Genomic DNA, 71,041 nt, shown 5'->3' with positions numbered 1-71,041 from the left:
CGCCGGCCCCTCTCCTCCCCCGCCGGCCCCGGCGCCGCTCCCGCCGGGTGAAGGCACCGCCGAGCCGGGGCCGCCGCTGCTGTCCGCGGCCGCGCTGGTGCTGAAGCGGCGCGGCCCGCCCCTCCCGCCCGCCCCCGCCGGCCCTTTGGAGCGTAAACCGGTGGCCATGGCGACGCGCGTCACACCGCCCCGGGCGGGGCCGCCGCCGGGGCTCCCGCCAACCGCCCGCGCTCCCGCCCTCCGCCTCACGGGGGAGGCCGCGCGCCGCCGCCTCAGGCGGCCCCGCCCCGGGGAGGCCCCGGCGGGTGGGGGCGAGGCCCCGGCGGGGGGTGAGGCCGCCCCGGCCCCCGCAGGGCCGCCCCCCAGCCCCGAGGGCCGGTCGGCGCCGGCGGTGAGCGGCGGAGAAGCAGGACCGGTGCGTTTAGCTGATTCCCGTGGGTGTCTGCGCGTACGGGGCCGCATCGGGTTTACAGCCAGGTTTTCCCTGACACAGCCGGGCAGGGTGCAGACCCCTGAGGCAGGGACGTGGCCACCGCCGGCCCTCACCCTCCACTGCCTGCAACCAACCCCTCGTCCATCGCCCCTTCCAACGGCGACGGGGCGAGAAGGGCCACTCGGGCCGGGCTGCCCCGGCGGGGCATCAGAGGTCCCGGCAGCCCCGCGCCCGTGGAAGGAAGGGTCCCATTCCCTCGGCGGCAGACGGTTTCGTCCTCTGGTGACCCATTTCTCAGCTCATTAACCCCGAGAAATGTCAGAACAAAACTTACTTGGTTTCAAGATCCTCCCTGCATGAAAAGCTGCTGATTTGGGCCTCGTTATTTGTATTACAGGAGCACTAGGAAGGCTCAGCTGAGGTTAGACCCTTGCCTGGTTGTATGTATATATATATATGTATACTGTGCATACATATACATACATAGCAAGAAGACAAAGTTGCCAAGGGAATCTCAGCAAGAAAATCTGAAGTTTCAGGGATGCAAATAGAAGGATTAAGGTGATTTAGCCAACCTCCTGCAAGAAGTCAGCGACGGGAGCACCGGCACCTGCAGCTTGGCCACTCAGCACCCTGAACCCTGCCCCTCCAGCAGCACAGTCCTTCGGGCCCGGAGAGGCCCTCGGCGGCCGGATCCCCCTCCACCACAGCTGTGCTAGGAGACGGGCCCTCTGCACACATTCCGTACGTTCCTTTATGTGCAATACACGATGTCACTGACTCAGTTCTAATTTTAAATGGCAGATTTAGAAAACCAGGCTTTCCAACTAAGATTTACTATCTCTGATCACTTACTTAACTGGCTGAAAGGAATAAAATCCTGAATGGGACGAGGTTGTGGCATTTGTTCTTTTTCTGGTCCTTTCCACTCCACTGTAATACTAAACAGCTCACACTTGCTGCTGCACAGTGTCTAAGAACACAGAACTCAGGTGAGAGATAATTTACCTCACTGCTCTGAGAAACTGTGCCAAATGGGTAAGCCATGATTATTTTTGAAAAACTGCAGATTTGGTACTACAGTGATTCATAACAATGATCATAACCTTGACAAAAAAAAAAAAAAAAAATATTTTAAGCTGCATTTTATCATAGGCATATATATATAATAACCATAAATAGCCATGTCTGTACTTTAACTTAAAGCACCCAGAGACTTCTCGGCTGGCTCTTTGTTATTACGCCAAAGCAAGATTTTAACCTTTTATCTCAAAAGAGTCTGCAGGAATGAAATAAGACCCTCATTAAACATGAAAATCCCCAAACCAGCTGTTATTCTTTAGTGCCCTTAAAAACATCTCCAATGTCTCTTTCCTCTTGAGAATAGCTTTATGACTCCGGTGATAAGGCAACTGCAGCAATTACAAAGCACTTTGTAATTAAAGAATCCCACTCATGAGCCAACTTAATTTTACATCATAGACACCAAGTTAGTTTATATTAGTTTATATTCCTAGTTGTCAAAATTATTTATATTTAAATGAGTTGATTTTATTTATTTATTTATTTTTTATTTATTATATTAGTTCATATTCCTAGTTGTCAAAATAAATTTTAAAAAGCTGATGAGCCTTTTGTAACTTCCAAAACCCTCATAAACTCCAAACAAACCAATTCACAGCTACAGTAACTATTTTTTACTAGCCTGGGTCAGCCCCTGCCAGGATTAAGCCCACAGTTCTGCCTAACCATTGTGTGTAGCTATTGAGTGATTAATTGGGCAAATTAATTAGTTAATGTTTCTACTGTACATTGAAAACAATGAATTACTAAGGAAGAGCTACGTATCTTTCACTTTTTTTTCACTAGGTAATTGCCAGCACTGTGGCACGGCTGGGTAAGGAAATAGTGTTTCATATACAGAGAAAAGACTATGTTCGATGGCTGATAAACCTAATTTAATGTCAGGCAGGGAGAGATGGATTTTCTTGGAATTGTGCCTTTACCTCTGCGCATTTTCGGGGAGGTGGATATAAATCTGTGCCATCATGATGTCACCAGGCTGCTGTGAATGGCCACAGGCAGGCAGAGCAGGGACATCATCACAGGGCTGGCAGCAACCTATTTTCAACACGTAGCAAAGTGGCTGAATGAAGGAGAAGGAGAAGGAGGTCTGTGTGATTGGCAAAATCCTGGTTCCACTGAGGTTGCTGGGACTTTCACTACTGAGTTCAGTAAAGCCGGGATTTCACCCAGAGCACTTTGTTTTGGAAATGAAGATTTTAAAGGACAGGTCTTCTCTGCCGATGTCATCTACAAGAAATGCTCTCTAAAGCCTGGACTCTTGCTGCCTCCTCCTACTTTGGCCCTAATTCAAGAAAGCACTTAATGTATACATAAATACATTTCTCATCAGCAAAGCTTTTCAGCAAACACCTAGTTTAAATATTTGTTTATCTCTAATTAATTGGTTAAGAAGTAAGGTATTACTCAATAAGAGTAAGAAGTGGGATAATCTAGCTGTAAATGCTTATCCTTTATATCATTTATAAGCAGAGCTTAGTCATCTTTTGACCAGTGACGCACAGCACTGATTTCTTGCTGAATAAAATTTTAGAAGCACAGCCAATTTTTCACAGAGGCTTGGACCTGTGCCCTTTATCAGGTTTTATGAATGCAAAGATCAAGGTCCGTAGCATGCAATGGATAACCTAATGCAAGGTCGGGTTTTGCTAGAACAACAGCACCTAAATCCTCAACTGTGATGATGGGGTCCAGCCCTACTTTCAGTTTTTATCAAATTTCATAGGGATTTTGATGTGCGGAACAAGTTCAAACTATGATAGCAATAAAGGCAGTTGCAAAATGCTGAAGATTACCAAGCTTAAAACTGTAAAGGTCAGATCCTGATCTACACTTCCCCAGTTCTCACATGTATTTAGATCTGAGACATCCTGCGCATTTAGCTCTCCACTCTGCAGTTCAGCAAGGTGGAAGAAAATCATCTTTATATTTGGAAAATTCCATTGCAGGACTACGTTTCCCTTCTAAAACTCCAGAATTTCATGTCATGAATGATGCATATTCCGTCTCAATGGAACTCATCTGAGAAAAAAAAAAACCATGGCCTTAATTTTAAGCGTATGTTTCTGAGACAACATGGAAGGGGGAAGTGCACTTTCCAGGTTAACTAGGCATCCACTTTTGCATGCACACACACAAGAAGAGAAATACAACCGTAAAAAAATTTCCTTTCCATCCTGCCAGGGTGAAGCCAGCAGATTGCACACACGACTGTCAGAGCACTGCAAGCTCTTCCTCTCATCACTGGGCGCCTTGCACTGAGCGCTTGGCCAGATTTTGGAAGGAATTTATATTGTCTCTGCCTGTTTTTTTTCAATTTAGTAGCTATAGCGGGAAAATCAGATCTTACCAAGTAAAAGTACTGAGAACTACTTGATGTGCAAATTTCTCTTAAAGGAAGTGGAAGAAGTCCACTGAGGTCAGAATTTTTGTAGCTCCTGCTACCTTTGATGGAGTTTTTCTCTTAAATGTGAAGAGACTTGTTAAGTTTATTTATTGGCTGAACCTAGAAGTGGAGAATGCTTTCATTCATCCAGAACAGTCTCTCTGAAGACAGAATGCAATTCACTTTTTCTTCTGCCATTGGTTCTCGGAATGAAAATGAATCAAACAATCAAAACTATGAGATTAGTCAGAAATAGCTCTTTTCCTGTACTGATGCTTAAGCTCTGGTCTGTATGAAATAATTTCTTGACCTTTGGCCAGAGAGGAAGAAGTTTAAAAGTGCAAAATAAGCTATAAAAATGACCATTAAGACATTTCCTCAGGAAATCTATTTAAATGCTGATGTCATTTTCTACAGTAACTACTTCAGTTTGAAATAACTTCTTTAACGGTTGAAAACTAGAAAGGCACCATCAGAATCAGAGAGGAAGGCTTGATGGTGTGACAGCAGACACACTGTGAGACATGTTGAAGGGGTAACGCCTGTGCAAGGTCCTGTGTGAAAGGACTGAGAAGACCTTGTTCCAAGATGAATGACCAGTCTGAGGAGAGATGTGTCTCCCTCCTCTGTAATTTGAGGTGGATCCTGGGACATTCAGCAAACTTGGCTCCAGCTGTCTGGTTTTGGAGAGGACCACATAAGCACAGAACTTAAATGGAGATTTAATAGTCTAATAGGCGAGAGGCTGCAGAAAATCAACTTGGTATCATGACTATATAACAGAGTGAAATAAAGGCTTCTAATTCAAGACACGGAGTGGTGAATGTCAGTTTATTGGGAAGCCAAGGGAAACAGGAGAAGATGTGGCCTCATAATTCTGGTTATACTTCCAAAACTATACTGTAGGAATATAAGACGCTACTGGGAACACACATAGTAGAGCTAAGTGCTCAGCAAAGCATGCTAACCTAATTTCATCATTACATGAAAGAAGAAAATCCTGACTCATATTTTATGAAAATTGCTATGGTGAATCAGCAAATTACTTCTGTTTATCTCCTCCAATGTCAGCCCACTGAAGTCTGGAGCAACTAATCTCAGGGCACTTGTAAATAGAATATATTCAGATTGGCTGAAGCTGGAGTAAATGGAAGCAAGCAGTAATTCGTCATTGACGGATAGCTAGGAAGCTCAGAAAAATGCTATTTCCTGACCATCAGAAGGAATGACAGGGTCTGCGTGTGCCTTTCACCTCCAACTCCTTCATCAGATCTCAAATAAAAATGGTTACACTTAAGAAATGTGTGGCCATTATAACAAGATCTCCCTGTATGGCAAATGCTGGTGTTTTACTGTATGTGCCCCCTTAGACATATTCCAGTGGTGGTAGGGAAGAAAATAAAATTGCACAGAAATGTATAACCTGATCTGGCTTGTTTAGCTGCTAATCCAATCTTCTCTCCTAGTAAAGCTCAAATAATTTGATTGTGTATGTAGGGCACTCTGAAGTACCTGAGGGATGAGAATGGAATCCTGCCCAAACACTGTAGATGAGCAGAAAAGGTACTGAAATGCCTTGCTGCATCAGTACTCAAACTATGTCGTGAAATTTCTGCTGGTCACCCTCAAACCCAGGTGATCTCCTGCTGTTGGGCTTTTCCAGCATCTCTGGAGCCCTTGAGAGGGCTGCATGAAACACAGCAGCACTACGTCCCTGCACATGGGCTGCTTCCGCACTGGGGACCATTCTGCAACCTGGGCCAGGCACTCCAGCTACAGACTGAAAGTGGGAAACCTCCCCAGATGTGGTCACACCTGGCAGAACATCTTGCTGTACATTTTGTAGTATCCTCTACTTGTTTGTGCTCTTACAACGGCATTAACTGGCTGTTAATTATCCACTGAAAGGTTTCTTGTGCAGAAAAAGATCCTTGACCACCACAGGATGTCATACACACATCAGAGTAGGAGTAGGAGTAAGACTAAAGGTCCCATAAAAATGCCTCAAGGACCATGACTTCTGGAAGCACTGGTGGTGACCTCACAGGATCTGGGCTCATGACTCTGGAGTCAAGCAGCTTCTTAAACTTTTCTTTCTACAAGAGGGACAGGGGAGGAACAGGATACAGCCCAAAGGGTGCCTGTGAAAAGGGGCAGCAGTAAAAGCAGGCAGGGAGTATAGGAAGGCAGACAAAGAAATTTGGGGGAGTGAATGGTAAGGAAGGAAGCATTTATAGACTTATAGAATGGTTTGGGTTGGAAGGGACCTTAAAGACCATCCTGTCCAAGCCCCCTGCCCCCAGCCCAGGGTGCTCCCAGCCCCGTCCAACCTGGCCTTGAACCCTTCTGGGGGTGGGGCAGCCACAGCTGCTCTGGGCACCCTGTGCCAGAGCCTCAGCCCCCGCACAGGGAAGAATTTTTTCCTTAGATATAATCTAAATCTTCCCTCTTTCAGTTTAAAACTGTTACCCCTTATCCTATCCCCACACCCCCTGATAAAGAGTCCCTCCCCACCTTCCCTGTACCCCCTTTAAGCACTGGAAGGCCATTATAAGGTCTCCCTGGAGCCTTCTCCAGGATGAACAACCCCAACTCTCTCTGTCTGTCCTCATAAGGGAGGTGCTCCAGCCCCTCTTAAATTTGCTGATTTAGAAGATGACTTGTAACAAGATCTGATCCCACCTGAGCAATGCATGTCCTAACTGCTACTTCATATGGAAAAGGGAGACCCTTCCCAGTTCCCCCTGCAGGCAGCACAGGAGTGGGCAGAGGCTGGGTGCTCGCCTGTGCCCTGGCCCCAGCCCCGGAGCAGAGGCCATGGGTGACGATGGCACCGAGTGTGCTGTGATGGAACAGGCGGTCAATCAGAGGTGACAGGTATGCAGCTGGGCTGCACGCACTGACTTCAGAGCTCAGCTGCTGCTTCAGAGCATGACGCCAGCAATGCATGAGTCACCAGGGTAGACAGGAACAATGTTAGTAGTTTCCACATTTACAAAATGGAAAAAGCTTAGATCAGATTTCATGGTATTTTTAACAGAGAAATGGCTTAGCGAAGCAACAAGGCTCTTGAGTAGTATTCATGTGCTACGAAGAATTGTTTCATGGGCTTTGTATGAAAAGAGCTATATTGGAGCTGGATATTATTATTTACGTTGTTGTGCAATATTGCAACAATCAAAAGGAATGACAGAGCAAAACCAATTCCTTTAGAGAATAAATCATTCTGACAAATACTGTGCAGAGAGTAAAGATTTCTTTTGATCATCACTGAGAAAACATCTTTTAAATACTCAGTAAAGCTCAGGCAGGCCTGGTAGCAAAACTTAATCCCCAGAGCAAGAGAGCAGTCACGTAGGCTTCTCAGCAGCACCCTGTCACAGCATCCCAACACACGAGCTGTCAGCTCCCCCCAGCATCAGAGCTGCCGTGCCAACCGCAGCAGGGGACAGTGCCTGCTGTGGCACAGGGAAACTGCCGGCTCAGCCCTAAATCTGGGAGAGGTTTGGTAGTTTCTGCTGAGATCTAAAACGTACAGCATCAAGCAGTAAGGATCACATCTGCTGTGTCCTACTGCTCTGCTGGGGGTGCTGGAAGAGGAGGTGGTGAGGCTTGTCTAGGCCTCCTGCTTCCCACTGGCTTTTCCCTGCTGCACATGACAAGGAAATGAAAGAAAGGGTCTCCTCTTCCTCCCTGCACAGAATCAATGTGCTGGCCTTGCAGGGATACAACAAACCTTCTCTTTCTGAGCCCCATATCTCCTCCTTGAACATGACAGGACCAGGGAACTCCAGAGACCCCTTGCACCAGGACTAGCTCCTACATAACTGCTTGTAGAGTTACCTCTTGGACAGTTTGGACCTTTTAAAATTGGCACTAGGCTAAAAGGGCATCAAACATCAACTCGGACACCAAAGCAGTAAGGGATAGCCCTTCGATCTGCCTTTTTCTTCCCTCACCCTCTCTGGTCTTTCTGTCTACACAGGGCTTCCTGCTCACCAAAGGCTCTGAATTTGAAATTAATATATTGCGTTGTGCAGAAATGGGAGAGGTGTTATACTTGCAGGTAACTTTCACAGCTCTTTTCTTACAGGCTGCAACCTGTTGCAGTGAATCGGATGGAACTGTAAAATAGGTTTATTGCTTTGCCCAGCAAGAAGGGACCCAACCATCAAATATTAAAGAGCTTGAGAGGGGTAAAAATGTCTAGATGCTCTTTCACTGTAAAAATTCCTAGGTGATTTCTGAGACTGACCACACAGCAATTGCTTTATGGGGAGCTGGCAAGTTGCTTTAGGGTGTTGTTATTTGATTTATCTGTAAAGATTCATGCTTTTCACCAATCTCCACCAGTGGCTGTCTGCACATAACAGAAATCTTCAGCTTCCTTTAATAAGCAGAAAGATCCTATGAAAAGGCTATGACAGAACTCTGGGATTGGTAAAAGAATGATTAACTGACTGTTAAGCAATAATGCTTATTTCTAATGGAAAAGACCAATCAGAATGATGAAGCTCTCATGACATCTATGAGGATTTTTTGAGGTGCTGGCACAAGCTGGGTTGATCTGGGCTGATTTGTTAAGCAGAGGTTGTGTGAAGCATCACTGACCAGTCAAAACCACGATACCACCATGTGCTCCGAGCAGTTCCTGAGCAGTATGTTGTGTTCTAGTGGACGCAAGGGGTGAATTTGTTCATTTGTTCTTTTATTGCTTTCACCTCCATGTTTTCAGAAACTCTTGTGAAAAAATAAACCCCTTTGGAAGAAAATTACTTTCAGCGAAGGACCTGAAGGTAGATGATGTGAGCTGCATCATGTGAAATACCTGTTAAATAGCAGGTTTAGCAGCTCAGAGAGTCCAAACAACATCTGAAAACTTAAGAGCCACAATTTTAACATGAACTTTCTAATAATACAAAAACATAATCCTTGGGCCACTGAGAAAAGGTGTGATAGTGTTTTCTTAGTTACACTTCTTTATTGAGAGCTTGCATTGGAAGGCATCTACCTTGCTAAATCTTGTTCTTGCATCTAGCTTGCCACCCACAGCTGCCTAACATCTCTGTGCTTTCCACCAGAGAAGGGAAATAATGATCTAGTGAATGCATTTTTTACATTTTGGTACAGCCTTCCAGCTAGAAACCAGATGATCACCAGGAAATGTTTTGTAGAAAGCTGAAGCCCTTGGGGTATTGGTTAGGAATCACTTGAAATTAAGATTTTAAAAGCCATTCTTCAAAAACTAGTAGCAAACACCATCTGGTACATAACTTTATATATAACTGTAAATTTGGGGTTTATTACCACCAGGTATTGCTTTTCACCTGTAGAGCAAGCAAACATAAAAGTTACTTAGGAGAATCCAAAAGAGTCCAACTAAATGGTGCTGTTTATTGTAAATCTGCAAAATGAAGGCTTGGGATTTCTGGCTTGTGTACGGCTAGAGATCTCCAGTATTGTTTGAAACCACTCAGCATTTGATTATGCAGGAAGGAACCACTAATATTAACACCAGTTGCATTGACAAAGTACACTTTGTTTTTTTCATATAGATACATTTCATTTTTTTCATCTATCAGGGAGTTGAAAACAGGAAGGCTGATGAAAGCAAGGATCAAAAGCTATGCAAGCTGGATTGTGTTGGTTTGTTCTTTCCATTACCATGACATCAAGGCTGCCTTGAGGATGAGAAGCACTGAACACAGCTCTGATTAGAGGTCTCTCCCCATGGTTACAAACCAGATTTGTAATGGCGAAGTCTGGGAGGCTACAAGACAAATAGACTATGGCTGACGCTCTCCGTCCCACGCTCAAGTGATCAGACCCACTGAGCATGGGATGGAGAGGCGTCTTCTCAAGCACAGGCAGATCCAGCCTGGCAGGGCTGCCCCTGGATGCGCAGACAGGTCCGGTCACAGGCCCTGCCTGCACATTCCATGCCTCTGCTGATGGGAACTGCTGCTTGTCCTGCTGCTCCTCGGTGCCCAAGGAAGCGGTGCTGCCATGTGGATGAGGGAAGGCTGTGACTTCCCACAAAGAACAAAATGTCAATGTGCTCTGTGAGAAAACCCACACCATACAGGGCACCTGCCAATCTCAACAGCAGTTTATGGACCTGGGTCTGAAGATGGCACCAAGGGAGATTTCTGAGGTTTCATGGTCACTAGGAGCTGAAGAAATCACTACCTCTGAAAAGCCAATCCCAAAGCATCTTTGGGTCTTCTCCCAGTCTACCTTCTGCTCTGTAAATCATATTTCTGCTGCAAAAACAATGGCTTTTTTTTTAAGGTGACCAATTTCAGCTGGCTTAAAATTTATTTTAGAAATAGTTAACATTTTTCTTTTTTCCTCACGAGCAAATAATTACAGATTAAGAATTACTGGATCTTCAAAAAACTTTGGCTAATTTAGTCAGCCTAGCATTACAGTGTCATTTGCCTTGCAGAGGAGACAGCTAGCTGGGAAAACATAATTTCAGCTGTGAAAAAAGGGGGAAAAAAACCTGAAATTATTGCACATGACTATTTCTCGAAAGTGCCCCAAAATAAAATGCAAAAATGTAAAGCAAGGACATAAAAATATCTTTTCTATTTGAAAAAATACACTAATCCAGCTAAAAGCTTTTGTGAGCTGCAGTCTCCATGAGCCTTTGGAGGTCCTTGTCTTCCTCCAAGGCAATGGCTGAATTTAACCACAGCTACACAACCTGCTAAGCTGGTATTGTATTGATTTACTATTGAAAGGAGCATTCATTTTTTAAAATAAATAATTCTGTATTTTTTATTTCTATGAAGGTTCTTTTAACTGCCTATCTCCTCTAGTGTTTTTCCAGAAGAAAAATCACTTCCCTGCCACATTAACTGAGTTTAATGTTCTCTTTAAATCTGTCCTGGGTTTCTCATTTGTTCAGTGGTTGACAGAATATTTTCAAAGTCTAAATATTAATCTATTTAAGAAAAGAAATGAAGCATTTGGGGAAAAAAATAAGCTTTCAGATCTTTTTCAGAACTAGCAATCTATTTTCTTCAGTCTGTTTTTGATTTGAGTGAAACCTCATGTCCTTATTTTAAATTGACTATCAACATCCCATTACAGAACACAAGCATTATAGCTCAGTAGATGGTTGTGTCAGTCTTACTGGCAGAGATAAGCTGGAAATGAAGCTTATTCAGTAAATTCATGGTAATAGAGCAGAAACAAAATTTATAAAAAGAAAAAATCAGCCCAGTGATGTAGGGTCCTTTGGTTTTCACTGTATCATTGACTTTCAAAAAGATCTAGCTTAGATTTACATCAGTTTCTGAAAACTATACAACCTGGGAGCATGAAAAGTCTTGATTACCATTACCATGGCAAGAACACATATACACATATGTTGCACATTGGCACAGCTTATTTTATTATACCACCGATGTGACCCATAAGCAAGCTCCTGTAGCTGGAATGAGCTCTGGGGAATAGTGAGTGGCTCCCAAGAACCTGAGCAGCCTTCTCAAATGTTACCGACTGGGTTGTTCCCTGCTAAGTCCATTTCCCATTATGTTTTACCTTATTTATACTTAAAAAGAGTGGCCTGTTTTCATTTTCAAATCAAGTGCATTGCTCTGGTGGACCTCAGAGACAGAGAATCAGATAATGCCAGTACTGGAGAGTTAAATGGTTTTATTGAACTGATTCTTTTATGCCCTCCAGCTGCTTGCTTTTCAGATCCTGTCAGGTCTGAACACCTAAACAGTACATCCAGTTACAGAGGTTTTACATTCCTGGTTTCCTTCATTGTTCCCCAAAGAGACAGGAGAAATCCCTCTGCTACTTCATCTAAATAATGCCCATATTGGAAGAAGTTTTCTCTCCATGAAACTCTGGAGGGTGACATTTCAAAGGAGAGCCAGAAGAAAGAGAGGGAGAAGCTGGCACAGAAGGATATCAGGATTGGACAACAGGCACCTCTGAACCAGGAACATGAGGTGCTGTTTTAGCACCTACCATAAGCATGTTCCCCATATTGTGTTATTCTCCATTGTTGAACTGTCACCTGTATGAATTATTGAAGTGATAGGAAAGCACTGGACATCAGTAGTCCAAATACTCATTTGCTGCTGCCTCTAGACCTGCATTAAAGACAATGTATACAAACCTATCTGTAAAAGCACGAGCTGGGCAGTATATGTAGATAAATTCTGTTTCTCAGTGTTGATCCTTGGCTATACGTAACTTCGCGCCAATGAACAGTGCCCCGATGAGGAGGTGGATTTCTCAGGAAAAGCTGGAGATTGCAGAGCTCGCACAGGCTCCCACAAGGGCTGCTGGGCAAATCCCAAAGGGAAAAGAACCCGAGCAATGGTCAGCCTGGGCTTATTACCAACAGTTTTTGCAGGCTTGCAGGACTAAATCATTACATGCACAAAATCCTGACATCTGTAGAGTCTCCCGATTGTAATTGTGTAATTTGTTCTTTAGCCACAAAAATACAGTTTGGTTGAATGTGAATTATGGATCAAAATGTGAAGGTATTTACATAGTGTCACATAAAAGAAAAGCTATTTGTTATCACCAGGTCTGTTGACAGCACTCTGGTCTTCTAGAAGAACTACTAAATAGCAGTCCAGGAGTTTGGGGGGTTATTTGTTTGCTTAGAACCGATGCTATGTACTCCAGGGTCTTCTGATTAAATTTATGCAGCTTGTTATTAAATTTATACCAGCTGTGGCAAAATAAAACTCTGCTGCATGACCAATTTGACTCATAAAGCACAGTAAGTTCTCCTGTTCCTGAATTGGTTTTGGGTTTTGTGTTTTGTTTTGTTTTGTTTTTTTTTTCAGTTCTGCATCTTTCCACTCTTTACTCCAGCTGTCACAGAAAAGGCCAAGACAGAATGACAGAACACATCTATTCACCACTCAGCCTACATTTCTTTCTTATCTTGAGCATCATCCAGAATAGCTCAGTTGTACAGAGCATACAGTGCTGCCACCACTCCAAGGCACAGGGTTACCCTTCCTCTCTCTTCATCCATACATGCAAAAGGGAAGCTGTGGGCACTTTCCTTCTTCAGGTTACTTTTGGTGTTGTGTTTCTCTCAACAAGAAAGTCTACAATGTTTTAAGAACATGAAATATGTCTAAGAGGAGTTTTTGAAATACATATGTCATAAAATGAATCATAGACTGGTTTGGGTTGGAAGGCACCTAAAAGATCATCCAGTTCCAACCCCCCTGGCACGGGCAGGGACACCTTCCACTAGACCTGGTTGCTCAAAGCCCTGTCCAACCTGGCCTTGAACCCTTCCCATATAAATACAAACTTGAAAAAACCAAAACCAACAACAAACAAAACAAACAACAACAACAAAACAAACAAACAAACAAACACAAACCCCAGAAAACTAGTTTTTTCTAAAACATGAATTGTTGGACTCTCCTTTCCATGGAAAATTTCATAATTTCTGATATTCACTCTAAATTAGAAAAAAATTTGGTGAATTTTATGTGGAACAGAAACTCGTAGTTTTGTCCACTTTCAGTAGCATCTTTTAAGTCAAAATATTCCAGAAGTATCTCTGTGAAAGAAGAACCAGTACTTCAGTACTGAATGGAGCAACATTCTTATTAAGTCACCATCACTGGCAACCTCATTGTTTCCTGTTGTTGCCTTATACTAGTATCAATTGTACTGAATCACAGAAATGCTTATTTTGTGATTTATAATCACACAGTATGTAGTGCAAAAAACTGCTTAGATTAACAAGCCTTCTTACATCCACAGGTACATGGCCCCCTATAGTCAGAACATTCTCTTTTACCCAAGTATAGGAAATGGGCAGACCTACATTTTGCCATCATCTCTTTGCACTGAACCAGGACTAAGTGCACTTTGTCGTTAACTCTTTGAACTTGACTCGCTGCAGCTGCCAACCATTTGTAATGGAAATCTGGTGTGTCACCAGCATTTCGGGCCATCAGTAATTCTCACTGTTTCAGAGTCCATCTGCTGTAATGAATATTGCTGCAAGTAGAAGAGCAAAGTAGACAGCGGGCAACACATGCATGCTCCTGTGCCAGTGTTCCTCCAACAGAAAAGATTGAGGAGGCCAAGCTGACTGGCTCGCCCCCATGGCTAACGTCATTCAGCCACCTGTAGCCAGCTGCTTTTGCTTCATAGATATAAATGCATTGGCTAGTGAGTATCTCACATTCCCTAATGTCTTTATCACCTTAATTTCTTTCTGCTATATGTAGACTTCAAATGCAGTGTGAGTCAAAGCCTTGTATTGCTTTTACTTGGCGTCTGCTAAGAAAACTGCATTTTAATTACAACAGTGTTCTCCACAGCATTAAAGTTCTCAGTAGTGTTTGTATCATACCTAGATTTACTTGTTTGAGTGTTCAATCCCCTGAATTTCTTTTTTAACATTTACTTTCTTTCGTGCATCGTGCATGACTGACATTAGGAATGACTGAGGGTAGAGATCAATTATTGTGATTAAAACTGATCATCAGTGCAATGCATGCCTGGCATCACAGTTCACAAATGAACGCACACAAGCTCTTTTGGCTTGGTCTTGCAACCATTACATATGGTGAGAATTTCATTGAGTAGAGTAGAACTATTGCTATGTTGAAATTACAGTATTTGATCATCAGGAGAACAAAAAGCAAGCTGTGTTTATGTACTTTATACTTAGTGGTAGAGTCACATTTGCTTTTGAATATGTTTTAGAAAAGACCCATTTTATAGCAAGAGCCAGTGGTTGGGACGTTTATTCAATATCGCACCTCAGGTCTGAAAATAAAACATACCTTTGTTTTCTCTTAAAAACATGAAGAATAACACCCATTTGTGTAGGCTTAGCTGAAAGGCATCAAACAAATGCTAACTATTTGTAACACCCTGCATTGATGGGGTCATTATAAACAACCAACCTGTGACAGCTACTATATTGGTCTATACCTGTACATAGGAAAGGGAAAAAAGAGAGAGGAGAGAGGTATGATGAAGGAAGAGCGAGAGAAATATTGAGCTGAAACACCATGGACAGAGAGGGAGAATTTTGTTTGTGTCATGTTTTAAACCTCATTGCCTCATTCCTGTTCTAAAAGCCATCACCACCTGTAAGTGTATGCATTAAAATGGCAAATACACATACCTCCATCATGTCTGGAAATTGAATTCTACTGTAGTTCTTCAGCACTCTTATTTAATAATTCTGGTTTGCTTGGTTGCTTGCTTTTTTTTATATATATATATTTTCAGTTCACTTCTTTTCTAGCTCATCCTCTTGTGCAGCTTAGTTTTATTTCTCCAAAGTGCTATGGAGAGAGCAACATATAATTCACAACTCAACAAAATTTAAGGCAAAATAAATGTTTTCTGCATCAAAGATGAGGTGGAGAATGTGTAGGAGGGAAGGTGAGGGGAAGTAGCAGGAGGTAAACTTTGAGTTGCTTCTTTTGGAAGAGGTCTGAGAATTGAGAGTTGGTAACTCAGTACAAAATGGCTGAGGCTCTAAAATGGGCATATCAAATGGGAATTCAAATGCAAAAAGCAGGAGGAAAATATTCAGAAATAGTGGCTGTGCAGGGTGACTTCAGCCTAATGAGAAGTAAGCAGTCAGTACTGGAAATCTATGATTCATTTGAATCAAGTAAACCAATTTGTTTACAATTTTATCATCTGGACAAAGTCAACAACTGCATCTTCACCTTTCAAAAACACAAGATACAGCAAACTCCTCCTCATTTTACAGAGGCAGAAGATCTGTACCAATAGTTTGGAGATTAGTCAACAGCTTTATTCATTTCAAAGAGGAGGTCATTCAGATGCCAAATAACAGTGACTCAAATATCTAAATTATCACTATTCCTTTTTCCTAGATGTGACAGGCTGGAGGGTCTTAGCGCTGAGTTACCATAAGTGATGTCTCATTCTGCCTCCAAAATACAGCTTCTGGCCAGTTGAAGAGTTCCTGAAATGGAGTTGAAATGGAAAAGCCCAAAGGCAATGCAGCTGCACAGCACAGGTATTTTGTGTCGGTATGTTATATAGAAGGCATTTACGCTGTGAGGAAACTTGCCCAAGTAGGGCCATTTCCCTTCCACACCCGTGACAGTATGACAGCTTGCCAGACAGCAGCCGGGAGAACTCTCGCCAGGAGTGTCCCCCACGGCTTTCCACGGGCAGTGCTCCTGGGGTCAGGGTGTCCTGGTATGCCTGGCAGCAGGGGTGCTGCTTGGAGGAGGGAAGAGAAGCTGTGAGTCTTCTTGCAGCAGTCTGCAGCGCAAGCTGGCTGTGCCAAGGGAGTAAACTGAATCAATGTGATAATACAAGTAAAAGAGTTTGCATTCACTGGATCTTTCAAGGAAGGCTGGGTATTTAAGACATACTTGCTTTTTCCAGCCCCCTTCCAACCTTTTAATCTGGAAAAGCAGCACCACACTGCTATCCTGCTATGACAAAGAGTTCTTCCTGTCTTCTAAGCACTGGCGTTTTACTTGGATCTCCAATTAATTTTTTTTTAAAAAAAAAAAAAAAAAGCTTAAGTGGTTATGAAATTCAGAAGCAGATTCCCAGTGCTGTAGCTTTTATGCAAACACTCCAACTGCAACAGCAGTAATGGCTGGCAGCAGTGCGAGGAGAAACAGAAGTTGCCTCATTTTTGCTGAGAGATGATGTATCCATCAGAGCAGACTGACACTGGATGGGGTCGGAGGGGAGAGGAGGGAGCGGCTGCTAGCAAGGACTGGGAGAAGGACCCTCCCTGTCTTTGATGCAATAAGAGTTGTGCTCCCCTCACATCGATCCCTGCACTTGGACCTTTAAAGTGTAGAAACAAAAGGGTTCAAACTCTGCCTCTCCCATGGGCAATCTCCTGCAGGAATGTCCAGGTGGAATGGAGATCAGAATTATCCCTGCGCTCCTGGCAATGGCACTGCAGATTCCCCCAAGCTGCACGATCAGCATTTTAAGAAGTCTCAGTTGACATAATTTGCCCTGCAATATTTATTCCCTTCTCCATGAAATACCAAATTTCAATGGAAATCATGCAGAGAATATATTTTAATGCACTTTCAGGATGTTATTATAATGAAAATGTTTACAAATATATAAAATACATAAGTTTCATTGCAACCTTTGGTAACATCTTAGTATGATTCTACATCTGCAAAATATTTAACTTAGGTTGCTGAAGATAAATGCTGAGTAATGAGTTTCTTCTAAATTTCTTTGTGCTTTTTAGTCATGAAAATTCAGTGATGTATGTCAGGAGAAAAACCAATAAAATATATTTTCCTAGTAATGCTGCTTGTCTCTTAATCACTGCAACACTGATAGGATTTGATGATAAACAGGTCAATAATCCTTAAAATCTTCTCTGCAGTTCAATCTTCTTAAAAGCAACAGGACTCTGTAGAGAATAAGCCACACCATTTGCAGATAAGATCAAAAATAATAGGTGGATGAAAGAGTGGAGACCACCTAAAGCGTTCACTTTTGCAGTTAAATACTGCACTCTAGCATAACTATACTTAAACAATGTGGTGCTTGGGGTGAAATCCGTCTCCCATTGAGTCAACAGAAACCCTAGTACTTCATATACTGCATACTGACATGTAGCCAACCAAGTAATTGCAAAGCAATAAAATCTCTTTTTCTTGTGACACAACTGCAACCACAATGTTGCCATGGCAATGATTGAGTTTCATTAGCAATATTTCATTTATAACCTTCCAATCATTTAAAGAGTTTATTAAAAAAAAAAAAAAAAAGGTAGTGTGAGTAAAAAAAATAAGTAATAGGCTACTTCCTCTATACATTTACTATTTTAAAATTAGAAAACAATAATTTGCAATTTTTCATAGGTGCTGTATCTGGTTAAGCTTATTCTTCAATCTGTTCATCCCTCTGAACTTTGTGATGTTAAATTTCACTTGAACTAGCATCTGGCTTTTAAAGAACACCTTCTCTATTGGTGGTGTCATGGCATTAACAAGTTTTTTGATCTGTGAGGATTTCATAGCTTGACTACATCTTTGAAAAAATTTCCCCTGGCACTTTACTAGGGGAAGCGAGCAGTGAAGTCAGAGGCAGACTGATTCATGGAGGTGTCCATAAGTCCTCTCCCTCCTGCTTTTGTTTTTCCTTCTAATGCCCTTGCGGGATGTTAGATGCAGGATATGAAATAGCATCCAAGCTATCTCTGCTGCCACGGACAATGTAAGAGAAAAGGAAGGGAAGCAGTTGCCATGCGTCAGTTTGTAACTGCTCAGCTTTGCAGAATGTTTGTGTTCTCGAGAAAACGGGAAAGACAGAGCGGAGCCCATCACCAGAAGGGTATTTTTTCAGCAGTCAAAAGGGAAGAGAGATATGTCAGAATTTCACTCTGTTAGCTTCTGTCCTGAGCAGCATTGAAGAGGTTGTAGCCTACTTGGCTCCCTCCTGTGTCAGCTGTGTGAATCTGGTTTATACTTTTTCAGGTTTGATTGAGGCAAAACATTACATGCTCCTATTTCTGAGCAGTTTTTGCTGCTTTGTTCTCTATCATTGTTGTGTATAATTAAGTCAGTTTTACTTCTCTTTGACATCACTGAAATTAAGCTTTTTTTCAAAGTAGATGATCACTCTAATAGTTTCTATCTAATGTTGCTGCAACCTCCAAATCACCTCCTAATTAATGAGTTCCAATAATATTAAAGAAAAAAAACCGTGGCTATTCAATGATCTAGTGTCTGTTTCTGACCCTGGAAAACCTTATTCATTTAAGTAACTATTATTCATGAGAATTATTGTGCAAGATTCTAGGAGGTTGATTTCAGTAGGACTGTTCACGCAGGAGCACTCTGCTCACAGTTAGTTCTTTATTAAATGTTACATCTCTGCTACATCTCTCCACAGATTTGGGTTTAAAACCACAGACAATACTACTTGCTTTTGTGAACTAGTGATATTGAGAATGATCTACCAGCATGGATCAGATCCAGAAAATCATATACCATAATTGCCTCTTTTCCCATCTCCTGAAAAGATGCTTTACATAGACCTCTCCCATTAAAAACACAGAGCAGTGCAGCTGCTAGTCACCGTGTGTCTGTCACCGGGAGGTATTTCAAAGCTTTTACAGTCAGGATTCAGCAATCTTTATCATTATGAATTCAGACTCCCAAGACACAAGCTAGAATAATTACTGTTACTAGCTTTGCTCAAAAGTGTCTTCTGCCACACTTATTACAGTTCATTTGCTATAAGTACTACTACATTATTACCGTATCTACAAGCTATTCATATATGAATTTCGCACGATGGGGGTAAATGAGGAAGCTGTCAATTCAGATACATCACTTTATTGCCAGGGTTTTGCCTGAGACACTTCAGCAGAACACAATATTAAACATGCAGCAAGCGAGCTGCCTTTCCTAGTGCTGCTGTGCCCGTGACCAGCCTGCGGGGTCATCACTCCTACGCTGCCCACCCAGAAGCTCCCACCTTCACATAAGGAGATAAGTCAGAGAAGTACTCTGGGCTCTTTGACCCAATCACAAACTTTGTGTTCTGGCTCCAAGTCCAGGAATTAAAGGTTTTCACTTATAAATGTTTTTATATGGTGTTTTCAGAAGCAACAAAATGAAGCAAGTGATTTACTCTTGCTGTCTTCCGATAAAAAGCAACAGCTAAATAACACTTATAGGCATATCTAAGAAATCCTGGTGACTATATCAAGAATTCAGAAGCCATACAGACTGATCCCAATAAACAAATACAGACTTGACTTATTATAAAGCAGGACTGAATTTCCTATTGCAATACCTTTTCTGAACACCCTGTTTATGAAGAATACAGATACCTGTGTTTAGGACTGAGAGATAAGTTCATTCTCATGAAAAAAAAAAAAAAAAAAAGTGACTTAATGTTTGAAAGCTTAGTTAGCTATGAAGTAATAAATCAGCATTTTTTCGTAAGTATTCTGGTACCTGAAGAAAGCCTCCTCTGATGGAAGACAAGTAGTGAAGATCAACCTTCTTAGCACTGTCCAATTTTCACACCACTTCTAACAGCGTCCAATTACCAGCCCTAAGACATTAAAAGACTATACTCAGTTTGGAATAAAAATAAGAATCTTAATATCTATTTGTGTAAGAAACAGATGACTTCACATCAACAAGGACTATTTGTACTACAAAGAGTTTTATACATTCCATTTGAAAAATGCAGTTGCTTTCCTATTCTGACGGCTAATGGCACTCAAAGTGAATCAGTCAATAAACCAGCAAGAATATTCTTCAGGTTTTAGCAGGATTAATCTAGTTATGTTAGCTAGAAAGACTTGTTAAAGAAAAAAAGCCCTAGTCTGAGTTTATTTCATCTAAAGTAAATGATGAATGCGACATAAAACCCTCCATGGAAGACCAAGTCTTGAGGAGAAAAATCATAAAATCACAGAATCGTTTAGGTTGGAAAAGACCTTTAAGACCACTGAGTCCAACCGTTACCTAGCACTGCCAAGTCCGCCACTAAACCATGTACCTAAGCACCATGCCTACACGTCTTTTAAATACCATAAGGGGTGGTGACTCAACCCCTTCCCTGGGCAGCCTGTTCCAGTGTTTGACAACTCTTTAGGTGAAGAAATTTTTCCTAACATAAAATCTAAACCTACCCTGGCACAACTTGAGGCCATTTCCTCTCATTCTATTGCTTGTCACTTAAGAGACTGACTCCCACCTTGCTGCAATTTTCAGGTAGTTACAGAGGGCAATAAGGGCTCCCCTCAGCCTCCTTTTCTCTAGGTTCAATAACCCCGGTTCCCTCAACCGCTCCTCACAGCACTTGTGATCTGGACCCTTCACCAGCGTTGTTGCCCTTCTCTGGACAAGTCTTACTTGTAGCAAGGGGCCCAAAACTGAACACAGTGTATCTTGGCCTAAATCTAACTGCAGACTATACTCATCTAAAATATGGTGCATTTAACTCTGAGAACCAGTGTTACATTTACCCTGTAGCAAGCAAAGTCTGACCACGAAAAAGTTAGGGTTTGAACTTAGGGAGCAGAACATGTTCAGTATGAACAACAATATTTTTAGCTTTTAGATTAAGTAGCTGTCAGTTTTGAATAAGTCAAGTGTTATCAGAAATTAAGCTTATGACACTTCTCAGATGTGGGATGTCAAGACTGTATCACTTTCAATCACCAGATAGCTGATTTCTTCCCATTTGCCGCTGCCAGACAAGATGAGAGTCAACCAGTAGTGATGGCAGCTGTGCTTCTGGGAATGATACTGAGAGGATTATTAACTACATCAGTGTTCTTCTGGGACACTGACAGACACAGAGATTTACTTTACAGTTAGCTGAAAGTTAATAAGTGTTTGACTCAGAAGGTCTTTCAGTATCATAAAAGATTAGAGCCCAACTCCTCAGTTGCTGTAAGTGGCTGACATGCTGTTTGGTATGCCAGCAGGTGAGACTCTAGCCCTATTTATCTAAAGAAATAAAAGGCAATTAAAAAAAATACATCTTAAAATATATAATCAGTATTTTGTATCTAACTAGAATGTATAACTTCTAACTAAAAATATTCATTTTACTTCAACCTGTTAAAAATAGTTATTTAATTAAAAGCTGGAGGCAATCAGAAATACATTCTCTTAAAGTGATTTGAAGGGTGAAAAAAGCCCTTCAGCTAAGGACATGCTTGCAAACTTTATTTTTGGAAGTTCTGTTCCTATAGTTATGTTCTATCTCACAGTAAATTCAAAGGCAAAAGATCTTATTTTTTCACTCTTTTCCGGTGTTGAACACTTTAGTAGATATGATGAATGCTGTTGTAATTTCGTTCTTTCTTTTTTGGAGAAGTGGGGTTTGCGTGGGAGTCTTTGTCTTAGAAGAGTTCTGTGCATAAAGTTATGCTGCTGGTAACATATAATACAATAAATAAGAGTCCTCCTTAGTTCTTTCAAATTTATGGATTTGGATTCTCAATCTTTTAATAATTAGACACCGCAGCACTTACATTAACAAATTCTGTTTTCAAGATACACCATCAGGAAAAAAAATGCATCTCAGGCTATCAGAGTGACTCAGCAAGGTGACTCATGAAAATAATTTAACATGCTGAAGGAATTACCACTTATTAAACCAGACTGTCACGAGTTTATAAAATGACATCTCCAGCAATTCAACAGCGAACACAACTCACATTTCATCTTTGTGTTCCAAGTGACCTGAAATGTTGCATGCTTAGTGGAGTATCTTTTATTTAGGTATACTGAAACACATGCAATAAACTGCAGAATTTTGGAACTTTTTGATAAATATGATAAAAATACAGTTTGGTATCAAATGCTTGTGCGAAAGGCTTTATATAGGTCATCCTCGGTGCTCTGAAGAAGATTAAGGTCTCTGTTCTTCAGAACATTAACCTTGCTTCTGTGAACACTTGCACTAACTGCGAGTCAGTGGAAGTTCTTCTAGTAACTCCAGTGGGTGTTAAATCAGTATCTTCTTCCAGGTTATTTCTCTTTTTCTCAATGTATTAAAATTCTGCAACTTAGTCTAGTTCTGTTCTGTTCAGTCTCAAAGGGAAGAGAAGAGATTGCATTATCCCAGAATAGCCTACAGCTGCAGGTAGGACATACTGTGGGGAATTCCGTAGAGGGATGCAAAATTTATAGAAATATTGCGTGGGATTTACAGTTCATTTACTTAGCTTCATGGTGTAACATTCTGCTTCCTTTGAAAAGTAATTCCACTAGTTTCCTTTGCTATTGGAAGACAAAAAAGAGTAGCAACAGAAAAATCTGATGAAACCAGTTTTCAATGTTTCCTCATTCCATCAGAATTTGATGTTATTTGCTTGTCAAGTTTAAAATTTATTATCACTAAAAAAGCATTACAGTATATTAACACTGTATTTCATTATATCTGAAATTAAATTCAACAACATATCCTCAGAGGGAATAATCTTAAAAATAGAACGGAATTTTTATGTGAAAGTATAAATAAATTATAGGTAAGGCAAATACAAAACTTTAGTCTGTTATCCTTCCCCTACATATATCAAGATTTCATGTATGTGCATGCATGTATAGACACAAATATATACATACATGACATGCTGTACAATAACCTAGCTTCAGTGAAAAGTGCAGTAACATAAACTATAGCACTATGCAGCAATTGAACACGTATTTATCTTTAAAATTCTAAATCGGTCCCATTGCTCTTTTGGTTTGTTTGAAGGTTGTTTACAGAAGCTTAAATACATTTTAAGGCTTGGTGAATCAAGGAGATATACTTAGCAACAGGTAGAAAAAAATACTGGTATAATGGGCTTCCCTGCCTTCTTCATATGGTTACATACCTTATTTTATATTTTTATAATAAAAACATAAACGTATTTGATATGAATCCCTCTTAATATAAATAAAAATATTTTGAGCTATTCTGAAACTTGGCATATAGCATTTCTGTATCAGAATCTAACTGGAAATATCAAATCAGCACTTTTAGCTATTTTTCAGGGAGAAAAAAAGAAGGCATATCTAATCAAGTTTTTAATATTTTCCAAAACAAATATAATCATGATTTTTTAACAAATATTTATCTGATATTTTCAAATCCTGACTTTAAATTCTCGCTAGTACGATACTCACTCCTCAGTTATTATTACATGCTTGAATTTACACACAATGAGTTGGTTTATTAGTACCCATAGGATGACAGTGAGTGCCCATCATTAAGCCTGTATGTAAGGGTCTACAGGACTGGGGCTTTAAATTGCATCTCCTTAGAGCAGAAATCCCATTTTATTTTGGTTTAGGTTATATTTAGTGGGGATGTTATATAAAACTGGGGATGAACAGTGAGGCAGCAAACTTTGCTCAGATATGTTCTTGGTAAAAAGCTGATTGTGAAGAACCACAGATACAGAATGACTGGCCAAAAAAAATCAGAGATTAAATTCAGTGCAGATATATGTGCAGTGATGCACATGGAAAAAAGAAATCTAATTTCACAAATAGAACAGAGGTTCTGAGCTTCCTGTTACTATTCAAGGAGAAGTGGTGGGTTATGATGCATCTGAATAGACTATTAGGAACCTCTGTGAATGAATGGAGAAAAAACCAGAAACGAGTATTACTATTACAAAAACAACACAATTTTATATGAAACCATTTCTCTGCAAGAAATGAAGCACGGAAAATGTTTGTAATGAAGATTGAAAAAGAAATGGCTAAGGGTATTTTCTGGAAATTTCTACAGAATAACAAATGCCACCTAGAAAGTGAGTAGGGAATGATTGCTTACTACCTCTCCTGATAATTGAGATGTTGTAATGCAGCTAGCCAAAAGCAAGTTCAAAGTCAACAGTGGTACTTCCCGCAACAGACTGAAACCATTTAACAGAGGACATTCAGGACGTTGAAATTTTTCACGAATCCGAAGCCCTAGCTGTAAAATGCATCAAGCCATTAAATTCGGGACAGTGCAGATATGTGTGGCTCAGGAGGTACCTATATCACCAGTTTCTGGCTGCTTGGAGAGTCCCCGGGGGAACTGTCACGCCGATCTTGCCCTGTCCCCATGCTGCTCTCCACACCCCTGCCAGCAGGCACTCGGGCCTGGGTGCTGCTCCAGCTTAGCACGCTCTTACATGCCTACCGTATTGATCACCATGCAGATGCACATGTCAGCAGTTCAAGGTTAGACAACACATTTCTTGATCTCAGCTCCAGAACTTTTTATATCAGTATCTCTCCTCTAAAACTAACATACTTTGCAATTTTTCCTTAAGGATTGCTAACATCTCACTCTGAAATGCACTAATAACTCACTTAAGTTGCTATAGTTGCTGTGGGAGGGCTAATGGAGCCGCTGAGGGAGAGCGCGCACAGCCTGAGGCGGTCGAGACGCCCTCAGGAGACCAACGGCGGCGCGCGCGCCCGTGACCATCAGGCGGCACCGCGCGCATGCGCGCCCCCGGCCCCGGCGCGGCTGCGCGGGGCGGGGCGGGCGGAAGCCGGAGCCGGGAGAGCGCAGAGGGAGGAGGGGACGAGCGCCGGCCGCCGCCTCGCACCCCCAGCGCCCCCCCCCCGCCGCCGCCCGGCCGCGGCCGGAGCGCCCCGCCGCCATGTCCAACATGGAGAGTATCCTCGGGGCGCGGGGCTGGGCCGTGCGCCCCCGCCGTGAGCTCGGCGCTGTGGGCGGAGGGGGGGGGGGGGGGGGGGCGGTGCGGAGCCCCCTCGGCCGTCGGTGCGGCCGCTCCCGGTCACTGTTGGCGTCTCGGGGCTGGCGGCGGTCCCTTGCGGGGGCCCGGCGGGTGTCGGCTCTCGCGGGGTGGGGGCCGCGGCCTGGGCCGAGCTGAGCCGAGAGCCGGCGCTTCCGGGGCCGGTGCCTGCTCGGGGGCGGCGGGCGAGGTTTCTCCACCCGGGGAGCAAGCCCCCGGGACGCCCCACGGTGCGAGTTCTTTCCCTTATCGCGGCGGTGTCTGGGGGAGCAGGGCGGCCCAGTTGGGGAACAGGGACCTCGCTTCAGAGGGCCTCCTCCAGGAGGAGGAGAAGAGTGTGAGTGACGGGAGCAGCGCTTTGTGAATTTCGGGTTTGCCTTCCCTGCATGCACGGAGAAGGGAATGGGAAGTTGAGTTTTTCCTTCCAAGCCGAGATCAGCTAACCTTAGGTGGGGAGCGAGGAGGGGGAAGGCGGTGTCACCTCTCCCAGGGCTGTGGTGCACTGAGGGGCAGCCCAGTCTCTGTGGTAGAAAAAGCAATTTACAGTGTAGAGAACTGCAAAATGTGTACGAGGGACATCTGACATGCTGTACATCTAGTGCTGGGTATAGACTGGAAGGATGTCAGCAAGGCTAACACATCAGCTGTCCCCCCAGTGACCACGATCAGCTGAACAAAGCTGTCTGTGTTTCCTGGTGTTGAAGTTATACATGGGGGGGGAACTGTTATGAACAAATTTAAACTTTCTTGCTGTATAAAACTATCCACACACAGGGGCAAAAACCCTTAAAGATTACAGAGGTCTCAATGTGGCTGAAATGTGCTGGCAGTGCTCAGCATTGTCAGTTGTTTTAGGGACTGATGGGAGTGCTGGAGCAGGGGACTGTGAGTCACAGTTAATGGTGGAAGTTCAGTTTCACTTGGGTTATGGCACACAGAGAAAGACCTTTCGAGGGAGGAGCGAGAATGTGCTCGTCATGGGGTGGAAATGCTATGGAGGTGGCAGCGTGAGCTATTTTAATGTCAGAAGTAAATGCCCCAAGTGAGTAACTGAGGAAATTATTTCAAAATAAACTGCTCTGAAATGCTGTTTCAGTGCAATCAGTGTAAATAGGTGATGTCATGTTTTACCTGATTGTTCTGGTCTCTGACCTGAAGTATACTTGAATGAACAGCGTAAAAGTATTTTCCTGTTTGGTAAATTACCTGGTCTGTGGCTCAATGCAATATACTTATTGCTGCCGAAAGGGATGGTGACCTACGTTTTAAAGCAAAGAAATAAAAATACAAGCAGCAATTTTAGTTAATCCATTTATCTTAATGGATATCCTAGGTATATGGGTACAGCAGTTACCTTTTTGTAGCCTTCTTGTGAAGTTTGTGGCATAGGACAACAAATATATCAACAGACTTCCTAATGCCTTCAGGTTGCTGTCAAAACTCTAAGATGCATGGCTGGACTTTAAAGGAAAAAAGCAATTCTGGAATAATTTACATACTTGAAATATTAAAGAAACCTCAAGTACCTCATAATGTTCAGCTTTATGTGCTTCCACTTAACTGTTAAGTGTCTTAGTACTTGCTGCATCTTCCTCTTGGGATATCAAAAGGTGGCATGAAAGAACCCTATAAAGCTTTGTATTTCCTTTTTGTCTGAGACTGATATTACTTGGAAGCTTTCATCAACAGAACTTTAAGAATATAGGGTTTTAATTGTGATTTTTATAGCACATACTTTATTCTCTCGGTAACAGTTTAATGCAGACATTCTAAGTCACTATGAAGGCTTGTTCTGCTGTATTTTTAGAGCTTTCAGCTTCAGCAGAACTTGAACTTCTTAGAGAGAAAAGTTTCTCTTGCTGACTTAAGTATTCTTTCCCCAAAAGTCATATGATGGAGCTGTCAGTGACCCCAGAATCACTCCCCTAACCCAGGGCTGGGAGGCTGCTCTGTAAAGGAGCTGCATGAGCAATTTAAACCTGAGATCATGCTGTGGATTGAAGGGGCAGCCTTGCCTCCTGGTTTGTACCTGGGCATGGTCAGCCAAGCCAGTTTGCTACTACACTGTTAATTTGTCTCGTTGTTCTTTGGTGGCTTCTTTTTGGATGGGGAGGTTCCAGACAGCCAGTAAACTGCTCTTTCATTTCAGTGAGAGTTGAGGACTCTGGGTGTGTGAGTGAAAGTAGCTGCCAGAGTAGGACTTTCAGTTCTTCTTGGGGGATGTTTGGTTTGTTGTATTTATCAGTCTGAAATAGGCTTGATGATACATGGAGTCAGTTTGGGATTTAAACATACTTTTTTATGGCCTTACATTTTAGAACCCAGATGATAAGTGACAGATTGGTAGGTCTTATTGCATGAATTTCAAGGGCTGGCTTAATTAACGTTTTCCATATTTTAATATCACTAATGGGGAAACAGTATACACTAGTTTTGGTAGCACTTCAAACAGGAGAGCAAAATACTACAGTGAAAGGATTGATCCAATGCTTGAACCCTTAACTTGCGCTGCAGAACACCTGTTTAATTTGAAGTTTGCTGCGAAGGAACTCAATAGGAACTCAAAAAAATGCGACAAAGAAGAAAAGGCTGAGAAAGCTAAAATTAAGAAGGTAAGCAGCAAGTCTGAAACAAGCTCTTTAGATCTATTGTTTACATATTATAATGGGAATATATCTGGTGTTTTTACCATTTTCCTGGCATGCATGCTAATAATACTATAGTAGATGCTCGTGATTTAAAATATGTGACTAAATCTTTCCTGACTTACTAATAAACATGAGGATACATTCTTGTGTATCCTTTTGTATAGCTTGTGGCATTTGCTTCCCGAGAAGACTGTCTCATATGTATTTCATTACAGGCTGTTCTATAAGTTAAAAATATTTAATCTTAATGTTTATCATCTTGTGTTAAAAGGGCTTATCAAGAGGAACTTTAAAATAGTTTGAATATATTTTTGTCCATGGGATACAGTCATACCAACTATATCTGTCTTTGGGTCCTGATAGTGAAAACGGTTTTAGAAATGAGAAAATTATGTTCTTGTAACTCTGTAAAACCTCCTACATGATGTGCATGCTAGAAACCTTTCTTAGAAAGAAGTTAGGTGTTCCCAATCTAGAAAAGTTTGAAAACTATTGGGGGGAGGAGGGAAGGGTTTATTTTATCTTTTAATAGAAAAGATTTTGTGGTGAATTGATGCTTATTTCAAAAATAAAATAGGCTATTCAGAAATGATGTTTATAAGAGCAGGGCAAGTTAAAATGCTTTTTATTTTTTTTCAACAGGCAATTCAGAAGGGTAACATGGAAGTTGCACGAATACATGCAGAAAATGCAATCCGCCAGAAGAATCAAGCCATCAATTTCTTGCGCATGAGTGCCAGGGTAGATGCTGTAGCAGCAAGAGTTCAGACTGCCGTGACAATGGGCAAGGTAAATCTGTTTTTGCAAATCTGATGCAAGGATGAAACTTCTGGTCGTCTTGAAAGTGACTTAATTCTGTCTGTAATGAGGTGAAAAGTTTCAGTTTTGGTTTCAGATGTAGTCAATAGTAAATCAGGTACTAGAATCCCCTGGCAGCTGGTCTTTACTATGTTTTGTAGCTTGTAACTTCTGTTAGCTGTTATTACTCATGCTCCATGTGTTTTGCAGGTTACGCTGTTAAGATTATTTTGCAAAGATAGTGCTCCCCTTTCAAAGACTTAAAGTCATGACTCAGGACTTGTGATTTGAGAAATCTTTTTTAGCTCAGATAGTTTTTTAACATCCGCTATTGATCTTCAGCCAGAGAGTTTATTCTGCCATGTAATCCATATATCAAATATATCCCTTAACTTTTGATAGGTCTCAAGACCCACAAAAGGTAATGCCGTATACACCTCAGATTGTAGTGAATTTCAGCTCAGAATGCATATTTCAAGTGGGTGAGTTAATTTATAGAATTCAAAATGGTAGGAGCTGTAAAAAAAAAAAAGGTGGCATTCTAGATGGCAATATGTGTGCCCTACTATTTGACACTGTAGAAACTCTGTGGATAGTGTTAAGAGAGCTTGGTAAGAAACTGCTTGTTTTCTTTGTAATTAATGGTTCCTTTTATCTTATTTCAGGTAACAAAGTCGATGGCAGGGGTAGTTAAGTCTATGGATGCCACTCTGAAGAGCATGAACCTGGAAAAGGTAAATAGGCTTACTTTTCTTAGAGCTGCACATCAAAAGCAGAAAGGACAATGGGAAATTAAAAAGGGAAATTCCAGTCAAGAGAAAAGGTTTTGCGGTGAGGTTGATAGATCCTGTAACAGGTTGCCCAGTGTGGTTGTAAAGTCTTCGTAAATGAAGATGCTCAGAACTTGACTGCACAGTGCCCTGACCAACCTGCTTGAACCGCACTTAGGTCAACTTCAGAGTTGATGCTGGGAGGGAAGGGGGACAAGCTTTTGATCTCCAGAAGCTGCTTGCTCTTGTAGTGTGATTCTATTTTTGCCAGTTAAGAGGTATTTCTCTTCCTTTATCTGCAGATCATTGATTTGATTTGTATTTTTTATAGATATCTGCTCTAATGGATAAATTTGAACATCAGTTTGAAACACTAGACGTTCAGACACAACAGATGGAAGACACAATGAGCAACACTACTACGCTAACAACACCACAAGTAAGAATAGTACATTTTTTTTAAGAAAGGTGATCTTTAATTATGTGTCTAAACTGTATGGAAACGTCTGATTCTCTTCCTGCCCGCTTTGAGACATAGAGCAACTGGAGCCTTTTCACTTACGCTTTGTGCTTCTTTGTGATGAAGAGACTTTCAAATTAGAATCATAAGTACAGAGTTTCACATATATGTATTTTTGCCTATTTCATACTTATAGCAGGTTTTATTTTATATTATATCTTGAAAACTTTAATCCTCCTACTGCTTAAGCAGCATTTTGATGAGTTCCTAATGAACTTTTGAACCTGAAGACACTGCAGCATTAATTATCAAAGTGGAATATGCTGTGAGAAAATCAATAGTTCTAACTCACTGATATTAACAAAACTACAATACTCACCACCAAATTAGTAGTAGTATGTGCAATGGAAAGTTAGTTAATTACCTACTTTTCAATTTATGGACATGTGTTTACTACAATAAATCTTTAAACAATGCTTGACATAATTAAGAATTCCTAGCCACTATCCCGATGTGCTATTCCACAAGGAGCTAAACGTGCTATTCCAACAGAAAACTTGTCAGAGAGAAATTTACTGGAGGTAGTGCTTTGTAAATAAAATAAACAAACCCAAACCCAAATCCAATAAATCAAATCTATTGGAGATGGGCTTTTTTCCATGTTGTGCAAAGCAGTGTTGTAGTAGCTAATAATCAACGTTTGAAATACTCAATTATATGTTTGGGGCTTTTTACAGCTAAGTTTAATTCTTTAGAAGCGCTATTTCAGCAGCTAGAGTTCAATTAATGGGATTTTAACAGGCTGATCACCTCTGCTCATTATTTTTGAGTTCATACAGGGCCCTCTGGTGGTTAAGCACAAAAATGTTCTGTAAAAGTTAACTGGTTAAAATAATTTCTGTTCTCTTGAGATTTAACGGAAGAGGTTGTCATAAACTACAGTATGCAACAATTGATTTTGTTTTCTTTACTCTAGAACCAAGTAGATATGCTTCTACAGGAAATGGCAGATGAAGCAGGGTAGGTAAAATTTTGAGTGACTGTTTCTTGAATAAATAACCAGCCTTTCTGGTTAACTTGAAGGTCAGATACCCTTGTTTTGTCTGTCTCTTGGAAGCAAAGAATCATCACCATTTTCCTTTTACCCCTGGACATCATTCTTGTAATAGTTTAGTTGCCAGTATTTCATTCTGTTTTTACTCAAAGGTACTGTGAATGTCAGGATGCAAGGGTGATCATACAAAAGCCTAAAATCATGCCAGGATAGCATTTTATTATTTAGTTGTATTGGCTTTAGCAATTCTTGCCGTGTTTCTCCACACTTTTCCTCTTTTTTTTCTCCACTTACCATGTTAAAACTTCCTGTAGTTCTGCTCTGATAAACTAGACATTGCAGAACAGTTCATCATAACATATTTAAGCCTTTGGGGATCTACTGAAATATTTCAGAGAATTTTGCCTTCTTAGTGATGCATAAGTTGGAAGTGCTGTTCCATTAGCCTGAGGATAAATACTTTTGACAAAAATTTTTTTTTTTAGTAAAACACTTTTTTTAATGAGTGAGCTTTTCATCATTCATACATATGCCCTGTCTGATATACCTCTGTTAAACAGCAATCTTGCTCAGTCCTGATTAAGCAGAATTAATTTAGCTATTGCTAGTTATAATATATGACAAGTATATATAGTTGTTGTCTTGGTAATGAGTCACATTTACCAGTCAAGTTGTCTAACTAGCTGGAGTACAGCATTCATGGGATGCTGGTGGCCTAGTGCTTTCTCAGGATTCCTCTGCTTGTCAGTTATTGTGCTTCTTCCTTTAGCTATGTATGCCTGACTTGGGTTTTTTGTTTGTTTTGTTTTCTCCTATTAGTCTTGATCTGAACATGGAACTACCTCAAGGACAGACAGGTTCTGTTGGTACAAGCGTTGCCTCAGCAGAACAGGTAAACATTAGATTCAGTTGAAATCAGTGTTTTCTAGAGAAATGGGGTATGCAAATTAATGCTTCACTTGGTCAAAACAGGCTTGCTAAATTATAATTAGATTTTAGGTGTCCAAAGAATATAATATGTAGTTAAAACAGTCTTGCAATCAAAATAATTTTAACAATACATTTGTTAACTTAGTATATCCAGAAAGTTTAGATGTTTCAGGTGTATTTTTGCGTGGTTATTTCACAGAGTTCCAAAAAATTGACTTTTCTACCTACTCCGAATGTAATGAGTCCAGCCATTCCCCATAGCATACATGAGGCCTTTGTTTTTTTTTTTTTTCCCCTTTAATATGTGAAAGGTCTTACAGGACTAGTGCAAAGGATTCCACATTTGCTCTAGATGCACAGCTTAGAATTTCTTGTGCGTGGGCAAATCCTCATGTCAAGGTTGTGCAGATCTTTTGGTGAGTTGTTTTTCCCATTCTAGGGGAATATATCTGAGGGAATGGAAAGAGAACAGTTTGTTTCTGTCATCCTGTCTTTGTGGATAAGGCTTTAGTGAGCCTCATTTTTACTGACCAATCTTTGGAAAGCCCCAAGTATCCCACGTTCTTTGAAAAGCTCGGTTTCACCTTGTACCAAGCTCCCTAAACCAGTTAGACCTACTTCTATCTGGCTGCATCAGTTCAGTGAGATACCAGCCTTGGTCAGTCAAGGCTGCATCCAAATAAAGATGCAGTTCTGTAAGAGCCAATTTGCACTTGCAAAGATGATACATAAAAAAACCAACTCCAAACCAACCTTATCTCTACTTTCTGTGTTTGTATCCACTGCTGGAGATAAGATAGCTGTATGGACCTCTGGTCTCACCAGGTACAGCCATTCTTGATGTCTCAAGCAAATCTTGTTAAGACTATTAGATGGGATAATTTCATATCATCTGGACATGAAATTGCTTGACCATTGCAGAGCATTGCAAAAATTAATTTTCATATTACTGATAGCTGGTTTATTTGTGTTTTACAATTCTGCAGGATGAGCTGTCACAGAGACTGGCCCGCCTACGTGATCAAGTTTAAGTTCATCTGAGCTGTGGTTCTTTGTACATGCTTTCAAAATACCCTTTCTGTAACTAACCCTTCACTACACTCGAAAGGTGTATACAGTATGGCTTAAGTGTTTGAATATTTCTAAAATAGGGTTCTTCACTCCTAGCTTGCTATTCTTTCTAAAATACATTAAGTAACCCAAAAATATCAGCTCTCTAATGTCCTTTTCTGTACATTTTGAAGTTGATATATTTTTTGCAAGCTTTTTTCACAAAATCAAGTTGATATTCTAAGTCAGCTAGTAATGTTGGTACCTTTTAGCTAGAAGAAAAGCAGAGTGTCATTGATACATATTTTAAATTATGAAGTGATTTTTTTAAAATTATGAGAACTGTTTATGGTTGGAGAACTGAAGTATTCAGTTCAGATGATTGTTGTAGATAACTTTCTTACACAGCCAAACTCATGGAACACGCAAAGGTGGACAGCGTGAACTTCATGGAAAATAGGCTTGTTAAAACAAGTAAGTGGACTTCAGTCTGAGTTCTTTAGTCTTTTAGAGCTAGGGTAATTGTGCTGAAATTAGTGGTTTAGTTCAAAAATGAGTTACCAAAAGCTATTTTCATATAATTGGGAGCATGTATGATGTCATCACTTCAGTACAGGAGGAATAAAATATATTTTTCAACTGTCAGTTCTGTTGAATGTTGGAGCTTGTTCATTGTTTAGTGTCAGGTGCTGAATCTTCTCCATTTTGCTTTCTTCTCAGTGTCCTGGGGTGCAGCCAGTTATGGCACTCACCCCTCTGTTCTACCAACATAACATCTAGTTTCTGTTAATAGGGAGCTCGTGCTATCCATTTTTATAGACTCAAGCTGAGAAGCCTTGTATGAAGTAACTGAATCATGCTTTTCTCCATTCCTTCTTGCTCTGTCTTGGCTTTTAATCTAGTCACTTTTTTAATGTAACGACAAGTCTTGTGATCATATTCCACACTTAAGTGTTCTTCCATATATGAAAAATACAAGAGTGCTCTCCCTCAGGTTCAGATCTTCACGCTCCTCTCTTCATGAGTCGAAGTCCCAGCCCTGTCTTCTGTAACTGGAGTACTCCCTTAGATCAGCTTTTCCTCCTCTGCACCTCACAGCAGGTGCGAAGTGGATGAGTAGCGCAGGCCAGCTCAGTCAGATGGAGTTATGTTGGATTAAGAGCAACCTTTATTTATTAAGATATAATGTTGCTCTCAGTAGACAGAATAACATGATTTCTAATATTGCAGTTGTATGGGGAAGCTAGTTTGTTTTAGTGATCCGTTTCTATTCCTGCACAGTAAGAGGATCTGCTGGCTGCTTTCAGTAGCTTCAAACTCTTGCTGCAGTTGTGAAGTAAAGGAATGGTTGTAGAAGTTTGTAGCTGACACTACTTGTGTTGTGCTGTCATAAACAGTGATGTTAAAATTCTGATTTTGGGGCTCAGTTTTTTGTTTTCTCTTTGTAGGAGCGAGAGAAGGTGCAAAGCACTAGACTTGGAATTAGTTCTTAATTTGCTGGTGTTCAGGGTCACATGGGTTTTCCAGTGTTGGAGAAATATTTAAGAAAAAAAAATACTTCGCTTTTTTAGTCAAGCAGGTTTTTTTCAGTGAAAATGTGTGAAAATGATGAAACATTTCAGAGAAATTTCAAACTGTATTTTGAATGTGTTACAGAAATCACTTTGAAGGCTTAGCAGGACGTTACATATTGAAGTATTCAAGGCTACTGTAAAAATAAGATAAGGAAAATAAGGTAGACAAAACAACCAAAAACGTTGTGGAATTGTGTGTCTCTCACTGGCAGCTTAAGCTAAAACAATTTGTTTAAAATATGATCTTTTCAGTTGTTTACATTGATTTTCAATGCAGCTTTCTTTCAAATACCTTGAATGTCCCTCCTGTAAATAGGAGAAAATGGAAGATGTTTAAAAACTGTGTACTCACAGCTGTGTCTTGGTACAGTCCTTTCAAATGATTAATAAAACATCTTAGAAAAGGGGCTATATACTACCTTTTTTTTCCCTAGCTCCTTCGGAACAATATAACAAAACAAAAACATAATGGTATATCTATGCAACCAGGTTACCCACAACTGTGGTAACTGCTTGTGTGTGTGCCTTTGCCTTGCTGAACTTACTTCATTTTTTTGATATTCAGTTACTTCATATCACAATAGGATTGAAACCTTACTGTTGTGTAATAAATCCACATTTGAGTTTATTTTGTGGCTGCTTGTTGATGGCTCTGTACCATAAAGTAGTGAGATTGTCAGTTTTTGATATTAGACAACTTCAGCTAGCTTGTCTGACTTATTTTAATGTTAAAGATTATGCTGCTTTTACAATGTTCCTGGCCATTCTTCAGCTATTTGGAGGGGTAGACAACAATTCCACGATCCTGTGTATTTGATTTTCTGAGTATGAAGTCTTGCCATGAGCCTTGGGGCTTTGGAGGAATTTAAAAGTAAAGGGAGATGAGACTGATTAGATTGCTGTGAAGTAAATGTTGAATAAGCTTATCTTGGTGGCTATACACAGCCTGTTATATAGTTACAATCTTATACCAGGCTTCCTAACTCCAGTACCAGAATAGATTTCCACTATCATTTTTTTAACAAGTAAACATAAAAGCTTGATTGACATAATTAATGTTACCTCTGTGGGACCATGATGTAAAAAGGTAAGCAGGCTCAGCTGACTTGGGTGGAAATACGTGTTAGAAACAATGAATTTTTGCCCTTCTGACTTTACTCTGAGAATTGCTGTGTATTTCAGTGAGGCCAGGATTTTGTACTGGCTGCTTCTGTATATAGATCTCCTGCCCTCTCCTGGGGAAAATGGTTTCTCGCTAGAAGCACTCGTGTATGAGAGCTGGTGTTCAGAAAGTTTTAACAGTTACATTTTTAATGTATATATTTTTCTCAAGTCTTGTGGAAATGCTTGAAACTGAAAGTTACTCTTAGAGCAATATTTGAGTTTCATATCCTTCCTCCATTCACGTTCTCCTCAAAACATTTTCTCTTTCCTGAACAACTCTGGCTTCTCACTCCTACATTGCTAGTGTTTCTTGTAAGTTGACTGTATGTGTTTGCAGAAGTTAATTTCAATAAATGGTATGTGCTTTTATGTAACCTTATTACCAGATAATATTTCAATATTTATGCTTATCAGCAGGCACATCTACAGTGAAACATTGCTTGAAATGTTGCAAGATGGTATTGCTCTACATTTTTTTTCCTTGGTTACTAAAACTGGTAGTGTATGGTAGCATTAGACTTCATTCATTTGAATTCCAAAACTGAAAGCCATGAAAAGCCTCAGATGAAAGGAGAGGGAAGGGAAGGAAGAACAAGAACTTTAACTTTCTTGATTGCAATGGGATAAAATGATCAAGTTGCCTTTATGGAGATCCTCAGAGCCAAAAAATAGTGAAATTTTGTTAGTATAATCAGCAGTTGTGTACAGAAATAAATTTTGAAGCTGGTGACATGTATAGAGAAGAGAATAATTTTTGTAGCTCTGGTAGAGTTCATTTTGAAAACTGCTTTACTTGTATGGGACAATTTGTAAATGTAACTGCAAGTGGTAAATAAAATTGTACAGACGCTTATTTCAGACGTTTTCCTAGGTTATATGGCTGTTTGCTGGTGGGGCTTAGTACAAGCAGATGTCATGATGCCATCGATATTTTCCTGTGAGAAGCTAATCAGAACATTAAATCTTTATGAGACAAATTGAGAAAAACATAAAGTGGATACTCTTGAAAAAGATTTGGGACAACAATTTAGAGAGAGATTAAGTATAACAACGTAAAACACAATTTTGAATTTGTATGTTTGTTTTTTTTCCTAATGCTTAGTGTGGTATGGAGTGTATCCCTTGTGCTTAAACATCTATAAGGTTTTCTGCCCTTACCATATATAACAAGGGGTTATGTGGAAAACTGTCAGGAGATGGTGTGGTTTTGACTTTGTTCTTCCCAGAACTGAAAATATTTCATTTTTATTTTTCTCTTCCATTGTTGTTTGGGAACCAGCAGAGGGAGCCTCAAGCTTTGTTTTTGCATAGGTCCTACATAAATCATTATTTTTCTGAATTCTTAAAACAAAGAGGACTTTGCAGAGTTCTCACTAGCTGCTTTAAGGAACTGTGTCTCCTGTGGAACTTTTGTTTCTGGGCAGTATCAAATCTCAGTAGGACGTGCCTGTATTGGGTCTTTGCCTAAAAGCTGCTCTGTTGCAGAAAATACAATTTGGAAACATGTTGCACAGGGCCACCAGCTACGCTGTGCCAACACCTAGCCATATTCGCTAAATGCACTTCAAAACATTCTTTGCTGTCTTCAGGCATTAATTTGGGACTTAGATCTACTGTTAGGAGTGTGGTAGTGAGTAACTTTGTGCTTAAAAATTGTTTCAAATTGTTTAGTTAAGTCCTTTTCGGTTTCTTTAGTTGTTGTGTTTCTTGTTTTCTCCTGTGAGAAGGAAACACACACTTTGTACTGATGGAAAATGTATTTTAATGGAAAATTTCATTTTCTTACTGAAAGTGTTGCCTATGTTGAGATTTGATTTGGTGAAATATTTACCTTGGTTTCAGGATTCTCTCTGCAGTACACTGCATTTTTTGGCTTTAGCATTTGCATTTGTCTATTGCACAGGCCTGGTTTGAACTAACGGCAGCATACTGCTCAGTACTTTCTTTCTTGTCAACCAGTATTTTTTCAATGAAATCCCAAGGAGGGTCAGTGGCCTTACTTGTATCGGAAGCAGCTCTCTTCATTGCCATTCAAATAAAGGAAAAGACCGATGCGTACAATCTGTAACTAATTTCAAGTGCCAATTGAGCCTTTTTAACTTGGAAGAAGATGCGGTGAGTGAGCGTTACAGGCTCTCGCTTGACCTTTACTACTCTTTATTAAGGAAGTCATGCTGAATCAGCTGTGATACACAGTTCAAGATAGAATATCTTGATAGAGAAGCGTAGGATCCCAGCTCTTTGGAAAGCTTTCCAATGTCTTCCAATGGTGCTGGCTGCTGTGAGACGCAGCCAAAAGCAGACCATCTTGCAGCAGACAGGCTGCTCTCAAGCTCTTACCTAGGCAAGGGTGATTTCAGAGGATAAAAGTACTTAAGTATCACATGCTTCCAAACTAAAAGATGTCTTACTGTTGTGATGACCTGTACATATGGCTTAGGATATTCTAAATTTGTTAACTCCAAGTGAAGCAGTCTTTTTGTGAAAGTCTTAAGCAATAAGTGTTATGTACCAATTAATATGTGTATCTGACAAGATAATAATTTAATTTCCTTACTATCTGATTCATAATTCTTTATTACAATCAATTTCTGTCAAAATGAGCTGTCAAGGAGAGTAAAACATTTTTAAACTTATTTTAAAGACAGTCAATACTTTTTTATTTAATTTTTAAAGAATTCTTTCCTTTCTCAAATATTAGTTTAACATAATCCTGGAGTTTCTATACAAGGTATTTAACTTTGTTCTTATTGCAGTCAGGACATTGTTTCTCTTGCTGCAAAACAGGTTAATATTGGAACCTTTAATCTCTGTTTTTGTTGCTGGTGATTTTTCAGTTCCAAATACCAGTGTGAAACCCCAACATTTGACTTGAAATGCGAAGGAGAAGCAGGCAGTCCTGTTCAGAGTGTTGTAAATTAGTTCCAGTCTCCAGGAGGCTGCTGTAACTAACTGTTATGACCTGGAAGTGGATAAAGTCCGTAACAGTAAGATCAACTTTTCCTCTAGTAATTTGACAAATAGAACCTTTTTTTTTTTTTTTAAAGTCCTATGTAGGCTACATACCCCATTTGTTATTTTGTGATGGTCATCGTTTCCGCATTGAAGTGATAATGATTTTCTGTATTTCTGCTGATTTGTACAGCAGGTGCCTTTATTAATGCCAGAAGAAGGTAAGAGATTCAACAGCAACAACAAAAGAAGGGTTCCTGGCAGCAGCCATATATCGAAGTTGTTCCTTATCCAGTTAGGTTTCTGTGTTTGGCCATTGCTTAAAAACTTGCTATCCCTATACAAAATGTATACTTCTGACAACCTCTCTGCAGAGATAATTCTATTTGTTAAGATAGCAGAAGTATCAATGTATATGAGTGGTAATTATTACATTTAACAATGGCATTGCTTTTTCATCCAAATATTTAGAAAATACACTGTACAGCAAAGGTTAATACTTACCAAACCCCAGGTTGCCTTGTGTATACTGTATTTAAAGCAGCAAATACAGAATCCTGGGTTCTCTTTCAAACATAATGCTTTTGGTAAAGTTTTACCATTTGACTTAGCCTGTGGTTAGAGTATTAATTAGGTCAGGTATTCCCAAGCTCTTTGTAAAAATTTATGGTGACGTTTGGGAAATCTGGGTATTTTCTCAGGATACTATTTACAGAACCACACAAGTACTCCTCCTCTTGCTCTATAAAAGGCGTGCGGGCAGACTGGTGCTTTGCAGAGTCACTGGATTTCATTTATTCTCTACAACCACATGGAAATCAGGAAGTCTTGGTGTTTGTCTGGGCTCGCAGAGTAAGTTGCTGAAATGGGACCTGTGCAATGGTAGCTATTAGAAACTCTGCATTTCACTGCCTAGTTAATTTTATAAGAATAATGTTAGGCAGTCACTGTAAGTAAATTCATGCCGCTTTCTGTACAGGCAGTGATCTGTGGAGTTTCTTTGTGCGTCCCTGCTCCAGCCCGTTCCAAGCCTGCATCCCACCCATCCTCCCATCCCCACAACTGATAAGTCTGTCGGGCTCCGCAGTAGTCTCACCGTGAATATAAACTCACCAACACTGACTCAAGAGAGTCCAGTCTCCTATTTATTTGGGCTCTAGCGGGATGGGAACCTTGGTCTTCAAGGGTGAAAGGTTGAGGTGTGTGTCTTGTTTACCTGTGCTTTTCAGATAGCGTTTTCCTTTAATCTATTAAGCAGACGCACCATTTTGTCCCATGGCGTAAAATGGGATCACTAACATGCTTAATTACTACCAAACCACCTATGAGTGACTGATGCCAGCAGACAAGAAGAATCAAAGCCCAGTTTGTCAGCCAGGAGGAATTCTGCAAGGCTTCCCCCACCTCCCGTGTTTAATAGAAACATCTTTTAACAAGAGCACTGCAATGTGTGCCTGATTTATACACAGCTTCAGTGATGGGATAAAGTCATATTGGATGGCTTTCGTATGAACCCTGACTACTGGCTAAGGGGAAACTAGGTGTTTTTGCAAGTAGGAATGAGGAGATCCCAAACTATCCATGGATTTGAAAATCCAAATCTGATTCTTTTGAAAATTATCAAAAAAAACCCCAAACCCCTATAGGTGCACAGAGTTAATTTAACAATTGTAGCCTCTGCTGCCTTTCAACACTTCTGAGGCTTTTCTCTTTGCCGAAGCTATTACATTTAGACATTTGCATGTCATTGCATACCAAATAAGACATTTGGACTTAATTTTTGGCACTGCTGCAGAACTGTTGTATACATTAATCAGCCAAGGTATACTGCTCAGTACATGCTATGCTGGGGCTGGTTCACAGACACAATAGGATGGAGAAGATACAGCAACACAGCTGCTAAACATATTTACCATCGAATAGTTAGTCACACTTCTGGAGTTTTAATTGAATTACCTTTGACAGTGAACAGCAAACCTGGTGGGTGATCTACTAAATTTAACTGACGAATGGGCTCCCTAAAATCAATTAGCATCTAGGGCTGTGAGCATGAACACATCCTGTCGCTCTGCAGGGACCAGAGCGGGATCAGAATGACAGCAGCAAATGTGAGACAAAGTGAAAGCATGCATCTCCTGCCGCTGCTGACCTCTGCTACCCACATGAAAGAAAAACAGGAGTCTAACAGGAGCTGAAAGAATCCGACAGTAAATCATTTAAGCTCTGTTTTGCAGAACTGATACAGGATGCTTCTAAGCTGCTTGATTAATGCTGGGCAGTATATTAAAAGTAAGATGTGGCAGGGCAAGAAGGCTACTGCCAAGTGCCAGCTCTGCATCAGTGCACCAAGCTGTAAGAAATACCATCTATTTGCTTTATTATTTTTCAGATATTCAAGGCAGTGGGTATCCAAGAGGAATTAACTATTTTCTGTTCTTTTGCTGTAGTGATAAGGTCCTGTCTGTAGCCACAGAGAAGCCCTCAGTCTTTTGGATGGTTGGTTGTTATCTGAGTAATCAACTGATGGCAAAATGCAGGCTGGAGGTTCCTCTGACCTTTGCCTCTTTGCAACCCGACTCCGTGCACTGTTCAGCTAGAGCATGTAATGAGGTACAGATGCGACAGATAGGATAATTGAATACACACAAATATTTGAGGGACTTTCAGGTTTTGACAGACTGGTGAAGGCAGAAAACTCTTGATTGGGGCTGCTGTCTTTGGGTTTGGGGGTGGGTGAGAAGAGGGAAGAGGAGCAAACCGAGTTAGCCTGCCTTCCTTTCACCCTGTTTTGCCAGACAACCAGATAAGCACTTCCTCAGGAGTAAATCTATGTAAATGCTTGGTTTATTTGGCTTGAATATTGACTTAAGTGAAGACTCAGTTTGGACTGTACCACATGTGAGTTTTACTTCTTTTTATTGCTGAAATGAAAAGAAAATGTGTTGAGTTCAATGATGCCCATACTGAAACCTGTCCAACAGTCCTTGCAGACACTGCCATGGGTGACTGTTGAAACCTTGTTTTCTCTGGGGGATTCCTCCCCCATATCCATCTTCCCAGGCTGGTGCCCTGGGTACCACCTTACAGGATGTTCTGAAGTCCGTGTAGGTCACAGCGGGGCTTTTCTTTCCTTGCCTTCATAAGAGGATAACATGGAGAGTATTTTTTTATTTTTAAGCAAATGGTATTAAACAGTACTTTTTAAGGAAAATTTCTCAGAGGCTCTGCAGTGAGCATGACTCTCATGCACACCAGGCTGTGATGGCAGAGGTGACTGTGCAGTTGCTGGAGGTAAACAGGAGCGCTCGGCTGGTGCTGTGTCCTCAGCCAAATCTGCATCTACTCACCCCACATTTCCCATGGGATCTGGGAACCTGCCCAGGGTTAGTTTTTTGCAGGGTTAAAGTCATCCCTTACTTCAGGGTAGACATCACCTTGCAGCAGTGACACATTGCTCTGGGAAAGGACAAAGCCAACAGAATCTCGCTTGATACTTACCAAGAGAGACTGTGGCTGTGCTGTCAGGGAGACGTGGTTCTGGCTGAAGGTCTTGGGCAGCCCCAGGTCTGTATGTCAGGAACACATCTCGCCCGAGGCTTCAGGTCTCAGCAGCCTCAGCCTGGTCTTAATGCAGGTTGGACTGAAGCCAGCTGGAAGGCTCCCGTCAGCCCTTAACAGGAAAAAACTCATATAAACCCCCAGAGTGGTGCAGCACCATTGCCACTGAATGAATGGGGGCACGGCCACCACCCTGAGCTCCTACAGAGGAATAACCCCAGCATCTCTGGAGTGGGAAGGGATCTATCCTCACCTTGCACAGAGGGTCCAAACCTTGTGGGAGACATTGGACTGCAATATCTCACAGCTGTGTTGCCTTCTGAGTCTCCACAGCTGAGCTGAAAATTTTTTGTGAGACTTGGCATGTTTTAGATCTGGCTGTAGCGTTGGGAGAAGAGCGTGGTGTTCGGGCCAAACCTGGAAAATCCTCAGCCAGGGAGATGAGAGGAGATGGGGCGAGCACCGTCGCACTGCTCAGGAGCAAGGCCAGGCCGACTCCAAGTGCTTCATGACTGCTTTGCAAAGTGATGCTTTTTTCCTGTAAAGCGCCAAGAAAATAAGAGGGTGAGATCCAACATGCGCTGATGCTCCGGTCTGAAGTTCTATATAAATTACATTGCACATAGCACAAACATATGTATTAATTTGATTAATTTATAAACAAAAGTCCTGTGCTGTGTCTGCAGTGCTTTTTCTCCTTGCTTTCCTCCTCTTCCCCCCTTTCGGCGCTGCCCCGAGGTTGGCTGCTGGGTCAGCTCCTGCACAGCCTGAGACAAGGCCGTGCTGACAGCCGTGCTGCAGAGTTCAGCTTCAAACGCACCATTTTGTGGCCCATCCAAGTATTTGGCTTCAGGAAGAATACACGGGAACATGGATCCAAACACCCGGACCAATCCCCTCAATAAGATTTCATGCATTTTCAAATGGTATCCGTCTTGATTTGGAAAACAAAAAGCAAGGAAAAGACAACAGCTAAAAACCTTCCCAGTGCACAAAGTGAGAAATGTGGCTTTAATTTAGACAACTAATCGCTTCCAGCTGAACCAGCCATTAAAAACAGTTGAAGAATTACAATGTAAATAGATTAATGCAGACAAAGCAACATGTGCGCTATTCCATGTCTTCTTGTTACCTACAAAATACTTGGGCAGTGACACACTGTTAGTCTAAGCCACTTGTTAGGTTCTGTGCTAATCAGCTAAAATTAAATAAACATGACTGATAAAAATGACTGTTGTGTTTGAAAATTGATGCACCAACAGAATTTACTCCAGGAGATAATTACAGATGATTAAGTAACAAAGAAATAATTCCTACAGCAAAGGGAGAAAGCCTGTGGTGCAGGGAAGGGACACATCTCTGTGTGCCATCCCTTTCTTTTGGAGGGATGAGCCAAAGCTGCAGGAAGGTCTATGGGTGGGCAGAAACCCCGAAGGAGCCTTTCTACCTTGGGATCTCCAGTGACAGACAAGAAAAGGGCTGGAAAATCAGTATTCTGCTGTTGGAAGGGCACGTACCTAGATTGTACCTGCAGTATCCCCCTCTTCCCACCCAAGGGATCAATCCCTTTGGTCAAATTCGACCTTTTAAATGCAAAGCATTGCGTAGAAGTGCTCACAGGTAAACCAGGTAAGTGATACATGTTTCTAAATAACAATGTTAAATAATAAAACCAATTTCTTTTGTTATCAGAATGAGAGAAGATTAAGGCTTGTCTTCTAAAATGGAAAATATTCTTCAGGTAGTCCTTTTAAAATATTTAATTCTCAGAAAACTATTTATTATTAGAACAATAATATTGACTAGAAGCCTAAGAAAGGGAGTGGTTTCCAAAGTAAAGAATAAATATGGAGTTTCTTTTGCATTTTTTTTCTTCTCCACAAGGCCTGTGGGTAGGAGCTTTGTGGTAATAGAGACATCCAAATGGCTGTCAGGCTGAAAGACATAAATAAATGAAAGGCTTCATTTGCAAAGCATGGGATCGTAATGATGAGAACAAAAAAGCCCTCGTTAGTCACAAGTGAACTTTATCATCGCCTGTGAAACTTGCTCCTCAGGGGAGCGAGGAGCATGGTGTAGTGGAGGGGCCGTGTTTCGGGCTGTAGCCCAGTACCGGGCTCACTCCTACAGGGCTGACAGCCCACTGGGTGGGGTATTTGCAGAAATGCTCTATGCAGAACAGACTTCTAACCGAGAAGCCATCACCTTTCACTTCTCTCCTTAATTCCTTCCCAAGGTCTCCAGGGGTCAGCTCATACCTCAGTGATGAGGGTGTGATGCGTACATGTATCTCCCGGTAAACCCCAGCAGCATCACTGATCTTCTCTGTACATCAGTGCAGGCCAAACAGGATCATCCAGCAAAGCTCAATGTGTTTGGTTTCTGTGAAGCCAAAGAGCTCTGGCTGCTGGGAACAACCTGGATATCTTCCCAAAAGCTTGGCTCCAGCAAAGCACTTAAAACCCGGCTTACACTTACGTACAAAAATACCAATTATTTGCTCTCCTAGGTTCCTAATGTATATGTGAGGAAGATAAAACCATTGACTACGATTGGTTTTGCCGGTGTATTTTAAAAATGCTGGCTACAATCAGAAGGGACGTCATCGGGCCCGCAGCAGCACAAGCGCTGCTGGCACAGCCCGGTGCAAGGACAGAGTCCCTCATCGGTGACAGGAGACTTTAATGGGACGCATGTTGCACCTGTTGGTGTTGCAGGAATTTTGGAAAGTTTGCACTGTCCTGAGTGCAGCAGACATGAAACAAGTCATTTATCACATTTTACTGTGACAAACGGCATATTTTGTCGCATTGAGCTGTATTATTAAGCTGACTCCTCTGCAGGTCTTAACACAGGCATTTCTACATAACTTTTTCACATATTTTCTTTAGCACACTCATATCCTTTAGTATCTCACCAAAACATATGTTCAAGTTGAAATTAGCCCCTATGAAACGAAAATCACTTGGGGTGCGGAGAGGGAAGTGGAATATTATTCTTTATCCTGAATTGAAATATTAGAAGCTGACTTCTGAATTATACTCCGGGTTTACCAAGCTATAATTGAGATTGAAATTGGTCCGCTATTTTTGGTACAGCCTGGAAAGCTCTGAGTCTTATTCCCATTTGTGTCAGTGGAAATCCCCACCCGTCATCTCAAATTCTGCTCTGCCCGCACCTTCAGAGTGAAGAGTGCCTCCCTGGCTCCTTCCTCCCCAGAATAATGATAAATGACAGCTAGTCAAAATTGTAGCTGGCTGTTGCTCCTTGCCAAGGAGACAAGAGGCAGGGGCTTCTCCCCAAGAGCTGACTGACAGGCAGGGTCAGAATGGGGGAAGCATTTGCTGGACCCTGCCAGATCATAGGGAGCTGCTGACAGCTTGCGCTGCAGTTTGCTTCCTTCCCTCGCTGGCAAGATTTATGCTGCAATTTGGGGGGGTGCTAATTAAACTCTGCCTTGCTTAGAGTAGCTTGGAAAAAAAAAAAAACAAAAAACAAACAAAAAAACCCCAAAACAACAACAACAAAAATAACAAAACAAAACCACCCCCAAATTACAATGTTCTCCTTTAAATCAAATTTTTTGTTCTGCAGGTGCTATCTAGGGGTGGTTGGGTTTCTTGAGAGGGACAGTTAGCGATGCTTCCTAACATTTCAAAATATTAAAGCAAAGCTGACGAGAGTTTGCATTCCTCAAGCCAGTGCTGTATAGCAGCAAACAGCATTTCTCAGCAGGTAATTAGCGATCAGCACAGAAATTTGCTTATTGACGAGGACAGGCGATGTTGGGACATAGCTGGTGTGGGATGGTTCCCCTGCAGCTCTTGCGCTGGCTGAGGCAGAGCCATACTATGAGGAGTTTTATCAAATTAATCAATGGATTAATAGTTAATAGGAGCTGCTTTCTTTGAGACTGTGCTGCCATTTGCAGCTAGAATCAAACAAGAAGTTAATATGAAATTAATAACTTGCAGCAGCCAAATTTTATAATCTTCTACTAATTTGGTGCATTAAAAGATGAAATATGATATGTCATGAAATGGCAACTTTATAGTGAAAAAGGGCAGAGCACAACAGGGAGCCAAAAAAAGGCTCAGTGCCCTGATGGTGCTGATCCATCACCCCTCTCCATGACTGGCCACCTCTGAGCAGAGCAGGCTGAGCTCCCGCTCTTGCCTTCGACCCTGGGAAGAAAGAAAGAGCTGAGATCACTGAAGAAACCCTTTCCTGCTTCCGTCCTGTATGCTTCTGTTAAAGTTATTGGATTTGGGCCGTATCCTGGCCAGGCTGCAGATGCAAACCATCAGCCATGCCCTGGGCACGTTTGCCTTCACTCGCCCTCGCAGAAACCAAGGCAGGGTTTCTTCCAAACCCACTCCAGGTGATTTATACTTCCACACCAAAGGAATTGCCAATATCACTGTGTTCTAGCTCAGTTTCTGCTCACACTAGGCTTGATTTTGGGCAGTGCTGACCATCTACAGCCCAGGAGCAGCTGTGGGGTGACACTTGCAAGGTGGGATGTCACCTTGGTCCATGGTAGCTGTCATCAGTCCATGCTTGCAAGTGTGAATGAAAAAAATAATGGAAAGTTGGGGAGAAAGTGGGTCCTGCTTCGCCTTCTGCTACAGTCCTTCAACATTAAAATGGTTCAAAGCCATGACAAAAGGAGACAAAAAGGGCTGCAGTGAGGGGAAACAAGGTGGTGTGGGGTTTTCCTGAGGAGCTACTTGGTTTGCACCAGGAGCAAAGCAAAATACAAAGTGAGATTAACAAAAGAAAACAAATAGAAAAAATAATAAAAAAAAAAAAAAAGGAAAAAGGCAAATGGTCTGTGATAACCTGGATCTCATTGTTAAATGTTATTGGTGTCTACAGGTTACTGGAAAAACAAAGGGGCCAGATGGCAGCCCCAGCGCTGCCTGGGAGGGTGGAAAATTCCTCCTTAAATCTCAATTCCAGATTTGGGAGCTCCCCACGAAGGTGCCCTGGCAGCACGATGGATGGTCCCGGCCTCCACACGGAGTGACGAGGTGAGGAAGCCACTCTGTTCCCCCTTCCCAGCTTTCTCTGCTTTGTGCTTTTGATGCTATTTTTCTGATTATTTTTTCAAACTAAAATTGCCTATGTGAGTGCTGGAAAACAAAGGGAGGAAAGGTGTGAGCTGGACTCGGCTGCTCTCGACAGTCCTCACTCTCACCTTGATGGTCATTCAAGACTAGTATTGCAATTCAAGACATTTTTGCAAAATGCCTCAAAATCCATAGTGGTAAAGCATGTAAATCAGAAAAATATTCATCTCTGGGTTCCTGTGTCACATAAGGTTAAAATCCTCTGTGAAAAATCAATGTTGTAAGCTAGCATCAATGAACTTTAACTTCAAGCTCGCATTTCAAAACCAAAGAAAACTTCCCCTTGCCTTGACCCTCTGAACAAACAAATCAATTTTATCTTTTATTTGCTAGAACTGTGGATAATTATCTCTCAGTACCATCAGTGCAAAACAGTATCTTAATAATTAGCTGTTTCCACTACTTCAGCAAAGAGGTGTGTTAGTACTGTGGGATCAGGATGCTGGGAGGGAGGGAAGAGGGCACAGAGCTGGAAACAAAAATGCGCTAAATTGACGGATAATAAATATTAACCAATTAATGAAATGGTTGATGGATTCAGTCATGTCAGGGAAGGCTGTTAACAAAGCAATGACATTATTGGGAAAACCAAACTGACAGGCAGAGCTGTCCCAGCCCTAGAGAAGATGTTGAATTATTATTTTTCCACCATCTCTGAGGGAAGCAGCTCTCAGTCCATCACGCAGGAAACAAAATGCTACCAAGGACACTGAAATGCTTTTTACACAGTAACCTACCAGAGCACAGGACCTGCATCCCAGCCCAGAGCTTGCCATGAGAGGCTGCTGCGGAAGCCCCAGGAGGGAGGATGGGTGCAGAGGTGCAGAAACCACTTGCCATCCATGGGAAGAGGGTTTCTTCCTCGATAGGGTTTGGGGGTTTGGAGGGGGTTTGCTGCAACCCGCAGGGACCATCCGAGTGCCGTGACCTCCAGCCCCGCGGCGCTGGGAACGGGGAGAGCTGCGCTCGGCGGCTGGGAGGGGAGGAGCGGGACGGCGAGGATGGGGATCCACCGCCGGGATGGGGCGGTGGTGGTGGCACCCGGGGAGCGTCACGGGGTGAAAATCGCATCAGCTGTGTTGGGAGCATTGGAAACAGGCACAAGTTAAGTACATGCCACTGCTTAACACTTCTGATGTGCTAATGTGGTGCTCAGACTGCGCCAGAGGGACATGGAGGGACACATGAAACAAATTACCAAATTGCAGCTCTGCCTCCCTTGCTTCCCCCCGGCTTCACCCCATGGCTCTCCGCGTCCTGAAGATCGATTTGCAGACACATGTCAGCGAGTCGCCTCCTCACAGCCCCGGCATTTCCCGGCGAAGCTGCCTGAGCGGCGTGTGTCTGCTGGGGGGGAGGTATCCCCTTGCAAGGAAAACACGGGGCAGGTGCACGTGTTGGGAATAGAGCCCTTCAGAATTAACAACCTGAAAGAATTTGATTTAGCTCAATTTATCAATCGGTGCAAACAAGCAAAAAGTATGTTGGGTTGAGATGATTAAATGAGATGGGGTCTTTTTTTTTTTTTTTTTTTTCCAAAACAGTGAAAAATACCAAAGGCATGACTGAGGAATCAATATGCAGCTTATAAACATTCTGCGGGGAAAAGTCAAGGGGAAGCAAACAAGACCCAAAATAGATTTATCTCCAAATGTCCCGTGAAGCCAAGGAATCCACTGATATAAACACAGGAATTGAAACTGGCCACATGAAACAAAGCTCTGCTTTCAGTGGCACCTGGGGATGGCGAGATGGAAGTAATTCCTCTTTAATGAAGATATTGTTATGTGTCTGAGGCTTTCGGCAGAGCAGCAATCTCCGCTGCCTGGGAAAAGAGGGGATTAAGTTACAGCCTGGCTCTGCTGGAGGAGAGACCCCCTGTTCTAAGCAAAACCTTAGTTGGCGTTATCTGTTTAATGTGTTGCACGCCATTTGCGGCATAAACATTTCCAGTTCATTTTAATTTCATATCGTCGGAGAATAATAAAGACAGCAGGGTTATTGGTCGCAGCTGCGTGAATGTGGCAAATGTAACTTGAAGAATTATTCTGTCAAAGAGACAGAGCCAGATATTATTGTTTTTTCCCTTACAGTCTTGCCAGCAGTTAAATAGGGGATTTTATTAAAAATATTCATGTAATTAAAATCTATAGTCTTGAAAGCCTTTATAGGAACTGGATCTAAACCAAAATAACACATTTACATTCAGATGTTGTAGGTTTGTAAAAATATGTTGTTGCCTTCAGTTAATATAGCAAGAAAATAAGCTTTTTTAACATAAGTCTTACATTTTAAAATTTAGGTAGCTTTGAAACGTGCAGTGATTGATATAGCTTAAAAGGATAACCTTTCTAGGAAACATTAAATTTGGTTATAGAAGTTCATTAGTTATGATCTGGGTGACTGGTGTGTCCTGAGAGGGAGAAATGAGTTTTATTCAGCACATGTGTAGTTTTAACAACCAATGCCCAGGTTTTCAGCCGTTGTCCATCAGCGTGATGGATCGTCATTCCCTCCTCTTACTTCACAAACTCCAACCCCGGCTGGAGCAGAGAATTTTCCTGAAGTGAGGGAAATAGCCGTGGTGAAAAGCAGACCCAACAGCCACCCAGAGCCGTTTCTTTTTTCTGCTTTTTTTTTTTTCTTTTTTTTCTCAAAGCTTTGTCCAGTAATAAACAACTGCTTCAATCTGCTGTGCTGATCAAAAGAAATGTTTTAATCAGTCCCAGGCAAAATATCATGCTATTATGTTATCACTGGAGCAAATCATCAAAAATACAAAACAAAAATATCAGTTTAATATGCTCCAGATCAGGAATGTCTTGAAGAAACTTGCCTTCCTCACAGGTGCGTCCTATTTTAAGAAAAAAAAAAGAAGAATTAAAGCACGGGGGCTGGCGCTGGGGCAAGCATGGCTGTCAGGGCAGAAGTGCTGAGATCAAAACTGGCCAAGCCCAATTACTGCAAATAAACTGCTTCAAACTATTCTAGGGATGTTTTGATTAATTTTTTTTAAACTGACAAATTATCTGAAAATCACTCATCTGTGTTTTCACCTGCTGTGAAGCAAATCCACAGGGAGAACTGCAGGGACACGGACCTGGTCCCTGCTACCTCCAAACCGTGACTCTGGCTGGTGAGGGATGCATGCCCAAGGAGACCCAGAAGCTTCCAAATTTTGGACACAATTTTCCGACCGGGAGCCTGAGCAGGGTCTGGATCTGACAAGAGGTGATGGAGCCATCAGAGGTTGCAGGAGCATCCTTGCCCCGCAAGCCTGATGCATGATGGCTAGCAGGGGTAGTTGCCATCTCAAAAAAAATTTTGGCTTGAGCAGACCTGGATCTCATTTCCATCCTCTGCTCTGTTCTGTGTCCAGGAAACCTACCCAGTGAAATTCCTCCTTTTTATGGTCCACGACTCCAGCTGTACAAATGATACTTGAAAACAATTGAAAAATAAGTGACCTTTCAGTCACTTGAGAAGCTCAAGTTTGGAGCAGGGTGTTGTGGCTGTCTCACCAGCCAGACCTGGAAACCATGCTCCTCAGATCAGCAGTTAATAGGATGTGTTCTCAGATGGACCTTTCATACACATTGGATTGAAGAACTCCTGACTCTCCATAGGGCCCTCAAAGTGGTGAGAGGAGTCTGTCAAAGGGGAGAAGTCTGCACCAGGACGTGCAGCTCTCAAACACCACCCAAACCCCATTTGATCAAAACCCATCTCAGAAAGTAGGGATGTTGGCTTGGGAAGGAGGAGCAGCAGAGGGGATGAAGCACCTGGACCTGGACAGATCCAGATGAGCTCTTCCCTGTCCTCAACTTGACATCCCTTGCCTCAAGATCTCCTCATTTACAATTCCAATGTCCAACATGGCAAGTCTCAACACTTTCAAAGCACAAACGCTTTTGGAATCTTGGGTTTTGTTTCAGCTGGGAATGAAATTTGGGGCTTTGTTTTACTTTAATCTTGAAAATATCCAGGAAACAAAGTTATATTCCTTCTACCAGTCTAAATTCTTCAGTTCTGTAGTACTGAGAAGCGAAGCAAAGGGGGCTGATGTTATCCGTTAGAATAGCCCAGATAGAGACATTATCCTGCTTTTATGAAAGCCAAAGGCCGAATTCATATTTATTTGAGCTGCAGCAGAATCTGGCTTATATCTTGGACATTACAACATATTGTTTCAATCTATATTTTTATTAGCAATATTGATAACGTTAGAAGAAATACGATACAGGAAATAGCTTATCAACTTCAATTAATTTTATAGTAAGACTTTTAATGAAGATAAAAGAAGAATTCGACAAAAGGCTGAAGCTAAAAGTGTTGTTGGTAAGTGGAGATGTGTGGTACCTGCACGTTCTGAGTGGGGCAGCTGGATAGTCAGCATGGTTTTTATACTATTGAAGGAAAATAGCTGGTAATAATTTATTTTAAAGACTATTAGTTCTCCACTTTAAGTTTATTAACACTTTCATACATAATGATTCACTATAGAAACGAAGATACTTGTGTAAACCTAAATTAAATCTGTTTGTTGTGCACAGGCAGTGGTGCTTGTACATGATCATGATCAGGTCACGATCCTGCTTTTAAAACTCTGGGCAAGTATTCATAGGGAAAGACATGTGCAATGCTCTTGTTGCAGGGAGAAAACCCTCTAATTCCAGCCCCTAAACCTCAAGTCCCATGAGAGGATGAAAACTTACCTGACTCACCTGAAGATGCCTTTGGGATAGGGAGATTTTGCCTTAGAGTGGCCCCGTAGCTTCAGGACACACCGGAGCTTTCTAAGCTGCCAGCCTTCCCTCCTTGCTCTCCATTGTCTGACATTAATTCTTAGTTTTAACACTGAATTACTGTATTATGAACAGTTTAGCACTTGAAATGTTCCTCTGTTTCTGGACTTACACGCTTTTTTTTTTTAATTTATTTTTTGATTTTAAAATAGCAGTCTGCATGGAGGGCATCATGGTGCTGGTTAAGGCTAAACCAATCCAGCCTCCTGGATTTCTCCATTTTGTCCTGGTATTGAAGATACCTCTGAAACACAATCTCACACTCAGAATTTACCAACTTGCCTTAAATATACAGGACTTTTTCTGCAATGCATTTAGCATCCCATCAAAAGCAGAATCTCCAAGGTATTTAAAGTAACATATGATGGAAGATGATGGTTAAAACCACTGAGTGCTTGGTGTGATGTGGGCACAGCCTGGGCAGCATCCAACTATGCAAACAGATATTGCAGCCCTTCCCAGGGCGATGCCAACTGGCACTTAATATCGTGTATTTGAAAACTTCCTGGCGAGTGCAACAGCAGTGAGCATCTTCTCCCAAACCTGAATGAAAAAGGGTATTTCTGCTGGTTTCAGGCTGCAGGTCCATGGTGAGAGGATGCAGCAGCTCACTCTGATGGACCAACAGTAAGAGCAGAAGGCAGCATCCATCCCTGGAGCATCATCTGAGCAATAGCAAGAGTAACTCTAAGTAACCATACGAGCCTATTACTCTTTTCTTCCTTTTGGAGGCGAGGCCCCGTTTTATTTGTGGGCCTGACTGGAAGCAGATGGACCTGTCAGGGCTCCATCAGGCAGGTGAGCCCAAAGGGGCGGACGAGCTGCTAAGTGCTCCCAGCTGCTGGGCAGGGCCTGGAGGAAATTGTTGGAGCTGGGACCCGGCTCAGAGATGAGATCTGGAGCCAGTGCCAAGAAGGAAAGAGTGAATTTCTCCAAAAAGTAGTTCTCTAAAAACCTGAAAGAGCGAGTCTTTTAAAGTAAGAGAAAATATTGGAAAGCTTCTTTGGTGCATCTAATATATCTTCGGACTTCAGAGAGCTAGAGGCCATCCTGAGCCCCTGCCCCCATCTCTGGTTTTGTTCAGGATCTGCCTTCTTAGACAGCAAATATTATTTCTCCTGAGGGTTCTCCCTTATCGCTGGTGTTTTCCTCTCTAGAAAGGTCTTGAATTTTACTTGCTGGTTTGTGTCATTTGATTTATAAGCTCAAGGGGTCTGTCACAAAACCTGGAGTACTTCTTGTACTTAATTGCTACAATAAACTTAAAACTTGGTGCTTTAAGATGAACAATCTGGGAGGAAATTGTTTGATGTATGGAAGTAGATGGTAGGTCCTTCTTGTGAATGTCACAGAAGGGACACAGAGGAGAAGTGGATTTATAAATAACTATAAAATTCAGAAACTACACGAGCTTAGTGAGAGCAGAGCTCTGTTAAGCATGAACAGCTTGCAGTGCAATACCCAACATCTGCAAAAGTCCTTGCAGCCAGTCTAATTTCCAACAGCCTCGATTGCTGCACCCAGGCTGTCCGACACCAGCTTTAGCTCGGCAGGGACTTGGGAGGCTGTGATTCTCACAGACACAGCTGAGCACAGAAAGGGGTGCCTAGAACTTGCATTCTAAAATGCAAATCAATGACCGAAAGAAAATGTGATTAACAAGCTTTTATACAGATTGCAAGAAAGGTGCTTTTTCTTTTCCTTTGTAAAATTACTTTATCAAAAATAGCTCTTTCTGTTTTAAAAGCTGTTTTTTCCAGTGCTCCGTGGCTGCAGCATCAGTGGAGCACAGAGGCTGCTGAGCTGGTGGGGTTGAGGATGGGGCTGCCGCCGCGGCTGAGCGATGCTGTGGCTGCCTGCCATGGTTCTGCTGCCTCTGAGTGACATGGTGATAAAGAAAATTGTGAAATATCTTCAGTGTGTGAACGCCAAGGAACAAGGTATCACTTCTGATGCTGCAAAGTGCGGCTTCAGCCATCAAGTGCTCATAGCACAGCCCCAGGAGGAGTCGGGGGCTGCATCCCCCTGCACCCGGTACCCAAAATACATTGAGGGACTGGGAGAGCCACCACAGCACCAGTGATTTTAAAATTATGTCTTCAGATGCTGTATTTCTTATTTAGTTTCCTGAGCCATGTTTTAAAAGAGTCACTGCATTTTTTGTGTATTCTAGGAGACAAACAGACACCCAAAACTAAGAAGAAAGGACACATAAATATTGTGGAGTCATCTGTTTCCAATAGCGTGTGTTTACATATTAATGTGCAATACAAATTTGTAAACATGAGCATTTGAAACTTTTGCAGGAACCGATACCGGCCTTTTCCTTTTCTGCCGCTTTATTGGAACAGCATGTCCCCCCAGCTCCAGTAACACATGTATGTCGTTTTAATACTGGATGCATTTCAAATGTTCTGGGTGCTTATTTGTTCTGGTCTATCTTGCTATCCAATCCTCGTTTGTTTTGCATAATTGTGATACAAATTATCATCTAATTACAGACCAAACCTCAGAAGATCAAATGTAAACCTAGGCACTTCGATCAGAAAAAGTTACCTCCGATGCTCCCCCTACACATTTGGCTTCTCCAATAGATGTATTAAATTTGGGTGAAACTGGATAGTAAACTGCACTTTGATTAAAAACATTATTGCTGAGGTTTTTTGGTCTCCTTGATTTTTAAATCAACATCCTGGTGTCTGAGCACTGAGCACATCCCATGTCCCAGTGTCAAGTACGGATGTGGTGCCCTTGGTATGGCCAGTTGTATTTGCTGAGTGCTATAAATAGGATCAGATATTCCCAAGTAACTCCAAACTCCTCTTGGGAAAAGTCAAATGACTAATAGCTAAAATTGTTCAGCAAGACTGATCTTTAAAAAAACCTTTGATTATTTTCTCCTTGTTCTCATTTAAAAATAGCACCATAATACTGCATTTGTGTTTGTATTCACCCAGTAAGTCTAAAGAACAGTGAAATTTTGCAATTGCCACAAGTTTTCAAATAATGTTAGTGGGAGGAAGTACAAAGCAGCATGTAACATATTTGTATTTACAGGCATGTGGTCCTTCTTGAAATATTGACCTCAATTCCCCCGGTTTCACATTTAATAAATAATCATTTATTATACTGACTCACTCTCTCCAGTTCTGCCACTCACCTCTCACCAGCAGCCATTTTACAAAGCACCCCTAGAAAGTAGTGTGCAGGTTATCTACTATTTTGTGCAGAGTTTTGCTCATATAAGCAAAACCATCTATTTTTTAGTGTGAGCGATTACAGCTGAATTACCACCGCAGGTATGGAAAATACACCTGTGCCAGGACAGCCGGGGAGACTTGGCTGGGTTTGAGGTGACCATGGGGGCATCAGGACAGAGATCTATGACTGCCTGAAAATACCACCAACATCTTTTTTATCCATTACAGTGAGTTTTGAAAGGATGAAAGCAGGAGATAAAGGCAAAGGAAATAGAAATTAACCTCAGATAACAGAGACCTGACAGAGCCTCTCATGCCGTGCTGACCCCTTGTATGAAGCAAATTGGTATTTCTACCTCTGCCTCACCCATGCTGATGAGTGCTGCACCCCCCCGGAGCTCAGCGCTGGCACCTGAGGGACACGCAAGCACATCCCTTGCAGGCACCAGGCTCTGGGCATGTTTTCCAGCCTGCTGTGACTGGGGAGGGTGGAGGAAATTGGGCTCCTACAGCATCTACATAGGTGCATTGAAACCCGACCCACTTCCATGGGAATTAGCTGAGCATAACTGTCGGAGCGTTGCACCCCAACACTGGGCTTGTAGTTTCATGCCAAAAGGCACAGAATAAACAGGCGGCTCTGGGAAGCCCCATGCCTGCGTTTGCAAACATGCTCCAAGTAGGGATGAGGTCGGTCCCATAAAAGAGAGCGTTTGCTCAGCTGTAGTAGATGGAATTTATCTGATCTCAGCTTAAATATCTATCACTGTAAAATTGTCCGTACTGAGAATATCTACTCTAGTCATTACCAGTCACATTTTTAACTAGACAAACACTGGTTTGTTGGATCACCAGCTCATAGCCAGCAACTCTGGAATATCTTATGCAACCGCAAATACTTGGAAAATTGGAAGTTACCCATTGCATCCACCCACGAATCCGTGACAGATCTGGAAGAGCCTTCCAGCTCCCCAAAAGTATAACCACATGTTGGGGCCAGTACTGGGTCACCCAGCCCACAGGGAGCCGAGATCTGCAGCGCTTTGCAGAGCCCGTCCCAGCGCCCACATTGGGCTCACCCGCGGGAGCTCGGCCACTGCCAGTGATGAGGGATGGCTTGGAAATAAGGAGTCCTGAATGAAAAAAAAGGTGGGTTTTTTTGTGTGTTGTTTTTTTTTCTTTTCTTTTCTTTTTTTTTTTTTTTTTAATAAAAATAATGAGATAAACTGCTAAGAAACAGCATGAGAAAGCAGGTTTGTTAATTTTTACAGTTGTACAGACCATTCAGCAAGGCAAGCACGGCCCACGATTTCATACTGGTATTGCTGGGGGCTCTGTGGACACTCAAAGCAGGTAAATTAGGAAAATCAGTGTTGTCTGATTTTTAACAAAGTCTCATGAAAGTAAAAGTGTGACTTTTTGTTATTTTAACAGATTTTCATATTGCTTGTTCTGTTCTTAATTTGTTGTCTGTTATAGATGAAAATAAAACCAAAACTCTGATACCAATTTTGATTCTTAAACCTGCGCTTAATCGCTATATAGTGCTGTGTTATGCCTGTAAATACAGGATTCTTTTATCTTAATCACAAAATGCAGCCAGTCCCAGTCAAGCACTATTTTCCATTCTCTGTCATATATCAAGTAATAAAATTGGCTTCAGATAGGGACTGAGCATCAATCAAATAAAGAATAAAACTTGTGCCCCAATTTATTGTGAGTTATATTGTGCCCTTGGGAGCTAGAGGTTATTTACAGGAATAACAAGAATATCCACAGGTTATAACAAAACAAACAGGACTTTTGGAAGGAATTGAAAATCTCATATTTTGGGGCCCATAGAGTTGTAACTCTTCAGAAAGGATCTGCATTCTCCCTGGGACCAATCCTGGAGTGTGTCTGCTCCTTCCCTCGGGCACAGGATGGGATCCCAGGTGGATCTTCAGTGTCCCCTGGGGCTGAAAGCACTGGGTAGGAGTGTCCTCCAGGGCTCCCAGAGATGTTTCATCCCACACAGCTCTCCGACATATCCCCCAGGTCCCCCAGCATTGATCTGTCTCTCTGTGTGGGAGATTTGTGACCCCCCCATCCCCTGTTCCTTTCCACCACACTGTTGATGCTGCTGCCGCTCTGCTCTACCACCTCCCAGAGATCTCCAGAATCAGGAGCATGGAGAGGAGGGTTCTTGGGTCACCTTTGTGTCAGGCTCCACTTTCTCATCCTCACAAAGTAGGAACACATCCATCTTTTATCCTGTCTTTCTTTACCTCAGCAGCAGATACTAGGATTTATGTCCCCACTCTGACAACCGAGTCAGCTGGGTCCTGGAGAACAAGGCTATTCCATTCCATGTCATTAATTAGGACCCACTAAAGCCAAGGAACCTGAGACTGTGCTCGAGCACTTGGCCAAATACGGCTCCTTTTCTGACTCAAGGTCTCAAATAGTCCCTTTGAAATTAGAGGAAAAACTGAAGTGGGGTGAGCAGAAGCTCACTAGGGCTTTGAGCTAACTAAAGGCAAGCTAGATAGAGAGTTTCAGGAAAACATTTTTGTAGAAATGTATATGTCTACGTTCCCACTTCAGAGTGCAAATATTAAAAAGGTGACTGTACAGTTTACTCTTAACCTACAACCATGACATAAATATTACCAAAAGGTATCAACTTGCTGTGGATCATCTCAGATCCTCCACGCTCCCAGACCCTCCACCCTCCCAACATCACAACACGTTTGCCCACAAAACAAGTTAAATGCCTAGACATACCGCTCCTGTACCATGCAGTATTTCATAGTCGATAACTAGTAAACTCTTGGGTATGAAGGAAGGAAAGGTTTACTTTACATATCAATGCTATTATATTATATTATATTATATAGTTCCACTAAAGGCAATGGTTAATTGTTGGGTGCCAGTTAGAGTGATTACATCTGCCATCTCTCAAAGAAGCTGGAATGCTGTCACTCACTTTGAAATGGCTTGCTGCATTCATCAGTCTAGATGGCACAGAGAAGTTATAACCATACAAGCCATATGGAGGATGTAAAGAACAATTAAGTGCTTCCCGAGCAATGGGACTTGATGGGAAAATGTTTCCAGATGCATGTAATCCATACAGCATTTGACTAGCAGAATTGGGTACTTGTAGACATTGCCCGTTTAAGTCTTCAGCTTTAGCATTTTTCAGATTGGTTATGCCGAGGGAAGATAGTTTTGGCATATCCACCATGAAGTGGGGTAAAAGATGCGGGTTGGTGCCTCCTAGTTTTTCATGGCTTGGAAATATGAGAGACTGTTGTCTTAAGAAGCTTGTAGGACAAATCTTGTAGTAGAGGGGCACATTGAAGTTGTGTAGGTACGTCTCGGGGCATGACCCGCCAATGTTGCTCGCTGACAAGTGGAAGGTAGGAGGTGAGCACGATGGAGAGAGCAAGGGGTTGAGAGGAGAGGGTGTCCCACCGCTGGAGGTCACCGGCGAAGAACTGGAGCTCCCACCTGAAAATGAAAACAGAAATCATCAGGGCTGGGCTAGGAGGATGTTCACAGACAAGGAACCCTTGGGGGACTCCTGCGCCCACTCCACGTCTCTCTGCTGCCGGTGTCCATCCAAGCACAAACCTGCTCCAAAAATCAGCTCCTGGAAAATGTGAAGATCTGTCCATAAATTATTTGCTGTTGTTACTTGGCACTTGTCTAAGAACAATATTCACACATGTCTAATCCCATTCATTTGACCGGGACAACTATGAAGTTCAGCCCCACACACACAGGTACCTGCCAGGTCTGTGCCGCGCTACACTCTGACAACTGTGATAAACCTTCTCCTGCTCTACATACAGCATTGCTATTTTAGATTCCCTATTTTTTAAAAAAAATTACAGGCAGCTTTTTCCTCTTATATATAAGAACAAAATAATGTATTCAGCCTGATGGGGAATTTTTTTGTACCTTCTTGCTCACAGGAATTGACTAATTTTACTTGGCTTCCCATGCAATTTGAAACACACCCATGAATACTAGAGGTGTCTCCAGAAACTTTAAATGCATGTGTCATTTCAACATTCTCCTTTCTGAAATGAATCAATGAATACTTTCATAATATGGTAGAAAAGCGACACCGGCTTGGTTCACACATGTGGGCGCTGCGGAGGCCACTGGTGTATAACATCACTGTTCAGCACCAGCTCGCCGCTCCTCCGGAGCAACATCAGGAGCAAAAACTGAGAGGCGGCGGCTGCTCTGGCGTGGGAATGGTGCTCTGGAGCAGCCGGCCCGGTGCTGAACAGATGCTGGATTCATCTAACGTTATTTAGGAGCCGTATGTCTCTGCTGCACATTCATTACCACATTCTTCCAGAGGGTTCCCCCCCCCACTCCCCCCTTTATTTTAATTTCTTACCAAAGTCACTGGATGTGGATCCATTTTTGCTCTGTGTTTTTCTCTATTTGCATTTAATTCCAAGGGATATACTGTCTGGATGTGATCTGGTCAGGCTTTACATGCAATCAGCAACACATAATCAACTGTATAACCAAGCCGTATCTCCTACTATATCAAACCTTTAAAAAACCACAAAGATTTTGGACGTGGTACAAAATAATTTTGCAAACTCCCAGCAAGCAGAGTATTTTACAGGTTGGGTAAAGCCCAGGCAGCACCTAGTCGCAATAATCCAGGAACGTTTTACGGCTTGAACGTCTCCCCCTTCCCCGCTGATGTCAGCGGCTGTTTCGGTACTGACATCAGCAGGAGTGGGTGCAGGCAGGGATCCGGCCCTCTCCCGACGTGCACATCCTGACATCCTCCAAGGACTCAAGGACTTTTGGGCATGTAAAACGATGTGATTCAGCCGATCTATGTGAGTGTGAGGCGGCGAATGAATCCCTACGCAGCTGGCTGTAGCAGAGCAAGCCTGTGTTAGGATTTGCTTGAGGGTGCCCTAAGCAATAAGAGTACACGACTGCCAGTGCAAGTTTGGGAACAGGGATCGCAGTGGGGAGGACAGAGCAGCTCAAAGAGCAGATTCTTTCTGCCATTTCTATTAGGCTCAAAAATCCCACGTTTATGGCCAATTCTTTCTTCAGCATCTTGTTCATGCTTTCTTTTAATTTACCTTCTGGTTTGAGAGCTTCAGGATTTCTATTTTTTAGCTTTTCTTCCGAACCACAGTTCTATTATTAGTGGAATTGGAGATTTTGTTATATTTACATTAGTCCAGGAAATTAACTCTGAAGAAAAATACCAATTAAGATGAGCATAAAAAAAAAAAAAAAAAAAATCCCAGGAAGCCCTAATATTTTAACATCTGTACAATAATCGAGGCAGTTGCTGATTTCTCATTCCCACTGCAGCCCATCCAGCAGCTCCTCTCCTCGGTACTGCATCACAGCCTGCAAAACGGCTTCAAAAGGCACTTTTTGCATAAAGTCTTTTCTAAATTTAAAAAAAGAAAAAAAAAAATTCTGTTCCCGATAAACCTCTTAGTTTCTCCCGAGTCTGATTTTTTATTCCCATGCCTGTACAGCATGGATTTTTGCAGTTTTGCAGTATTTCCCTGCAGAGACAGGAATGATTTGATGTGCCTTAATACTTTGAAGAGTTCCTACCATAAATGAGACTTAAAGTGATGACTTTAAACTCAAACTGGAGTGCTCCAGCGTTCAAACAATCTATTAGTTTTTTTCCTTCGGCTCTATGAATGATCAATTTTCAAATAGTACTTCCCAAAGCCGTTTTTCTGGAAAGGGGCTGTAAGAGACCCATGTGTGCTTGTCAGGCAGAGAGAGATCGTTTTCCCTGAAAAACTTTTCTCTCTTCCCCACTTTTCTGCAGAGTTAACGGACTGTGGGACTGCGACATCCTAATTAGCAGATAATGTTATTTTCTGTTGCATAATGTGTTTGTTCGCACAGAATAAGCCGGCTGCAAAAGACACCGGCGGTCATTATTATCAGGGTTTTTAGCTAATATTCTCAACCGGGTCGGAAACAATTAGCGTAACGGGATCAAAGCTGTAACAACCCGACTCTACATGAGCCTCCTGCGTACTCAGGTATTTTTTTCTGTGCATCTAAATCTGATTTCTGCCAGGTGATGAAGGCAGACCGCGCCGTCACCCTTCTCTTCCCGGGGCGAGCGCTCCTCTCCTCACATCGATTCTAACAGGAGTTTTGGCCGAAAACATGTGGAATTGGCTTCCCAAAACGTTACGTTGGTCGCCGGTTCGTTTTCTGGACCCACCTCATTTATATCAATGGTTTAAGACACCACCCCCCCCCCCGGCGCGCCCCCACGGAGACGCGCGGGTGTGTGGCCGCGGCGCAGCCCCGAGGCCACGGGGAGAGGCGGGGTAGGAAAAAAGGCAGCAAACAGGACTTACCCTGGCTGTCTGCGCCGAAAGCCTTGAAGTCCAGGGCGAGGGGGGGCCGCCACGGGTAAGTGTCCAGGAGCCCGTCCAGGACCCCCCTGCGGGGCGAGACCGGGCTGAGCGCCGCGGCGGGGCCGGCGGGCGCGACGGGGCGGGCGGCGGGGCGGCCCCAGCCCTTACCTGTTCCTCCCGGGATCCCGAAAACCTTTGGCGAAGGGATTCCTGTCGATTTTCAGCTTCGTGATCTGGTTGGGGGGGGGGGGGGGGGGGGGGCGGAGAGCGAGAAAGGGGTTGTTGGGGCGCGGGGCGGGCCGGGACCGTCGGGGCTCTCCATCCCCGCCGGCCCCCGGGACCGTCGGGGCTCTCCACCCCGCCGCGGCTGGTCCCCGGTACCTGCTGGTTTTGGTAGGCAGTCACGGTGGTGAACTCGGTCTCCTGGAAGGAGAAGGTCTGCACCCCCTCGGCCGGCAGCGACGGGATCTGCGCCAGGTCGAAGCGGGAGTCCTGGGCGATAACGTGGACGCGAGGCTTGTACTTGTGCATGGACTGCAGGATGATCTGTGCGGGGGGAGAGGCAGGCTGAGCCCCCCCGAGAGGGACACGGGCAGGAAGAAAACCCCATGCAAGACACGGGTGGGACCCAGCCCTCAGCCCCGGCCCCCCGCACTGTCGGCGCTGCCCCCCGGGGTGATGCTCTGCCCTCCCGGCGGGGCTGCCCCACACCTACGTGCCCCTTGTCGTCCATCTCGTTGTTGGTGAGCTTCACCCGGTCGAAGCTGATGATTTGCCTCATCCAGGTCTCCCCCGAGCAGGGGGAGTCGGGGTGGATGTAGAGCCGCGGGGTGATGCAGGAGTGGTCCGTGTTCCCCGCCACCATCCACTGCGAGCTGTGATAGACGTACCTGGCCCGGGCCGGGCCGCGGTCAGGCGGCGGGAACCCCTTCCCCGACCTGCCCACCCACGCCCACGCACACCTATAGACTCTATAGGTGCGCGCGAGCCCGGCAGTGCTCCCCCACCCACCCACCCTCCCGCCTCACGTCTGTACACCCCCTGTATCCCATAGGCGCAGTAAATGCAGACGGGACGGATCGGGCCGCAGGCTGCGAACACTCTGCCTGGTAAGAGGGATCCCGCGTGGGTGTGGGGGTGTGTGGCTGCCCCGCCGGTGTCCATCCCCCTCACCCCGTACCTGTATCTTTTGGAGTCCACCGGGACGACGTCGATGGCGATGTAGTATTGCTTCAGCGGCTCCAGCCCCTTCACCTTCACCCTGACCGACGGGAACATCCTCCTGCGGGCAGAGGGGAAGGTCCTGAGCAAGAGCTGCCGGCTCAACGGCGAAAAGGGGTTGAAAAACTAAACGGGCATGGGGAAAAATTTTTTTTCAAACTCAGTAAACATAGCGGAAAAAAAGGGAAACAAAAGAAAACTACCCTAACCCAGCCAAAACAAAGCAAACCCCAACCAAAAAATCAGAACGAAAAAGAAAAGCAAAAACGGAGCGAGGGGGCAAAGGAGCAGCCGGGGGGCAGCGGAGCGGCTGCGCAGCCGGTACCTGCCGGCCTTGGTGATGATCATCTCGGTGCCGATCTCATGAAACCTCCTCCAGAGCTCGGAGCCCTGCAGCTCCACCTGCGCCCCGGCCCCCGCCTCCCGGCTCTCGGCACCGGCCCTGGGCCGCTTCGCTGCGGGGAAGAGAAACGGGAGGGGGGCGGTTCGGGAGGCTGCCGGGGGCGGGGGGGGGGGGGGGGGCGCTCCCCAGGCCCGGGGGTCCCCTCCGAGCGGCCCTGCCGCTACCAACCCGGCTCCGGGGCTCTGCGGCTCTGCCTGCAGCCGGTCCCGGTTTCCTCATCGCGACTATCCGGCACCTTCCTCTTGGTCGAGCGTCCCACCAAGGCTTCCACCGAGAAGGCGTGAGCCCGGGAGCTGAGCGCCATCCCCCCCGGGCCGGGGGTCCCCCCGGGCGGCAGCGGGGCTCAGGCGGGCGGCGGCGGCTCCATCCCGGCCGGTACCCAGCGACCCTCGCCCGGCCGCCGCACGGCTCCCGTCGGGGGGCAGCGGCCACGGCGAGATCCTCTTGCATCCAACTGAGTCAATAGACGGCTGCAGCCTCCACTGTTTGTTTTGGAAACTGGTGGGAGCATAAGAAACAGTGAGTGACATTTCATAGGAGTAACGGGGGGGGGGGGGGGGGGGGGGGAAGGGGCGGGAGGGGAGAGCGGGCGGTGGAGGGGAAGAGTGGGGGAAGAGGAGCCGGCCCCGTCTAGGATCAATAAAAGAGTTACTGTTCTCCATTAAATTGTAAAACTCAAAGAAATTTGACATAATTGCACACTAGGGGCCACTTTTCCAACAAAAGTGCAAATAACGTTTAACCAGAACCAGCAGAGAAAGAAAGAAAAAAAATAGGAAAAAAGTTTTATTAAAAAAAAAAAAAAAGAAGAAAGGAAAAAAAAAAAAAAAAGAAAGAAAAAAAAAAAAAAAGCGGGACACACACACACACATTGAAAGCGAGGGTGAGCCGCGGCCGTGCGCGGAGCGCTCCGCGCCGGGGTGCGGCGGGGTCTGCCTCAACCGGGCTGGTCACAGGGACGGACCCCACGGTGTCCCCGGCACCGCCGTGTCACCCCGCGGCTGCGTGACAGCGCCGGACAGGGACTGCGGCTTGTCCCCCGTTTTTGCTTTGTTGTTTGTTTGTGGGTTGGGGTTTTTTTTGTTTTTGTTTTGTTTTGTTTTGTTTTGTTTTGTTTTGTTTTATTTTGTTTTGTTTTTCAAAAGGCAGCAAACCCGCTCTGGCCCGCCCGCTCTGGCATCACCGCCGGGATGTTTCCACCGCTCCGCTTCAAAGCGCGGCCCCGCAGCGGCAGCTGCGCTGAATTAGGGGCAGAAATCCCAGTTTTCCACTCAGGCGATTCCTGGGGGGGTTGTCCGGGCTCACGGGGGGGCTGCAGCCGGGACCCGCAGGTGCGCAGGGAAAGGGCTGCGCTGGATTTATGCGGTGATTTTCGGGCCCCCGCCGGGGACCTCCCTACCCCGCAGAGGCTTGAACACATCGCGCTGATTTATTTTCCATCCCGGCGCCCTCTCCAGAGCCTGCACCAAAGCGAATTCCGGGGCTCAGTCTTTTTTTTGGGGGGGTGGAAAGCAGTGATATTCTCACTGAGCAGGGTGGGTGTCCCCCTTCCCCACCCATCCCCAGCACACCTCTTGCCCCGATGCCTCTCCCTGCACCAGGGAGGTCAGCCGGGATAGATGAGCCTTAACGGAAAAAAAATGTGGAAAGGGATAAAATTCACAGGCCAGCTGAGAAAGCAGGGCACTGTGGCTTTGGGGCAGGAAGGGGACGGCGTGCAGAGCAAACTGTCCCACTTCCAGGCACTCCCAGAGGCTCAGGAGAACATTGCTTTATTCAAATGGTTAATTTTTTTTCAGGATTTCTTGCTGTATTTGTTAGGGTCTGTGTCCTGCTGCACACATTTCTTCCAAGCCTTGGGCCGGCAGCAGAGTGAAAACTGCCTTATCTTTGTGGAGATGACTAAAACCAAATATCAGACAGCTGCTACCTGGCAGAACTCTTGACAAATGCATATTTTAAATGCCCCACACTCATGCCGTTGTCCTCAAATCTCCATTCCAAGGATGCTCATTACTCAGCTTATGGTGGGGTTTGCACATTGTTACTCATTTATACACATTTTTAGGCATTTATAACCATTTATACTTTTTAAAATACACATTCGTACATCAAACTCCTGTCATATCTCACTGGGACAGGAGTTTGTCTACGGAAAAGGCCTCGGAGGAAGTTGAAAGGGTGCAGATACAGATGCTGAACGTTGGAGCTCAACATCCAGCCTGGGGTACCTGGTCGAAAGCTGCTCATTTCTCTGTCTGCTGACTTTTCTCCGTGCGTGTGGTCCCGGTGCCAGCTCCAGCTCAGACCAGGACTGCAGCCCGGTTTGGGAGCGGAGCGTTAGCGTCCCTGTCTGTAAATGGGGCTCTGAAAAATCTGGCTGAGCTCCTGTTGGACTCATGGGGAAAATCTGACAATGACTCTTATAATGGCAGTTGGGACAGCTGTACATCAGCTGTAAAATAAGCACATGGAAGGCTGTCTCTTGCATTTGCTTCCCCAGGATTTGTAGAGCTGTGTGTGCGTGGGGCTACACAGGAGAGGAGCCAGCCCTGACCCGGCAGGAGCACAGGCATCTCCTAGCACGGCCTTCAGAGGGGCTGGTGATTAACTTTAGATTTAACTTTTATCGAGGGTAATAGTACTTCTCTTCCTCCTCAAAGTGTCTCAAAATCTGGTGACCAGTATGTCGTGTCGTAATCTGAACTATACGGTGGCTTTGTCCCTGTGTTACTCCACTCTTCCACTGACATGCATCAGCCATGGCCCTGCAAACCCCCAAACCCTGCTGATATGGTTTTCCCTGGTACAAGGCATGTTCAGGTGCTTTTGCCCAATGCCTCTGTGGGACGGGTGCCTGACCTGCTTTGGGGGGCTCTTCTGGGACGTTATCCCACAGCCCCCCCCGCCATCTGGGAGAGAAACGACCAGAGACCAGGGCGGCAGAAGAGACTTCGGGAGGTTATCTTGCTCTGCACTCACCCTGGGCAGGATCAGCTCCACCTATGCAGATCTTTATTTCTTCTTACAAAGAGAAATGAAACCAATTTCATAAACATGTTCATAATTATGACAGCATAAGCTCATGATTTCAAAGCAAGGTGAACCGCGGGTCCTTCCCGGAGCCCGGCCGGGCCGATGCTGCTCTCCCCAGTGCTGATGGAAGCCAGCTGAGGGCATTAAGTGTGAACCTTTATCTCTGCTGACATGACATATTATTAAAAAGTATTTCGAGTAATCTTTTATTTCCTTAGCATTGCAACACATTTCAAGAACTTGGCTGGGGATCAACCAACCCTTTTTAATTTCCTACAATGAAAAATAAAACAAAAATAAAGCCCAATTGAGATGATATAATCAGGAACATTTTGAGGGTTTAGGTCAAATTAATATGTCAGAGAAAGGTTTTCAGGGGCCTTGGAGAGCTTTAATCTGTCAAAGACTGACTCAGACCCTTCTTGGGCTTTGTAATCTTATTGTCTTTACCAAATTATGTGATGGTATGTCACGTATTACCGTCATCGGAAAATTGAGCGAATAATCGTTTGGCATAAAGTTCAGAATAACTAACTTAATTTTAAAGCAAGTGTTATACAATATGCCAGAAATGTTTGCTTAACTTGAAAATGATCTTTTAATACTGTTCATTAACCTGCTAAAGCACACAGGTAAATTCCAAACACAGACCTTCCTGACCAGTTTAGGGTCAGACTTTAGGAGACTTGATTGTGTTCAAGCTGAGCTTGATTTTGCCAAGATGTATTTTGCATTTAACAAAACAAAACAAAACAAAATAAAAACCCAGAGCAAACCAAACCTGACTAGTGGTTTAGGGCTAATATTTTAATATCACCTGCACTCAATTATGCATCTAATATTTTTCTCTTTTATATATCTGCCTGGTATGTGATAGATTTATATAAAGTTGCAAATATAAATTTGGTACTAGGACATTTTCAGTTCTAACAGATAAACTCGAAGGACTGTTTGTTCTCTGCTTCACAAATTGTTAGTGAGAAAATTTATTTTTTTTTTTTTTTAGTATTTGGAAAAAAATGTTTTACAAACCTGTAGTTTCTAATCAGAAAGATGCAGCACTGCATCATCATGTACTGTTAAACAAGCCCTGACCTGCATAACACAGCCCCAGTGATTGCTTCGCCAGTGTTTATCTAGACAATGTGTAGTCAAGGCTGCAAATGGGTGTGGGTGCATCTCTTTTCCCCGCTGGGTGTCTGCAATGTGGGGACTGCTCTGAGCAGTCTTTTCGGGTGGTGTAACTCCCCTTCTCTGGCAGAGCCAGAGCCAAAGCATCGAGTCCCAGGCTGGTCCCTTCCCCCGTGTGCTCTCCCCTACCCAGCCTTGGTGGCACCAACCACATCTGCCCTTGCATCTTCCATTTCAAAATCTTTCCTCTCCTGTAAAAATATGCTTTAGGAATGATTTAACCATGTTTTCACATGCTACTAATTTTTTATTCCAGGACTCACAGTCTAGTTTGCATTTTTTCAATTTCCCAACATTCCTGTTAATAGTAAATAAATACTTTATTTTTTTCAGATCCCAGACTATTTGTTCATCGTGTTGTAAATATAAATGTACATGCTGCCTCAAATTTAATAGGCATAAACCTGACACTGAAGAAATGTAAGTTCATATCTAACAATCCAATGTACAAATAATATAATTTTCTTGGAATAAAAAAATAAACTTACAGATGATACAGTGTACCACAAACAGCTGCCACTATCAACACAGGAAAGGGATGGAAGGTTTGTTATGGGAGTATGTTAAAGCTATAATAAAACAGTTTCTAAATGCTCTGGCTAACACACAGGCTGCAACTGGAGTGAATGTGACCAGCAGCTGAATAACCCTTCCGTGGACTGAAATAATGCTGGTTTGGGTTCTACGGGAATTGAAATTTGCAATATTCAACTTTAATTTTTGTAAATGTAAATACCACTTCATATGAGTCATTAACTAATTACTTATTAAAGGATTAACAAATATTTCCTTTTCCTAAAAAACAATCTTTCACAGAAACTGCTAAAGACTAAGTAAATCTTGGCAGAAAACACCCTTAGTAGCTTATAATAGCACTTAGGAGATTGTTTTCCCTTACATTCTCAAATGTCCAGTCCCACAGCGAAGCTTTCATTTCATTCTCCATCTTATTTTGCCCATAGTGAACTTTGAAAAACCTCTGCTCTTATATCCAAGTGCAGTGTGATAGCATGCGCTCCCCGTCCTCGTTGGGCCAACCCCGCAGTGTCCGAAGCAGGTGATGGCACGACTCAGCCCGTCCTTGCTCTCAGGAACATCCTGAATTAACTTCATGGCAAAAATGACAGGTCTGGGGAAGAAATGGTCAGATTATGGTGCTGGACAGCCAGCGCTGAAGTTTCTTGGTTGGTTGACCTCCTAAAGAGGTTCTTCACTGCCATGTGCACTGCATTAGTTAAAGATATATTGCAATAAATCTCTGCTATGTTGTTTTATACATAAGCCCCGCCCCCCCAAATCTGAACAGAGAATAGGATTAAACTTTAAGGAAATGATTCAGTGAAGTCAAACCAATATATACAGCATTTTGGGAGAGTTAAATCAAACTAGGGGACTGGGATCACCTCATGATGAGAGAAGAGTTGGTGGTGTTCCCCACTACAGCTGGGATGTTGAGGAAGGGACAGTAACCTTCACTTACAGGATGGATAATGGTGAGACCACCATGCGCATCTCTAGTACCAAGATGTGACATGGCACCATGACGACTTTCATCCATCAGCTCTGGGTGTTGTTGCAGGCCCTGCTGAGAAATTTCCAGGGACTGCGAACATGACTGGGACATCACAATGGGGATTTCTTTCAGATATCTCACTGCAACCTCAATATATTTTCTGGAAAAGCATGATTTCTTGGCTCTGTGCTGTGAGGACCATTTTTAGAGTCGTCTTTCCTAGCCCAAATGCTGGCTTTTGGCTGGTGGTTTTGTGCAAAGAGTGAGAGCGAGAAGAAGCCTGCTCCATTCCTTCTCCAACCACTTCCACTCAAGAAGCCCCTGCCAGCCTGGCCATCCTACCGAGCAGCTTTCCCACCACCTTTCCTTCATCACGACTTCTCCAGAGCTGAGAAATAAGACCAAGACATGGTCCCTTCCCCCCACTAAATAAAGGGAAAAATTCCTGCCGTGTTGAACTTTTCTCATAATACTTAAAGAAAATAGTTAAAGAATGTGTAATAATAGGGGATTTAGAGAGAGCAAAATTAACCACATGGATGAAGCAGAAAACCTTTAGAATGGCACTAAAATCTATCCCGTCCAGCCTTACCATGGGGAGGAACTCCAGGGGAGGAGAGGGTGATCCCGCACAAGCCCTGAGAGCTGTGGGACCCCTTGTCCCCAGGGCCATCCTTGCTTTTCTCACCGGTGGAGTGTAGGGAGGGAAAAGACAGAGGTCTCGGTTTAGCTGCCAGGGAAACCACACAGGAGAAGTTAAATTAAAATAGTTATGGGGAAGCTGATATTGAGTTATTCTATATTCCCGGACAGGAGCGAAGCCGGGCAGACCCGGGGCTGTGTTTCCTGAGCTCCCCCCTTGGCGCCGGGGCCAGGCAGGATCCAGCCACGGAGCATCCCCAGGTCTTGGGAAACCGGGGCCGTACCAGCAGTGAGCCCTTTCACATGCAGCAATGTGAGGGCAAACAGACTTTTTAAAGAGGAAGGTGATGTTATTTTTACAAAATACAGCCTATATTTGGGTTTTCTTCACTTTAAATAGTAACTGGATACCTTGAGTTGTCATCCTGGTGTTGGTGCATAGGGGGAAGGTCCTTTGATGGCCTTGATCACATCATCTGCTCTGAAAACAAAAATGGGTCAAAATATCCCATGATTGCCAAGATTTGGAGCCAGGGAGGACGAGGATCCACAGCACCAACATGTGTCCCAAACAGGGTTGGGCTTGCGAAGTCCCCCTGAATCAATGGTCATGGTTATTGGGGTCAATACGGCACCCCGTTACCAGGCTGCAGTAGTTGCCTCTCTCTTACCATCGCTGCCCTGACAGCACCGTAGACCCCGGTACTGGCTGTCAAAATCCCCATGGATGGGGGCTGCGTCTGCCCAGCCTCGGGGCTCACTCCGTGGGGGAGCGATGGCCCGTGGCAGGTGATGTCTGGGCCAGGATGGGGGTGCTGGGGAGTCCCCAGGTCTCAGGCAGTGACGTTCATGAAGCAGCCCGGAGCCTGCTCTGGAGGTTGACCTGGAAAATCAGTCCTGTCAGGGACATTCAGGTTTATTCATGCAGAAATTGCAGGTTTCTGGGGCTCGCTCTTCTATCTTACCAAATCCTGATGTCTGCAATAAGCTTTGCTCCCGCCTTCACTGGGCTTGGAGAAGGTGGGGCCAAACAAGATGTGATGATTTATTCCTGGGCCCACTAGTTCTTGGGACAGAGTGCTTTTCCAACTGCTTGGTTTCAACTGATTTCTTTCCACCGCTGCCATCTCTGCACCATCAGCGATTTGCTGGAGGAGTCGGCCCCAAGACAGGTTTGAGACTTTTCCATCCCTCCCTGTCTGGAAAGACAAATGCAAACTCTGGCCTTAAACCAAGCCCACACCTGGTAGAGATTGACTGGCTGCGGAGAGACTCAGCTTTGGTTTGCTGTTCTATCCTCAGATATTGTGTCTAATTATTGCTGTAAACACAAATATAGAGAAATGAGAATAAAAGCTTGGAAGGGGTGAGGCACTGAGGAGGAGGACAATAAATCAAAAAGTTTGCAAGCAAGCTTTCACTCATCTTCAAAGTA

General features: G+C 43.1%; 3 protein-coding genes and 1 long non-coding RNA gene across 7 annotated transcripts in view; 2 read left to right on the top strand and 2 right to left on the bottom strand.

The window, feature by feature from the left end:
- Window positions 1–104, bottom strand: part of TENT5D (terminal nucleotidyltransferase 5D) — a 15,184-nt gene extending 15,080 nt beyond the window's left edge. For all 3 annotated transcript variants that reach the window (XM_042807518.1, XM_042807520.1, XM_042807519.1), the window contains exon 1: window positions 1–104. This exon is cut by the window's left edge and continues 5 nt beyond it. The gene's annotated coding sequence lies outside the window, so the exon portion shown is untranslated.
- A 239-nt stretch (window positions 105–343) lies between these two features.
- LOC116963767 lies at window positions 344–1,323 on the top strand. Its single transcript, XR_004408377.2, has 2 exons — window positions 344–415; window positions 831–1,323. It is a non-coding gene; the product is annotated as an uncharacterized LOC116963767 (long non-coding RNA).
- A 23,584-nt stretch (window positions 1,324–24,907) lies between these two features.
- On the top strand, window positions 24,908–36,426 carry CHMP1B (charged multivesicular body protein 1B). Its single transcript, XM_033001320.2, has 8 exons — window positions 24,908–25,045; window positions 27,640–27,737; window positions 28,416–28,562; window positions 29,237–29,305; window positions 29,673–29,780; window positions 30,778–30,821; window positions 31,675–31,747; window positions 32,772–36,426. The coding sequence occupies exons 1-8, from the start codon at window positions 25,030–25,032 to the stop codon at window positions 32,814–32,816; spliced, it is 600 nt and encodes a 199-aa protein (XP_032857211.2). The 5' UTR covers window positions 24,908–25,029; the 3' UTR covers window positions 32,817–36,426.
- A 20,053-nt stretch (window positions 36,427–56,479) lies between these two features.
- TBX22 (T-box transcription factor 22) lies at window positions 56,480–63,739 on the bottom strand. 2 transcript variants are annotated; one of them, XM_042807265.1, is made up of 8 exons: window positions 63,393–63,739; window positions 63,147–63,276; window positions 62,781–62,882; window positions 62,316–62,490; window positions 61,982–62,146; window positions 61,769–61,833; window positions 61,601–61,686; window positions 56,480–58,715 (listed from the first exon to the last, which is right to left on the bottom strand). In XM_042807265.1, the coding sequence occupies exons 1-8, from the start codon at window positions 63,526–63,528 to the stop codon at window positions 58,105–58,107; spliced, it is 1,470 nt and encodes a 489-aa protein (XP_042663199.1). In that variant the 5' UTR covers window positions 63,529–63,739; the 3' UTR covers window positions 56,480–58,104. The 2 variants fall into 2 exon arrangements, with proteins under 2 accessions (XP_042663199.1, XP_042663200.1); XM_042807266.1 differs by having other exon boundaries at window positions 63,147–63,271; window positions 63,393–63,441.
- Window positions 63,740–71,041: the final 7,302 nt, after the last annotated feature.

The sequence above is a fragment of the Tyto alba genome, unplaced genomic scaffold, assembly GCF_018691265.1.
Source record: "Tyto alba isolate M040663 unplaced genomic scaffold, T.alba_DEE_v4.0 Super-Scaffold_5, whole genome shotgun sequence".
Classification (NCBI taxonomy): Eukaryota; Metazoa; Chordata; class Aves; order Strigiformes; family Tytonidae; genus Tyto; species Tyto alba.
The sequence above is the reverse complement of the archived record's forward strand: the minus strand, read 5'-3'. Positions and strand labels throughout refer to the sequence as shown.

What these genes read in the sequence shown, in the direction of transcription:
- CHMP1B (XM_033001320.2), top strand. An exon ending in AGAGCATGAACCTGGAAAAG is followed by an intron (nt 29,306 to 29,672) that starts GTAAATAGGCTT and finishes TATTTTTTATAG; the next exon opens with ATATCTGCTCTAATGGATAA. An exon ending in CTACGCTAACAACACCACAA is followed by an intron (nt 29,781 to 30,777) that starts GTAAGAATAGTA and finishes TCTTTACTCTAG; the next exon opens with AACCAAGTAGATATGCTTCT.
- TBX22 (XM_042807265.1), bottom strand. Translation starts at nt 63,528, where the DNA reads ATGGCGCTCAGCTCCCGGGCTCACGCCTTCTCGGTGGAAGCCTTGGTG. An exon ending in AGATGGACGACAAGGGGCAC is followed by an intron (nt 62,147 to 62,315) that starts GTAGGTGTGGGG and finishes CCCCCCGCACAG; the next exon opens with ATCATCCTGCAGTCCATGCA. An exon ending in CGGGATCCCGGGAGGAACAG is followed by an intron (nt 61,687 to 61,768) that starts GTAAGGGCTGGG and finishes CTCGCCCCGCAG; the next exon opens with GGGGGTCCTGGACGGGCTCC.